Genomic DNA, 70,071 nt, shown 5'->3' with positions numbered 1-70,071 from the left:
GAAAAAGAAAAGAAAAAGAAATAAAAGGGGGAGACGTCTGAGAGAGGTGAAGGAATCCAGAGAGAAAGGGGGAGCTCAAATGAGGATGTGGTGTCTTTGTTGTCACGTAGAAGAAACTCTCCAGGTTCATAGGTATGATTTATTTTCTGTTGATTAGTTTGGGCATCAAAGATTACTGATTTGTTTTGCTAAAGCTGTTAGTGTGTATGTATGCTCTGTTTAATTTTTCTTTGGCTTCCTGGGCTTCCCCTGCGAATATTTGACGTGTGACTTCATTCATGAACTTGATATGGATAAAAGAAATCATGCCCTTGTCTCATGTTTATGATACCTGCCCCTAGCTCTATTGACTACCCATGAAATAGAGCTAGGTTCACTCTATATTTCTATGTTTTTCTTCCTCTTTTTATCACTCTGTTTCTTGCTGATTAGTGGAGCAATGCCTTCACTAACCAACCTGCTGAGGTTCAGTGAGCATGGTCGTTCATCCACCTCTCATCCTCTCAAAAATCTTCATGCACTTTTCACTTGCACTCACCGAACTTCTCGCACCCACCTTCTCTCATTAACTCCTCATACCCATCCCACCACTTCGTGATTCATATCCCCATTATCACCAGCGGTCCATGCTATCAATAATGTCCCCACTCATCTTCATACCCATTCTTTTCACCATCTTGAATTCTCATGCAAGTGGTGCCCCATGCAAGCAAGCCGCCTCATCCTTCATTTTTTTTTTTTTTGCTACATGCACCACGTCAACAAGGCGTTTGCTCCTCACCAGCCACCATCACTCAATCCGGCCATGCGGGCATTTGCACCAGCCACCATGGTTGCAACATCTTCTGGATGCCACGGGACTGCCGCCACTACTCCTCTCTCCATGGTGCTGCTGACGGTAGGAGATTCCTCTGATGATGATATCCAGGCGGAGAGGCAAGCTATGAAGGAGATGAAGTCTTGGGCCTGAGAAGAAGCCCAGCCCAAGCAATGTTGATGGAGAGCCATGTCACCTCAAATAAACAGGCTGTGGTAGGGGCCTTACATGAGTGATTTTACGATTGAGTGATTGATTGATTTGATTATCACACATGATCGATTCATTCTGCTCTTTGACGGGCATGAGATTATTCTTTTAATTGCGTACTAACCCTCTTTCTTGATAGCGCATTGATCGATTGATGCCAAGGTATGCCCCGTTCTCACTTCGATCGTTCTTTATTAAGTGTTTTGATTCTCCCATGTGCATGATCACTCTGAGTATCCGTTGATTTTCCTATTGATTGCCATGACAGCTTCATTTTATTAGTAGAGACCTGACTTTAGGGACTTAAAGGGGCGCTATAGTCTTTACCGTACCTTCCCGATAAGTAACCTGACCCCCGAGCCCGATCCGGTTTTTCGTATATCACCTTTTCCAAAATGAGGAGTCACACTTAGGGTTTTCTTTCTTATTTTGTTTACCCTTTTAAAAAAATAAAACAAAAATATGAAAGAAAACCTTAAGTGTGACTCCTCGTTTTGGAAAAGGTGATCTACGAAAAACCAGATCAAGCTCGAGGGTCAGGTTACTTATCGGAAAAGGTACAGTAAAAATAAGTGGCGACTCCAAGTCACTTTTCCTAATCAATAAAATCATTTTTCAAATAAAAATCGAGCTCACCATTGAGTGGAAAACGCATGAGCCGAAATGCGGGGTCCACGACTTTTCAATACTTGAAATCAAATTTTTTAATGTTATGTTTGGTTATCAGAAAAATTGAGGGAAAGTGTGAAAGAAAGAAAATAGAGAAAAAGAGTAAAAAGAAAAAAAATGAATAAAAATAAAAATAAAAATTAATCCTTGAAAGTACTTTTCAATACTTAAAATCAAATTTTTTTTTTCATGTTATATTTGATTATCGAAAAAATTGAGGGAAAGTGTGAAAGAAAGAAAATAGAGAAAAAAATAAAAAGAAAATAAATGAATAAAAATAAAAAAGATTTTTTTAATACTTGAAAGTACTTTTCAATGCTTAAAATAAATTTTTTTTTCATGTTATGTGTGATTATCGAAAAAATTGAGGGAAAGTGTGAAAGAAAGAAAATAAAGAAAAAAATAACAAATGTATATATAAAAAAAAAAATAGAAGATTGTTTTAATACTTGAAAGTACTTTTCAATACTTAAAATCAATTTTTTTTTTTTTAATGTTATGTTTGGTTACGGAAAAAATTGAGGAAAAGTGTGAAAAAAAAATAGAGAAAAAAATAAAAGAAAAATAAAATAAATAAATTTAAAATTAATAAATTTATATATATATATTTCTTTAAACTCATTTCATTTATTTTTCTTTATTATATAAAAACTAAATTATTTTAAGTTACATAAATTTTTAACTAATTTTAATTATATATATAGTGAAACTAAGAGAAAAATATTTTTTAATACTTTTCGATAACTAAACAATCTTAATTTTTATGAGACTATTCATATGTTGTAGAATATGTTTGGTACCAAAAGTAATGAAAATATCACATGTGATTGAAATCATAATAGGAGTAAACTTTGATTTTCATAATAATTAATTTTTATATTTCGAATAAGTGATTTAAACATAGAAATCAAATAAATTTTATTTTCAAAGCATGGTGGTTGAATTTTAAAAGCATATTGGCCCATAAATTTATTGGTTGTGACCGCATTTCTATTACTAGTCTTTGTTACATGTGATTGAGTAAGATGAAAATTATTAATGATTTTTTTTTTCCAAGGAAAGGTGGAATTCAAGGCACCATGGGCCATGGCATTATAAATGGAGATGTAGGAGTTGCCTAACATTTGCTCATGCATTGTGAGTGGATGAGTCCCTATCCAAACAAGACTTGTTCTGGATTGAAAACCATCTCCTTGAAATGGACATTTATAAGTGTAAAATTCAATATTTTTTAAAAGCGTGTTTGAAAGTGATTCTAAAATATGTTTTTAATTTTTCTGATATTTGAAAAATAAAAAATTTATATACCAACCCTACCAATAAAGCCTTTAACCCATTTCTTACGACTTTAACCCCCTTTTAAACACCATCTACATCTACTAGAATAAGAATTTCATGAAAGGTCAATAGATTCATAACGTTCACTTTCTCTGCATCTTGTTCATTTGAAAAAAATCTCTTGTTCAACAACTCACTTTCAAGAAGAGAAAGTCTCATACACGTAAAGGTGAAGTCTTATTTGTGGATGAAGATGGAATCAAATTCAAGATAAGGAATAAGGACGGTGATGGTGAAAGATAAATTTAAGATTTTGAAGTAGAATAATCACGAATGATAGCCAAATTCATAGATTTAGATGGTTATGGTACTTTCGTATAGAAAAATTAGAAACACTTTCTAAAATCATTATAAAACACACTTTAAATGTTCCATGTTCAACTCAACCTTCTACCAAGTGAATTCAAATCTCGATATTTCAAAAAAAAAAAATCATTTTTTATATTGATATAAAATATAATAGTATTAAAACTATTTTCAAATCTACAACATTTCTTAAGATATCAATTTAAAGTAATTTTTTTGAAAAATAACTTTATATTATAAAATTTGTATTTTTAAAATATAATTTCAAAAAATGGATTTCTCCTCATTCTCATAAATTTAAAATATTTTTTGAATTATCAAATTTTAAAATATATTTCCATTTTTTTTTTCAAAATTCCTTTGATTCCACACCTCAAATTTTATTTAAAATATGAATATTTGACACTTTATATTATTTCCCATTTTTAATTTCTTCATTTTTTTTTCATAATTAAGGCAGGTGACTTCACCCATGCCCTTCACACCCGTGGCCCAAGTAAATTACACCTCTGGTTTTTATTTTTGCATTATAACTTATCTTTGCATGGAAATACTAAGATTATATTTGTCTCAATTAAAGTTTGAAAGAAAATATGAGAAAAATAAAATAAAAAAATAAAATTAAATAGATTTAAAATCCTACATCAAATTTATTTCACTTATTTAACTCTTCTACATAAAAATTAAATAATTTAAAAAATGTAAGTTTCTTATTGATTTAATTATATTTGATTTTCTTTCGTATTTTTCATAATAAAACCAAATATAATAATCATTTCACTTAATATATTTAATCTTTTTTTAGTATTTTATGGGAATCAAACATAGTCTAATTGATTCTTTATAATACAATCAAGTTAAGTGACTTTCTAATGTAAAGTAAAATTTTATTTTTAAGTATATTATATATTCACTAATTCTTTATATAAGAAACCTTCTTATATCTTGATTTTCAAAATTCAAAAATAAAAAATCGTACCAAACATCATCCTTAACTCAAAATGTGGGTGGGATGGAAAGGAAGAAACAAAATAATATAAATTAAAAAATATATATTTTTTAAAATAAATTATACTTGATATTAACTAGAAAAAAAAAATAGATTATTTTTTTTTAGAATCAAACATGACCTAAGAAAATTAAGAAAATATGATTAATTTTGTATTCTTTAGCATCATGTATTGCTCGATAGAAAATTATGATCACATATTCTCAAACCTAAGTATAAATGATGCAATAACATTTAAATAAAGACTATTAGGACATTGAATCTTGTATTTTGTTTGTTGGCAATTTTGTTTCTATTCATCCTAGCTTAGGAAACTTTCTAGATAATGACTTACTCTTCACTGAAGATTTAAGGTTGTTGTTGGCTCAATCAAAAAGTGACAAGTAAGTTTAGAAAGGTTTGTTTTATGGAAAGTTAAGTGGTTGAAAAGTTAGAGTGGATCGGTTACTTTTTTCTTAACTAAAATGCTTGAATTTATGAGTTGGAAAAATAGGGGACGCTTGAGCAGTAAAACTAGTACTCAAGCATTGGAACCATCAAACATTTATCCAACCTTTAAGTGTCTGAGGCGCTCAAGCGATGGTTAAGTAAACTTGAGCAGTCTTCTCAAATGTACTAGAATATGATAGATTTCATTTTTGAAAATTCACGAATATTCTTTTTGGTAAATTATAAATATTTATCCCCTAGGTTTGTGGACCTATATAAACCTTGTCTTAACCCATTTTAAGGTTAGACATATTAAGAGAATCAATCTAACTAGCCCTAATATTCCCAAATTCTCAACAAAAATACATCATTTTAAATAAAAATCTTATTTCTATCGATCCTATAATTCCAGCATGGAACAACCAGGGTCTAGTGCCCATCTAAATAGTTCACCATATTTTGATGGGAATAATCATCCCCACTAAGAGACCTAAATGAAATTTTTTAAGGCTTCTAAGAATGAAGAAAAAGAGGTTGAATGTCCTAAGGGGATAAATAAAGAAAAACTTGCTCATATGGGTAAATATGTCAAACAAGCCTTGAAACTTAATAAAAAAATCCAATAAAAACCAAGACTTTGGAAATGGAAAAAGATTTGATAGGTTCTCTAAAGAAAAAGACAAAGGATTATTTAAAGGCAAAAAGGTTAAGTGTTAATTGTGGAGGTTTGGGACATCTTTCTTCTATCTATCTTAGTCTCAAGGACCTTAAAAAAATCCATGCAAGCTACTTGGAGCAACACTGATTCTGGTGAGAGTGATTCCACAACTTCTAAGGATGCAAGGTATGAACATAATGATTTTTTGGCTTTGATTGCATCCGTTACTTTTGAGCATGAGACTGACAATGAGTTTATGATAGTTTTCTTGAGAATATTGTTGTTGAATATCAAAACATAATTGAAAAATATTTGAAAACTCATTATGTTTTTTACTCACAACAATCTAAGATTGATTTGCTTGGTAAAAAAAAAAAGTTTAATCATCTTGAGAAAATTTGATTTCTTGAGTCTTATTATTAATCTCTCCATAAGAAAAAAAATATATTTTAACTCGAGAAATCGAAAATAAAAAATCTTCATTTTCTTCCAATGAGGTCTTCCATCATGGGACTAAAGTGTTGAATAATATTCTTAAGAAATGCAAGTCCCATGGAGATAAGAGAGGCCTAGGCTATATTAGCAAAACTAAGACTCCCACTAGTGGAGGCATAGTCTTTGCTAAAGGTAAGGGGAGCATATGTATTTTGCCAAGACAACAAGTTTTACACACAGAATCAGGTAGAATTTTATTGAATTTGGAAAGTTTGCAAAGACTCATAACAGTTTGTACAATCTTGAAATATGGATGACCAAGTCTGTCATGCCAAAGACCAACTATAGAGCTACCATTCTGAGATTTGAGATCTAAAACATGTACGAACACTTGACAGTTTGCACTAGGATCAGATTGACGGGAAGTGACACTTTGTGAAAGAGAAACTTGAGATGGAGCAGATTTTTGAAGTTGAATTTGTGATGAATCAAATGCATATAGGCCATCTTTAAGTTTGCCCTCCATAACCACAATTTTGGAAACCTGATCTTTGACAAGACAAAAATTAGGATGGAATTCAAATAATACATTGTTTTCTCTAGCAAATTTAGATACGCTCAACAAATTCTTTATGATTTCAGGAACATAAAGAATATGATTTAAAGACAAAAACTGAGAAGTGAAATGAGAGGAAAATTGTGAAAGACCAATATGTTTAATAAAAAGTCTCATACTATTGCCAACATGAACTTGCTCATTGCCATGATATGGTGTGTGTTCAACCAGATTATTGGCATTTTCAATCACATGGTTCGAGGCACTCGAGTCTGAATACCAATTGGTATCACAAATGTTTTCTGGTGTAGCCATTAGGACTTACATGTTAGGCTTGTTTCCACCCTGAACCTGTGTTTAAGGTGACCTTTAAAAACTAGGAATGAAACCAAGAGTACGAGAACCTTGAAAACTAGGATCATATTTGTAGTAACACCTATCTACAGAATGACCAAACTTCATGCAAACTTGGCATACCAACTTTTCAGTATTAGCAGTAGCATTATTATTCCAAGTATTCCAGGATCTTCGACCACCATTGTTAAAACCACTTCTACCTTGAAAACCACCCCTTCCTCTAGGAGAAAAATTACCTCTGCCAAAATTAGGGCTAAACTGATTGTTACTAGTAAAACCTCTGCCTTGAGAAAAATTCTCTCTACTAAAGTTACCCAGACCTTGTGTAATATTAACAAAAGCAGTTTCAGAGTCTAAACTCTTACTGTGTTTCTCAATCCTAGCCTCTTGTGCTAATAAAAGAGGCTTAATTTCCTCTACTGAATAATCCTCGGTTCAACAATTAATTATGAGAAAGAATGTGTCGTATTCACTAGGCAGTCCATCTATGATAGCATCAATGTGATCATTTACAGAGATTCACACCAACAAGAGCAAGTAAATCAACAAAACCACGAATTTTAAGCCGATATTCATTCATACTCATATTCTTTTTTGGTGATCTGAAGCAAGGTTTTATACCGTGAGATTTTAGCACGTGTTTGAGAAGCAAAATATACTTCCAATGTCTTCCAAATTTGAAAAGCAGATTCACAATTTACACACCTCAAAAGAACTCATTCAGACATTGATGAAAGAAGCCAAGAAACCAAGAGCTGATCGTGTTGTTCCCAATCAAGAAAATCTTGATTCACTATTCCTCGAGATCGATCTTCTGAACTTCGAAATTTTAACGGTGGATCACGAGCTCCAATGACAAAATGTTGAAGATTGTGACCACGAATTGCTAAGAAAATCTATTTTCTCCATATCAGAAAGTTATGATTTTCGAGCTTAACTAAGGTAGAATGATTGAACGAAATAGGGACAAAATGACTAGAGAAAGAAGACTCTAGTGTTTGTTGAGATTTCTCCATTGATGAAGTTGAGCGCTCTGATACCATATTAGAACTGAGAGAATAAAGAGATAAATATGTGAAAAAGAATAAAAGGACCCAAGTGAAATCTGGAAAAAGTTCTTATCAAATCCTTTGTTTCCTTTACAGAACAAACCTCAATACATATACCACAATTGTTTCTACCCACTAACAAACTTGCTTACATGTTTACAACACTAACATGTTATAGCAAACTAACAACATAACAAACTAACAGCTTAACAGCAACAAACTAACAGTTTAACAACTTATTTTATAATCCTAACACCCCTACACCAACTCAATAGGCCTTTGTTCCTTCAGCTATAGCTGCACAGAAGGCTACTCAAGAGGTTGTAGTTGAGAAGAAGGAGATCAAAGTTATGGAGTAAGATCTTCCTATCCTAAAGATTGACTTTCCCGAACCTAATCCTCGTGGGTGCCATACTAGAGGTCGAGGGGGTCCTTCTCACTCCACAGCTTGCCTGGCTCCTCTAGTTGATACCTCGACTCTCCAATAGGTGATAGGTGATAGGTTCCCTTGATCAACTCTACTTGCGTATGGATTCCATGTCCACTCGTATGGATGTGTGGGAGTGGGAGTAAACTCTCAATTTTAAGTACATAAGGGACAATTCACCCACATTATCGCATTGTTCTAGGGTGCTTCAAGCTCTAGTCCTCTACCATCACCATCGAATGATGCAAAGTAGTTTTAGTGTTAGGACATCTTATTGTATTCACTGAAACTAGTTTGGCTCAATTTTTTTTTATATTATTCTTTTTTTTTTTGGATACTTGTTTTATTATCTTTATCTTGTAGTATCTAAAACCTCTTTCTCTAGATCTTGCTTTATTTATACATGGATATTATGTTTCTTTCTTTCTTAGATTATATTGTTCATATCTTTGTCTATTTTGCCACAAAAAAATGTAAGACATGGTTAGTTCGAGGGGTCTTGGGAAATGTTGTTGGCATATTCAAATATACTTAACCAATTAATATGAAACTTAGGAGGCTTTTGAGCATAGTTAGATAATTCTGACATACTAAGCCGACTAATATCAGGCACATTTGCCGATTCATGTCTTAAATCATATTTGATATGTGTTTGCATGCATGAAGCACATCTTAATTTTTCTTCCCTATTAGTGTTTCTTGATTACACAATTATATTTGTCTCTTTCTCCCGCACATTGCTTTACCCTAAGTATTTGTGTTTCAATGTGTGCATATTACAAGTATTAGGACAATGTACCAAATCATGATGCCTTTTTCGCTTCTCAACATGTGTTTGGATGTTTAGGTTTAGATGAGCATGATTGAGTGTTATGTAAACTTTGTTTAAGAGTATTAGGGGGCTTACATGATTTAGGAAACTTTTCAGATAGTAACTTACTTTTCACTGAAAGGAAGTTGTCGTTGGCTCAATCAAAAAGTCATGGGTAAGTCTAAAAAGGTTTGTTTGGTGGCAAGTTAGGTGGTTGAAGAGTTATAGTGAATTGGTTACTCTTTTTTAAACTAAAATGCTTGAATTTATGTCTTGGAAAAATAGGAGACACTCGAGCGATGGAATCAACGCTTAAGCATCGGAACTGCTCAAGTGCTTATCCAACGTTAAAGCGCCAAAGGTGCTCAAGCAGTGGTTAAGTGTGCTTGAACAGTCTTCCCAAATATGACAAAATATGATAGATGAAAATTCACGAGTATTCTTTTTGTTAAACTCTATATACCGATCCCTAAGATTTGTGGACCTATATAAACCCTCTCTTAACCCATTTTAGGATTTGACACATTGAGATAATCAACCCAACTTGCCTTAACATTCCCAAACTCTCAACAAGGATTCATTATTTTGAATTTTTAGTTGTTAGAGAGACCTGCATCCCTTTAGAGTTTGAGAGAAATCCACTGGAGCATTAGAGGTACTACATGATGGACATGGATCAAGGTATAAATACTAGAAAGTAAGTCTTTAGCATTAAGCTTCCAAGTAAATCTATGTACCATGGTTTTTTATCACCATAATTAGAGTGAGGGTTTTTCATGTAAAAAAAATTGTGTCCTTTGTGTGATTATGTTTGCGATTATGTTTGCATTGAATATTCAAATTATCTCATAGGATTAAATTGATTTAAAATAGGTTAAATTCATTTCACATATTTTAATTTAGGTTCAATTTTGTGATCCTTTTATTATAATTTTTTAAATTCACCCATCCATCTCATTCTGGTCATTTTCCCAGTTGAAGATAAGATTTTTCAAGGATTTCACATCATCTTCGAAGTAAATACGAGAGCCAATAATATGTTATTTTTTCATTCTTTGAAATTGTTTGTCTCACATCCATAAATATATCATACACATAAAAAAACCATATTAACATGGTAAATGCCAAGTCTAGATAAAGCCATGGAGCGACATAAAGGAAAGACAAGACTTTAAAATAAAATAATGAATAAAAAAATTTAAATAAAAATATGAACTCAATAGTATTTTAGCAACTATATATATAGATATATTATTAAATAGGACGTTATTATTACATAGGTCATGATCACTCAGTGTATGATCATATCCAAGACTTAGATCGCCACCCAAGGGTAGAAACTTCTTATGGACCCATTAATAATTTTTTATACTTCTACAAAGAAAATTATCATATCTTAACCCATAACATTGACTACAATTAAAGTTGGTTTGTCGTTATTGATAAGAAACCAAAGTGGTTGTTATGACTATTTTTAAAAACCTATAAAAAAAAACAGTTTTTTAGAATAGTTTTTAAAAATTATTCTTTAATATTTTATATAATAAAAATTTATTTAAAAACTTAAAATATTTTTCACATATTTTTAAATGTGTTTTAAAAGTAAAGTTATGTATAGTATTTTATTTTTAATCATTCTAAATATTTATATAATTAATGTTTAAAACAAAAATCAAAAAACAAGCAAAAAAAAACTAAAAAATATTTTTTTAAAACACCTTATTTTCTATTATTAAAATCAAAAAATAGAAAACAGTTTTTAATTATGAGACGAGTTTTTCAAGTTTTATTTTAGAAAACATAAAATTATTTTCACAAACAATAGTCAAAACCAACCCACAATCTCTTTTATAATAAAATTATTTCATGTTTAATAAAAAAATTAAATAAAAAATAAAAAATAATATTTACCACCAATCTAGTTATAATAATTTGGAGAGAGAGAAAATGGAGGCAGTTGGGGAAGATTTAAAAATTCCAAAGGGTATCTTTCCAATAACCCCCTCACCAACCCCCCTCCTTCCATTCTCATTCCCTTGCTTGTTTTCACACGCCATTTTGACCTTTTAGAAGCAAAACTATAATTATCATTTTAGTGTTGAAACTTCACCAAAAGCTGATGTTGATATTTATTACAAATTTATTTTTATTGTTTTTATTCCAATAAAAATAAAAAATATGGGAAGTGGTTTAGACTAGGTAAAAAGCTAATTGAAAACCACCCCAAATATTAAAAGCATTGCATACTTTTATTAATTGAAAGTGGTTGTACACGCGGTGTTAACAAGAGGGAGGAAGAAAAGGTGGCGGTGTGGGTTCAAACTTCAAACTTCGATCCATGAATTATTGAAGTAATTATAAATTAAAAATAAATAAAATAATTTAAATTAAAGTATATATAATTTTTTTAAAAACTAATCATACTAACATGGTGTTTATTTTGTATTGAATAAAAAAAATCAAAATATGTTTTTTTTATTCAGCTAAAAGTGTCTTATTGATATTAACTAATATAATTAAAATGAACTTATTATTAATAAGTTTAGTTTAATTATATTGGTCGATATTAATAAGTTATTTTTAATTGAATTGAAAAAGTCAAATATTTTAACCTTTTTTATTTAGTTAAAAAATAAACACCACCTAAGAGTGTGTTTGATAATAATTATAAGAATTTTTTAAAATTTTTTTAATATTTGAAATTTTTTATCTTTTAAGTATTAAGATGATCGAAAACGTTTTCTACGATTGTTGTCAAATACAGTCTAACAGATCATGGGATAACTTAGTTAAAGAGAATTAGATTAGAATCTACTTATGAATTGAATTTGAATTGTTAATGAAGATTCGAATTCATGCTTGACACTTTATATTCAAATTAAGATTTAATACATTAGCTTTAGATTTTGTTGGGAAGGGCCGGCCTATGTTTGTTGGAAATTAGAAATTAAAAAGAAATTTGGTGGAAACTTTGAATCTACCCAAACCTACGCGCAAGTCGAAGTCAAAAGTTGGAAGTGAAATTGACAGATTAGGATAGCTTTCTTTTACTTTTAATGCCCATGGCCTTCTAATATGCAAATTTTGAATTTGAGCCCATTACTTCATCCTTTTCTTATTTCGATACTTCCATGCTTATAAATATGATATATAATTTTGGCAAGTTTTTAATTTTTCTTTGTCTACGTAAACTCAACTTGTGTAAAAATCATACATATAGTTAAAAAGAAAAAAAAATTAATGATGGTGATTAAGTCAAAATTTAACCTTTATGTGGGTATGATTGCATTAAAGAAGAGAAAGGTGGGGCAAATGTACAAAATGGCTCATGAAAGGACCACACCAATAAAAATTCAAAAGAGAGAGGACCTTATGCATCAAACGTTGAGACACAAAAATATAATTACAAAATATTAAAAAGAAAAGAGAAAGGAAAAAAATAAAGGAGCAGCGAGACGCTCAATCTAGTGGAAACGTGGAAATCCTGGAAATCCATGGAAATCCTGGGCTTGCCAACCTGTTCTCACTTGTCACTCTAGCTTCCATTTAAGTCACTTTCCATGTCTTGGAACCCAGAAAGAGCAAGAGCCAATAGCTCTGGAGACCCAATTGTTTCTGCATCAGAGTCAAAGAAACGAGGTCAGTTATGTGGTTGTAATCTGTCATCTTCTTTTGAGCTCCATCAATACCTTTACACAACCCTTTTGTGTTCTTGATCTGAAAATGGTTTTCTCCACTGTTGAGCCCATCAAACACTTCCACTATAGTTTCTTGCAGTGTTCTTTTCTTACTTTGTAATCACTTCAAGAACATTGGACCTACTTTGAACTTGTTATTGAGGTATCTAGACAATTATGTGCTATTTTTCTTCGGATTTCCCAGTGTGAGTTGTCTTTCCGGGTAGCTGGGTATCCATTTTTCCCCCTTCTCTATCAAAATTCTTGTAGAAATTTGGCCAAATTCAAAGGATTAGTTCAACCAGATTGCAGAAATTTTTAATGGGTAGTTTCTGTCAGCAGAAATCAGTACATGGGGGCAGCTAGGGAAACCATGGGTCGGTTCCCTTTTTTTAGAACCTTTTGTTTGTGCCTTATCCTTGTGTTCAAAATCTGTATGGCCAGCACTCCAAATACTGGCCAGATTTATCCTGGGTTTCAAGGGTCTCAAATGGAGTGGAAGGATAATAAAGGGATGTTTCTGCTTTCCAACAGTTCAACATTTGCTTTGGGCTTCTTGAATACCCTTGAAGGGTTGTTTGTACTTGTTGTCATTCATGTGGCTAGTTCCAAAGGAGTTTGGACTGCTAATAGGAGCTTCTTGATTCAAAATTCCGATAAATTTGTGTTTGAGAAAAATGGGAATGCTTACTTGAAAGGTGGCGATAAAATAATTTGGTCCACAGATACAGCAGGGCAAGGTGTTACAGCCATGGAATTGCAGGATACAGGAAACTTGGTAGTACTTGGTGAGAATGGGAGAATTCTCTGGCAGAGTTTCAGTCATCCCACCGATACGCTTTTATCCGGCCAGGAATTTGTGGAAGGAATGAAACTTAAAGGTTTTCCTAACCGTGATAACTTGTTTAATTATCTTGAAATGAAATCTGGGGATTTGATTTTGTATGCAGGGTTTCAAACTCCACAAACCTATTGGTCCATGTCGAATGAGAGCCGGAAAACCATTTACAAGGGCCATGGCAAGGTCCACTCTGCTTCCATGATGTCCAATTCATGGAATTTTTATGATCAAAGCCAAGCCTTGGTTTGGCAGTTTAACTTCTCAGAGAATTTGGATCCGAATGTCACATGGGCTGGTGTTTTAAACTCTGAAGGGTTGATTTCTTTCTATGATCTCCAAAAGGGAAATTTAGCTCCTGCTGAGTCAACTAAGATTCCTCAAAATTCATGCAGTGTTCCCGAGCCTTGTGAGCCATATTATGTTTGTAGTGTTGACAACAGATGCCAGTGTCCTTCAGCTCTCAACTCTAGCATTAACTGCAAGCCGCAGATCACATCAGTCTGTAATGTCTCAAAAAATTCAGTAGAGCTTTTACATGTAGGTGACAGCCTTAACTATTTTGCGCTTGGGTTTGTGGCACCCTCTTTGAAATCAGATCTAAATGGTTGCAGGGAAGCTTGCTTTGGTAATTGTTCATGTCTTGTGCTCTTCTTTGAGAACAGTTCAGGCAATTGCTTTCTGTTTGACCAGATAGGAAGCTTTCAACGCTCTAATTGGTATTCTTCTGGCTTCATTTCATACGTTAAGGTCTCTAATAATGGAGATCTAGATGGTGGGCTAAATCGTTCAAGAGAGGAAAGAAAAGGTGGGAAGATCATCCTAGTTATCGTGCTCATTGCTGTTGCAACAGTACTGGTTATTTTTGGCGTAGTTTATCTAGGGTTCAGGTACCGCCGCAAAAAGGAGATACAAGAATGTTCCCCTGATAACTTGGAAGAAGATGATTTCTTGGATAGTATTTCTGGGATGCCTATTCGCTTCCGTTATAAGGAACTTCAGAATGCCACCAGCAACTTCTCTGAGAAGCTTGGCCAAGGTGGGTTTGGATCTGTCTACAAAGGGGTGCTCCCAGATGGAACACAATTGGCAGTTAAAAAATTGGAGGGCATCGGGCAAGGGAAGAAGGAATTCAGAGCTGAAGTTTGCACCATAGGGAATATCCACCATGTTCATCTGGTCAAGCTCAAAGGATTCTGCACTGAGGGGGCTCACCGGCTTCTAGTTTATGAGTTCTTGGGAAAAGGCTCTTTAGATAAATTGATCTTCAAGAACAATAGAAAGGATCTCCTGTTAGACTGGGAAACAAGATTTAGTATTGCATTGGGTACGGCAAAGGGATTAGCATATCTCCATGAGGAGTGTGATCCAAAGATCATCCACTGTGATATAAAACCAGAAAATGTTCTTCTTGATGATAATTACCTTGCCAAAGTCTCAGATTTTGGCTTAGCTAAGCTAATGAACCGGGACCAGAGCCATGTGTTCACAACAGTGAGGGGTACTAGAGGGTACCTTGCACCTGAGTGGATCGCAAACCATGCCATATCAGAGAAGAGCGATGTCTTCAGCTTTGGTATGGTCTTGCTTGAGATCATTGGGGGAAGGAAAAATTATGATCCGAAAGAGACTGCACAGAAAGCCCATTTTCCGTCTTACGCCTTTGAGAAGATGAAGGAAGGAAATTTGAGAGAGATCCTCGATCCAGAGCTAAAAATTGATGGAAACTATGAAAAAGTCAGCAATGCAATTAAAGTTGCATTATTGTGTATACAGGAAGAGATGGACAGAAGGCCACCGATGACTAAGGTAGTCCAAATGCTTGAAGGTGTTTGTGATGTACCTCAGCCACCAACCACCTCTCAAAGGATTTTTCATATTTACTCAACTTTGCTCAAATCAAGCAGTGAAGAGGGTACTTCATCAGAACAAAATTTGTTGGAACCAATTGATTGGAACAGTCTAGCACCCTCAAATGTTGATCTATCAGGGCCTAGATGATAGAAGGTATAGTTGATGATGTTTGGAGCTTCCTAAGATGAAAGTCTTCATATTTGACTCCTTGTACATTTTTAAGCCATAAAATCAAGACTTTGGTGATGCCTTTGTGTACTTTCCTAATTATGTTTAAAATCTCAAGTTTTGCACTAGTGGGCCTTAGAAAGTTTTTTAGCTTTTTGTGAACTTTTTTTGGTGAAGTACCAAGTCTATTTGCTTTTGTTTTCAGGTTTGAAAATAGTGTAATGCTGGAAAAGAAAACCTTTAACTTTTGAGTTTTTTTTAGTACTACTGAATACTTTAAGGAGTATTTTACATCATTTGCAACAAAATAGAACTAATTGTTGGCAGATCGGAGGGTTGGCCGCATCCATCAACTCCCCTTGTGTTTGCCGTGAGCGTTTGGGTGAATGCACTATAAGGTTAGGGTATACGTCTTTCCTAACAACAATTGTTTTTAGGAGAGTTGATAGCACCTGAGGTCCTACAAGTGGTATCAGAGCCGAAGTCACGGGTTCGAACCCCAGGGGTATTGCTGAGGGGGAGATTGTTGCTAGATCGGAGGGTTGGCCGCATCCATTAACTCCCCTTGTGTTCGCCGCATACCTTTCCTAACAGCAATTGCTTTTAGGAGAGGTGGTAGCGCCCTATTATATATATTTGAAGTTGGAATAGTTTGACCATTTAAGATTGGATTGTATGCTGTTATTTTTTTTAGAATTTTTGCCTATTTTCCTCCTGCCTAATGGAATGGAAAAAGGGCCCAGGAAACTGGAAAGTAAGAAAGTTCAGCTTGGAAGCTCCTCTATTCTTATTACAGGTGCTTATGTGACCAGTTTGATCTGGTTTCCACAGAGAGATGTTTGATATGTTCTCAGGTTTTGAGCTTGAAAAGTTGTGGACACCATACCAGAAAGCTTGCTAGTTCAGATGATCCAGAACCAACCTATAACTGAACCTGTGGCTAACCCAATTGCCAAGAACAGAGCCATCACAAAGCCAGCAGTTTCTGCTTCCTCATCCGGTACTGATTTAGGAGCAAGGATCATGAGGACGCTAGTCAGATAACCATTTGTCAACCCGAGCATGCCAGTCAAAAGTATCACTGGGAACTCACTTCTCAACCACTTGGGTCCATGGAGGCAAGCTGCAAAGAGTGGATAGAATAAAAGCCTGGCTATGCAGCCCCATGTGACCTTGCCAATACTCCTCAAAACATATATGGCAGCCATAGACTTCCCCAACAAATCTGAAACATTGTAAGTTGTTATCAGCAAGATTGGGTACCAATCTTGAAGAAGCTTTGATTCCACATTTTCAGCTAAGTATCCTGGGAAGATTGACAGAGTTACAGCGTAAATCACAAGAATCCCTAGTGCTGCCCATCGAATTCTAATAAACACATTCCAGAACCTGGGATGTCCATTGGATTCAGTTGCGTCATAGGCCCTGCTCATCGAAATCCTTATACCACCCAAGAAGTTGGAGGCTTGGGTTTTTCTGGCCATGGTTCTCCTTTGCTGGTAATTTTGAATGACTGGCAACTTGTCCAAGATGTTGCAGCAGATAATACATACGAACACAATAAAGGTGCTGATGATAAAATAGAAGTGTGCGCTCGTCTGGAGACCTTTTGGGGTCTGAGGAAGGGACGCCTTTGTTATGATTCTCAAGATGCAAACTAGAACCCCTGCATACAGAGTCCAAACAATACCTCAATCAGTTGGAAAGAAGCATATGAAAAGATGGTGCATGCTGGAGCTTGTGGGCTCATATAATGCGCTGAGCATCTCAGGTCATCATAAAAAATGGCAAGTTTATTTTTTATGATCAAATCAGAGGTAGCCTTTCATAAACTCAAACTCGGCCTGTGAAATGTGACAAATTACATGCTATTATCAATTGATCAGTTTCATCATGTTGTGTGTTTGCCTTTGTTATTTTGATTTCAGAAACGGACTGATGGAGTTATACTATTTGCTTAGTTCAATATTGTGCCTCATAGTTCTGTTTGGTGAATGGCTTTTACTTCTCAATTATGCATTGTGGAAAGATGTAAACTCTTCTCTGTGAACAATAAATGATATAGTACCTGAAGACGCCGTTCCTGCAAAAACAGCCTGCATGTACCGTCCTGGTAGCTCCCCTGCTGCTCCTATCAAGCTTCCTCCTATCAATCCATCTGCCAAACCACAAATTGTCACTGCTAAAATGATAATACCATAAGCTCCATTGAGGTTTGCTCCTGGCTCGTTTTTATGACCAATCCAATCCATAATTGGTGCAGTCATCAATGCAAGTATGAACAAGGAAAATCCCAAGTTCATCCTCGTTCTGAAACGGGGCAGCTTGTTCCAGCTACTGCAACACATCAAAAGAACCAGAACTAGAAGGGATGAACCCATGTACGCCACTGGGAACGCCTTATCAACATGCTTGTTGGGATAAAGGTACCCAAAGTAATCAACAGCAGTGATTAAAGCGTTCCATGGAAGCAAATTCCCAGCCCCGAGCAAGAAATGGATTAGATATGCAGCATTGTAGGTGTCTCTTAGCTCATTTGGACCACCTGAGCCCTTTGAGCCTTCCATCTCAACCTAAGATGGGCTTCCCTGACAGAGCCGCTGTTAACTTATAGGCCAAGTCAGAGTTCCGTCTTGTCAGCAAAAGGTGGGAATTAGCATTGGGAAAATGCTTATTTCCTGAATTGAGTGATGTGAGGGAGTTTGGAATCAATGGGGCTCCTGTAAATGGAGAAATGGTGGCATGTGGGGACACCAGTGGGTGGATGGAGATGGTTTTAGGAGAGTTCCTTTTCCTTCTAGTACTATTACACATGGTAAGCACATTGGCAAACTCAGGATTTCCCAGGAACTTGCTAGGATCTCAACTTTCCCACAGGTAATATGGATCATTAATTTTGGTTGTTGGCTCCACTGAAAGTCATGTAAGACAATATTGGATTGTATCAACTGATTGGTAGTTTAATGGATGGTATTGTTTTCCAAGATTCTTAGTAGTGCACTTGATGTTTTATTGAGATATTACGCTATGCCAAAGCACTTTGGAATCAAATTTGCATTATCAGTGAAGTGATTTTTTGGAATTTTCATTTGTTCCTTCTATTTTTCCCTTTCTAGTAGGCCCTGGAAGATACCTAATGAGAAGATGTCCAACACCCCAGTTGCTGGGCAGGAAGGGGATGCTTCTCCTCCAATGTCTTCACTTGAAACAACATTCAGAAAGAATCATTCTTGCCATAATTGTCACCATATGAAATCAAGACTTTCTATTTAGTGGATGTTCTTCCTTCAATGTTTAATCAATATCTATGTAAGAAATCAACTTGTTTTAGAAGTAGGTAGCTACTGCAAGAAGCTTGATATTGGACCAAGGGACCTGAATCTGGTCTTGCTTTATTGATGAATTTGCTTCTAAAAGACTTGGCCATTAGGAAGTTGGATTGGAAGTAAGAAAAGGGAAGCTTAGAGTCTGTTTGGGAATTTTTTTCTAGACTTGAAAACAGTGTTTTGAGAACTTGTTTAATTGTTTTTTAGCGGTTGTTTTGAAAAATAATTATACAAATACGATGAATGATTGAAAATAAAGTACTACAAATGGAGATCTAAGAAGAACACACGCCACCATAGTCTCAAACTAATTAACAAGACAACCGAAATCAACCGTTACATGGATTGGTTTGATTTAGCTAGATAAGCTAATTTCCTTTAACTAATTTTCTAACAATTGATTTGATTAGAGGTAGAGCTAAAATTAAAACAAGTCCATGGGAGGAGCCCGCCCTCTATTAGCTTCATTAGATGTGTGTCATTTGGGAGTTGATATTGGGCAGTGTTGGCCCATCCCATTAAGCTCTTTAGGAGCATTGCAATTTCAAGCAACGTGGGGGCAGATCCCTGATTGCCAACCGGCATAAAAATACTAGGATGGCCAAAAAAAACCCGTCGGATCGGGTACAGGGAATAACAATGAGGATAAACCCGAATCAGGGATAAAAGTAGGGATAGGGAATATATTCTTCGCTCAATTCAAAACGAGGAAGATGAGATGGGGATGAGGAATAATTTTAAAGGGGAGACGGGATCGGGACGGAGCCTTCCTTGGCCCTCGCCCCACCCCGCCCCGCGCCGGTCCGCCCCATTTACATCTTTAGGACTCCTTCACTCAGTCCTTGGACCTTTGTTTGGACTTTCAACGGGCCATCCCAGACTGAATTTTGGGCCAACGGGCCCAAGAAAAGATTAAATGGGATGGGAAAAGAATAGTTGGATGAATAATTAAGTGTAGATGAAAAGGGCATATCAGGGTACAGTGGGGGGCCATGGGAAGTGTGAAGGAAAACAGCATGGGCGAGCAGCTCCAAACCTAATCATAACAACAGACGAGAAGAGAAAACATTAAAAAAATCTGGAGGATGCTTTCCTTGACACAAAGATGTGATGAGATGACCCATGCCCGAGGGTAGTAGTAGGGTGGGCCGGTGGTCCCAACCAAATGATAGCTGCGCAAAAAGCAAGGCTTCAAGAGCTCAGATTGCAAACCCACTTAGGAAAAAGACAGATCTTATTGGAACCAAATCAGTTCAGTTCAGACTTGAAAGGTTGGTGGCCCCTCTCCCCATCGACCTTTTATAAAATATCTTCAGGGTTAAGTGGTTGCCTAATTGATTTTTTAAGCTACCATCACATAGCTGGCTGCCATTTCCCATCTCCTTCTCTCTAAAACTCGTTGAAAACTGATTTTCTTTTCAATTTTTGCTTTCTCTTCACAACTCCTAGCCAAATCAACCTATGCTTAGCCTTTTATTGCTCTAACAAGTCCGGTCAAATTTTGCTAGCCTTAGAATATGTTTGAAGGATCGAAGGAAGACTACTCAACGAATTTTTGACAAGAGTACGTTAGTTTAAAAAGATAATTTCAATTCTAAAAATCATATAATTATTTAATAAATTAATAATAAATTTGTTTTTTTGATAAACTCATTTTTCACATAAAATTTATAACAATTTTTTTAATTCTAAAATGAAAGAAACAAAAAGTAATAGATAAATATTATTTATCTTATAAATAAAAAAACAATATCAAATTAAATTAATTTTATTAATTATAATTAATTGAATTAATTTAAAGAAAAAATTGAAGGTTAAGAAAAAAGTATTTTTTAATTCAATATCTAATTTAATATAAAAATTTTAAATATGGAATATTAAACATAATTTATATTTTATAAATATTGTTGTTGATAAATATCTTAATAATTCTAATTATTTTTATATATTAAATTTAGTAAATAAAATTAATTAATTTTATATAATATATATATTTATAATTATTATATTATTATATAAGTATTGTTGTAAAATTATAAAGTGAAAGGAAAAGAAAACAAGGAAGAGAAATTAAAATATAGGAAGATAATAGAATGCATGAGAAAACTCTCTTGAATTTTATTAGGGGTCTCTCCCTTTTATAAGGAGTTACACAAGATATTTATGGATGATCATCCACAAGTTACCATAGTAGTACAAAATCTCATATTTTATAACACTCCCCCTTGGATGATCATAAGAATATGTCTCATTAAAACTTTACTAGTAAAAACCATATGGGAAAAAGCCTAGTGAAAGAAAAAAGAGTACAATATTCTTTTGGATTACTATAACTGTCTCGTTAAAAACCTTGCCAATAAAACCCAGTGGGACAAAATTTGGATGAAGGAAAAAAAAAAGTGCAGTATATCCATATTATCATTTTCCCCCTCATGTAAACATGATTATGATTTCTTCAACATTTCAAATGGTAGATCTCTCAATCTTCGTATTCCAAAGTCATACCTTAACTTTTTCAATGTGGTCGAAGGTAATGCCTTTGTGAATAGATCTACTAGATTATTGCATGACCGAATCTATTGAACATCGATCTCACCTTTCTTTTGGAGCTCATGAGTATAAAAGAATTTAGGGAGATATGCTTAGTTCTATCACCTTTTATGAATCCTTCTTTAATTTGTGCAATACAAGCAGCATTATCTTCATGTAACACGGTTGCATTGCCTCTGATGGAAAGTAGTCCACATGTTTCTTGTATATGTTGGATCATTAATCTTAGTCATACACATTCACGACTTGCTTCATGAATTGCTAGTATTTCTTAATGATTTGATAATGTGGTCATCATTGTTTGTTTGACAAATCTTCATGAAATAGCAGTACCATTGCAATTAAACACATACCTTGTTTGTGACCTACCTTTATGTGGTTCTAAAATATATATTGCATCTGCATATCCAAGCAATTGTTGTTTTGATTCCCTTGAGTAAAATAGACTCATACTAGTAATTCCGCAAAGATAACGCAATATATGTTTGATATCATTCCAATGTCTTTCGAGTTGGAGCGGAACTATATCTTGTTAATAAATTGACAGAAAAAACAATGTTTGGACGTATACAATTGGCAAGATACATAAGTGCACCAATAACACTAAGATATGGTACTTCAGGACCAAGTAATTCTTCATCATTTTTCACAAGGACGAAATGGGTCCTTTTTCACATCAAATGATCGGACAACCATTGGAGAACTTAAAGGATGCACTTTATCCATATAAAAACACTTCAAAACTTTCTTAATGTGTGTTGATTAATGTACTAAAACTCCATTTGGAAAATGCTCGATCAAAAATCTTTGATCTCAAATTTTCTTTTTCAAGTACTTTGTTGTTCTTGTAAGCTCTTCAAGAGTTCCAACAAAATTTAAGTCATCAACATACACTACAATAATTACAACTTCGATTTCTGATTTCTTAATGAAGATGCATGGGCATATAGAGTTATTCATATACCCTTCTTTTAGCTAGTATTCACTAAGGCGATTGTACCACATACGTCCAGATTACTTTAATCCATACAAGGATCGTTGTAACTTGATTGAGTACATGTTACGAGGCTTTGTACAATTTGCTTCAGGCAATTTAAATCCTTCAAGGATTTTCATGTATATATCATTATCCATGGATCCGTATAAATATGTTGTAATAACATTCATGAGACGCATATCTAGTCCTTCTGGGACTGCCAAACTAATTAAGAAATGATATGTGATTGCGTCCATGACGGGAGGGAATGTTTCCTCATAGTCAATACCAGGTTTCTACGAGAAACCTTGTGCTACTAATCTCACTTTATATCTTATGATCTCATTATTCTCATTGTGTTTTCCTACAAATACCCATTTATACCCAACAGGCTTTACATCTTCAGGTATTTGGACTACAAGTCCAAAAACTTCTCATTTTGTTAATGAGTTTAACTTTGTTTGTATAACTTCTTTCCATTTTGGCCAATCATTTCTATGTCGGTGTTTTTCCACATTTTGTGGTTCAGGATCTTCATCATTTCTTATGATGTTGGAGGCCACTTGGAAAGTGAAAATATTGTTAATAATAATATTATTTCGATCCCATTTTTCTCCCGTGTGTACATAACTTACTGAGATCTCACATTTTTCAAGTACATGTGCCTCTTCAAGGGCTTCTCATTCAATATGTGCCTCTTCAAGAGCTTCTTGTTCAATATATGTGTCTCTTCAGGGGCTTCTTGTATTATTTGTGTCTCTTCTAAGGCTATAGATTTATCAATTTTAAACTAATCAGTTATTTTTTATGGCCTCTTTTAAAGTGCCAAGTTTTTCTTAGGTTCTCTTCTTCCGAGGAGTTACATCCTTTAAGCCGACGGGTCTACCACGCTTCAAACCTATCTTAGATTAATTTGTTAATTGTTCTGCAGGGACATCAATCTATCCTAGAGTATTTGCAGCCAGGATATATGACTTTATCACTTTCTTTATATCAATGAATGCATCTTGTAATTGATTTGCAAGATTTTGCAAATGAATGATCATTTGAACTTCTAGTTCACATTGATTTGTATGAGGGTCAAGATGAGTCAAAGTCAATGCATTCCAAATAATTTCACGCTGTTCTTCTGGAGCTAGCTCTTCTCCCCCTAACGACGAGAAAATTGTCTCATTAAAAATGATAATTTGCACAACATGTCACTCTACCTTTTAAGTGTATAAGTAGATTAGTCACTAATTAAAATCTTCTAGTTTTGTAATGTACATCCATATGACCTTTTACCCCGAAAAACCAAGTTGGTCTTCATAGATTCTTCTAGATCTATCATCATATAAGGTGTCATTCACATGGAATCAAATACTACTAGTGACATAGTTTAAGCTCTTTTGGAGCCTTTAATTAGGTTTCTATCACCTAATATAGTATTAACATTGTTTGTCATCAATGTTGTGCAATTAATGAGACAAAAGTTTCATCAAAGTAACAAATCATAAAACATTGTCATAAAAACTTCGTCTTTATAAAGTTGAAGAAATATTTTCATAGAGAAAGAGTTAAAATCAATGAAAAAATATTAGTCATTGATGATGACTTAATAAGTTGTATAAAAGCAATGAGAGCATATATAACGCAAGAAAACAAATATGAAAATATAATATAAAGTTATATATTTCTTAAATATCTCACACATTTGATTTTTGTAAGTGTAGAGCAATTTATACATGAAATAACGAGGAAGTATTTCAATAATCAAACTAATTGTAGTGGTGGATCAAGGTATGAGAGAGATCCATGTATCTTAAAGTATAAAAAAAAAAAAAGAATTTAAATGATAAATAATAAAATGTGAAATAAACTACAAAAGATGAACAATAAACAATGTGTTCAAAGATGATAACAAAATAAACCTATTTGCAAATAACAAAATAAAAACATAACGTTTAATCATAACAAACATTTCCATCACCAATTAGATTGTCAATTTTCCCATTAGGATTCTCAAAGAAATCTGAAACATCTAAATGGATTAAATCCACTTGGCCATCACTATCAATGAAGTTCATTTCAACTTCCTTTCCTTTTATTGATATTTGGTAAAGGTCGACCAAATGTTTGGGCGTACGACAGGTATACAACCAATGCCCCTTCATACCATATTTATAACAATTATTCTCATGGTTCTTATGAGGTTTATATTGTAAACACTTCTCATTTTCTTGCTTTATCTCAGTATTATTTCACTTCTGGTGGTGCAATGAGGTTTTCTTTTTTTGAGAATTTGGTGAATTATTACTATAAGAACCATGGTATTGGGGATTTCTTCCACGACCACGACCATATCCTCGTCATTGTCCACGAGTTTGGGACAATATTGCATTCACTTCAAGGAATGATTTAGATCTAGTTGGATGAGACTGGTGATTTCTCATCAAAAGCTCATTTTTGTTAAACCTTCATGGAGATGATAACGAAGGAAAATCAGTATTTTTGTGCAATCCTGCAGGGATGTTTGATTCCCTTCTTTGATTATAGCTCCAAAATTCTTTACATCTAGATGAATTTCAGCATCTAGAACCCAAGATAAGTAGTTTTTGCCCAAAATATCGATGGCAACAAATTCAAGCTTTGTAAGGTTTGACATTATCTGAAAACTATATATAATATTAATTAGAGAAATATTTCAATTATAATAAACTATTAATAAAATGCTTTAACAATATTTCAAGTAAATAATATTTAAAAATGTAATGACCTAAAATTTATCAATTATAAATATGGTAAAAATGTAGAAATATGAAATAAGAATTAAATTTTAATATATATATTATAGCTTCAGGCTATGAACATTTGTTTATTTTATAGCTTCTGGCTATATAATATTGTTTAGTATAACATCCAGTTATACCGTATAATTAAAAATAAATAATTAGGGATCATATACATAACTTTTGGTCATGTATCTGTAATTCTGTAATTTTTTTTCCCATAACTTCTGGTTATAGGAATTGCACATATTTTTCATAACTTCTAGTTATGAGTTTACCCCGTAATTTATAATTTATCCCATAACTTCTGATTATAGGGGTTGTACATATTTTTCATAACTTCTGGTTATGAATTTACCCTATAATTTATAATTTACTCCATAACTTCTGGTTATAGGGATTATACATATTTATGTATTCAAATAAAATAAATAAAAATAGAGATCAAAGGGTAATAAAATAGAAAATCATAATATAAGTTTATCACATATCTTTTGTGAGAAAGAAGAGAGAAGAGTCTTTTTATATCTCTTGTAGAGACTATTCGTGTTGATAACGTGTTGTAAAATTATAAAGTGAAAGGAGAAGAAAACAAGGAAGAGAAATTAGAATGTAGGAAGAGAATAGAATGCATGAGAAAACTCTCTTGAATTTCATTAGGGATCTCTCCCTTTTATAGGGAGTTACACAAGATATTTATAGATGATCATCCATAAGTTACCATAGTAGTACTGAATCTCATATTTTATAATAAGTATATTATTTTTAGGAAATGAAAAAATGGATTTTAATGTTTTTTTTATGAAACTTGTTTTTATCTTTTTTTATTAAATCGTCTTTTCAAAAGACTATTTCTCACCTTTTTAAAAGACGATTTTTTTAATATAATAAAAAAAATGTTTTTCTCTCTCTTACCTAGTCGGATAAATTTGAAATTATTTTTCCTATTAAAGTAGTTTATGAATCATTATTTAAAATTGTCTTACTCTTATCAAAAATTCACTACTCAACTGCAATGATGAAGAAACCAACCATTGTCACTTACTTTACAATCAAATGGTTAAAACCTTATCTTCTTCTTTATGTCCTCTTGACAAATAGTTTATAGAGGTGGCAGCCGTAGTCAAAATTGGACTAATTTCAACTATAATTTGGCAAGTTCTAGACCCATTTTGAAAAAGATTTGAGTTGATTTTGGCATGCCTATGACAATAATTTGACATGATTTATAGCTCATTTAGGACATAATCTCCAAAAAATGACCAATATTTTCTTACCATATTATATAATAAAAGAATCAGACCCATCAAATCCTCTTACTTTGTCTAAATTTTAATTCTCCCCCAGTCTTTTTTTAATCTAATAAATCGATAACTTCAATGAAGGCTTCTTTCCTCTTGCCGGCCGGCTTGTATCATGTTCCATTCGCTGGGAGACCAAAGCGCGTGAGAAAATGAAGAAGAGATTAAAGAAAGGGGCAGTTCAATTTTCCTTCATTCCAAACACAGCAAGCTCAATTTTCCTTCACTCCAAACACAGCAAGACTATATACTCAGTCTATTTACATTCTCCATCACTTCCCGAACACAAATTCATAGAAAGTCCTCTCCTTTATTTTCGGGCTTTTTTTTTTTTTTTCCCCGTTATTTCGTACTGGGTAGAGTTAATTAAACAAGTTAGGAAAACCCCCCGGGTTATTACTCGAGGAATCTCAGCCTACACAGAGAACCTAGGAAGCTGCAGCCAAAGGGGAGTGGAAAGGACCTCCTGGGAAGAAACTGGGAGAGAATCCATGGGCGTTTGCAGTTGCAGTTTCGTAACGGCTATCTTCCTCGTCTTCCTCCTCAGTCTCCCAAAGAAAGTGAGCATATGAAGCTAGAACATAACTGCACCACACCCCAAATTCATACGTTAGTTGCAGGAAGACACCATAATTATAAGATGAAAACAGGTAGAAAGCTTGATCAAATTGAATCAAACCCACATAGGAGAATCAAACAGGGACCCAATTTTGTATTGGAAAGAACCCCACTTCAAAACACCAAAAACCTGGGAACTGTGGAGAACCCAGTTCGAAAAAAATGAAGAGAAAAAGTATGATTGAAATAGAGTTGTTTTATCATTATTCATACCAATCATCAGGAGCAACTCTAACAGCTTGATTGAAGTAAGTCTCAGCACGTTGAGCATCCTTCTGATTGTTCCATATCAGATCAGCATAGAATGAAAGCACGTTTCCATCACTTGGGTTTACCAAAATTGCTCTCCCACAGTACTCTTCTGCTTTAACCAAATCTCCGCGAACCTATCAAATCATTAAAATTGCAATTCAATTTTTTATGGTAAAGAAAGAAGAAACCACAAAAGTTTGATTCTTTTCCTCTCCTCCTCTCTTCTTCCTAACTATTCTTTAACCAAAAGAGGAACAAGGAATCCCCAGAAAGTTCAAAGATTTTCCCCTTCTGGCTCTGGGCATTACTACTCTTCTAAGCCTCAGCTTGGTTGTCAAGAAAAGAAGAGGAGAATTCGAAAAACAAAAGCACCTAGCAAGCTAAAATAAAAATAAGAGACACCCAATGGACCGAACTAGTTTTTTTTTTTTAAGTTTCCCACCACTTCTGGGGAACCAAACAGAAAAGTAGGGGCTAGTCGATGGTTTTAACATTTACCTCTTTGAGAAACTTGGCATAATTCCCAAGAAAGAGAGCATTTTCTGGGTTTGCTTCAATCATTTTCTGGTAATAAACGTCAGTACTCTCATGCCCATAATTCGACTCATACGCGCCACCACCATGTCCATCTCCGTCCCCCCCGCTCGATCCTTTCCCATAGCCGCCGCCACCGAAGATCCCACCTCCATTGCCCCTGATCCCACCACCCATCTCAAGTGTCGCCGGAACACCATCTTCAACGCCATACCGCTCCGACTCGCCCAACCCAGAGCTCGACAACAGGCTCCGTATCGAGTCTTGCTCTTCGCCCTCATCAACGGTGGGCGGTGAGAACCACTTTTCGTGAGTGTTCCTCTTGGGAGGATCCCGGAGATCGGTCTCCGACAAGGCTCTGGCCATCTTCTGCAGTGAGCCAGCAGAGGTGGTAATGGAGGGGGCGGTGTGGGGTGGGGACTGAAACGACGCCGACAAGGAGAGGGACTTGGTTTTTGGGATCTGGTGTACCAGATCGGTCTCCGGTGAGGCATCTTTGCCATAGGGTTGTATCCATGAATTCAGGATTGGGGTAGATGAGCTTCGGAGAAGCATTTTTTTCCAGAGAAAGAGAGAGCGCCGCGTGGGAAATAGTAAAGAGACGAAGTGCAGCGGGCTTTTAATAAATTCAATGGAAGATGGGGAGAGAGAATCTGAGACGTTGGATGAGAATGCGAACGAGCGGACTGATCAAAACGTGCGTTTTGACATCAGATCATGTGATGTGGGTTCCAGAAAAGGAAGGTCACGTGACTTGTGGAGAGCCAATGGCAGGTTGCGAATTTGCTAATGGTTTTCGATGTGGGATGGAGGCGCCTGCTGTTTCCACAGAAAACGCCATCGCTTTGGTAAAGTTTGGAGTAGGGACTGGGTGCGGTGCAGACCGCAGAGTTAGTCACAGCCGGGTGTCCTAAAGGTGCTGATGAATCCAACTGAAAATAATTAGGCTCAATCTTGGAAAGAGACGAATACCTATCTAATTTATTCTAATTTATATCAACTTGTTCATTAAATAAACCATTTTTTACGTGCCGATTCCATATTTTAATTAACAGTACATGAAATCAATTTCAATTTGGAGGGCAAGTAGACAGAAAATGTAACTTTTCAAGCTTCAACTCGATGCCATGTGTGAAAACATTGCAATGATAGTATGATATTTTTTAGTGGAGTAAAATTCTTGTTTCTTCTTTTTCGTGTCGATATGAGGCACTTAAAGGAATTTCAGTCCTAGTTACCCAAGTCTTTTGCCCATTGATAAGGACATCAAGGGCATACACTACTTGTATAGTTGTATGCAATACCAATGAACAGTCTCATTTTTTAGGCGAGAGAGAGCTTCCAAGAGATGGGATGAATGAATTTCATTTGATACATCAATTATAAGGCATATGAATCTCACACCTTCTAAGGAAAGGACTAAACGTGGAGCTATATTTCAAGCTTTAAGGAACAGTCGTCAAAGTCGTCTCCACGTACCACTTGATTTTTTTCTAGCCTTTCCCAATGAGGCTGATTGAAACAGACTCTCCCCTAGGCTGTGCTGTTTGAGCCACATAAGAAAAATCAGAGAATCTAAAAGTTATTCTAGAAAATTAAACAGAGCCAAGCATTTTCCCATATTATCTATTTTCAGTCACAATTCCAATATCACCACCAACAAGCCAAGGCCACATTCACAAGAAGACAAGACTGTTTGAATTTTTTTATTGGCTCTGGGGAGACCCATGAAGAAGATGTTGGAAAAGTAAGCGAATATCGGGATTTTACAGTATGTTTAAACTGCTTCACTTTAATAATATCTCCAGAAATGTTGACTATTGCTGTGTCACAACATATTTTATTTCTGCTATAACAAAAATGTTACACAGAATGTTTTCCAACAAAATGAATCAAGTCTGTTGTTTATGAGCTACAAGAACAATTGTAATATTATCTTCATGTGTATATGATAATACCACTCCTCCATCTGAATATATACTACTATATATACAAAGCAAATGCTCACTGCTCACTGCTCATCTTCTAAGTCGAGACCCCTTGTTTGGTCTACCACCGTTCCTCCCATCCCATGCCGAAGCCCAGAAGAACAGAGACAGCCAAAAAAGAACAGCAAAGAAGATCTGGATGCTGTCTTGGAATCTAGAGAAAGTTGCCACGAGACCTATTTCAGGAACAGAATGAAGGCAGTCAGGTTAAAACTCAAAGCCCTTGACTAGTGAAGCATGGTAAAAGAATGGTCAAGAAAAATGAAATGGAGGAGTCATGAGCTGTGTGACTTGATTGATTAATGAAGCTGTCTTGACACCTGTCTAGATTCATATGTACAGATCCAGACAAAAGTATATAAACAAATAAAAAATGAAGGTATTTGTTAAGTTCACCAGTTTTTCAAGCTTCATCACTCAGTTTAAAGTTAGGAGGCGAGAGTGAATGTGATGTGATGTGAAGGAAAAAACACAGCCAAATTCATCCCATGTCACCAAGGCCAATGGGCTCTTCAGTAACCTCTTTCTAAAATATACTAATCATGAAGTTATCAATATAATATATATTCTGCAAATAAACCCCACAACTCCACAAGTATTTAAATAAGTCTGGTTTCTCCTTTTTTTTTTTTTTTTTATGGGAATCTTTTTAAGAAAGTCTTAAAGTAAATCATTCATCATGATGAATTTTGGGACTAGACATATAGTGCATGTAATCCTCCATGACTATACTCGCCATGAGTTAATTAAGGTGCTTGTGAACTATCACAGGTTTGTCACCTCATGGATAATGTTCTGACTAAGAAACTGGATCAACGTAAATTTCTTCCATCCATGAATCATAATGTATGAAACAGTTGTAGCATGGAAAAATCAACATCTACAAAGATAATAAATAATACAATCACAATAATCAAATGATCCATCTGACAAAGGGGTCATTTGAGAATTTCATTATTTTTAACCACATTAAGTCACTCATGGAGAGAATGTTCTAAGAAACTGGATCAACATAATTCTCTTCCATCTATGAATCATACTGAAACAGTTGTAGAATGGAATAATCAATATCCACAAAGATAATAACTAATAAAATTACAATAATCAAATGATCTATATGACGAAGGCGCCATTTTGAGTATTTCATTATTTTAACCACATCGAACTCCATTGCTATCCAAATTCATGCCACCTAGAGAGTTTTCTGAAGTAGATGTAGTATCACACATGGCACAGCCAGTCTTTTTTAACACTCCTCTTATTTAGCTTTTAACCAAAAGAAACTTGCCGCATGTCTAACTACTTGTTAGAAACCAATCCTAAACTTAATAATTGGCATTGCAGGTAATCCTTTATCCAGGAAAGAATCAGTTCTGTTGAATGTGTCCGATCATGTGTAGCTCATTTTTAGGATCTCATAATACATGACGGTGTTTTCAATTTCTCGTCATCATATGTATAAAAGATGTTTTTTTCATTCTTCTTTTATGTTTGCTCTTTGAAATAAAGACTGCTTTCTGTAGTAAGCTTTTACAAGTTTAAATGCTATACAAGCCACAGCATAAGATTTCCACAGGACTTCCAAATGTGCCTGGAATCAATTAGCAATCAAGCAAAACTCCCTTAGTTCAATATTTGGTATCAACAATACCTAATCTGCCATTTTTAGCCTGCCAAAATCCATATTCCCTTAAAGAATGAGGTTTTACAAGGTCTCCAAAACTTCTATATAACTACTCATCGAAAGGTGTGTCCTCTTCTATTGCTTTCAACTTGTACAAATTAATTTTGAAGACAATGAACCAGAACGTAAGCAATGTCTCCAACGGTGAAGCATAAAGGAAATAGCAACCCATTTAATGAATATTAATCTATTTCTCTGTTAAGTGTGGAAGCAAGATGACAAAGAAGAAAAATAGAACCCTACACACTAACTTGGGAATTCAGTTTCTTTTATGACAGAAGATCTTCATGGATCTAAACTCATTGGAGTTTCGAAGAACAGCTGATCCAGAAGGCTTCTCTACATTTCAACAGAACAACAGGTATGGGAGAAGGTTTGATGATATAAAATAATGCCATTGACCACTTTACCATCAAATACAATGCTTTGCATATTAAAAAGGACAATGAAGGAATGCAAGAAAGAACTTCTTTACAAAAGCCCAACATGACATTTAACATTGCAACTATGTATAACTTTCATCCACTTCAGAAATATTATGGTCAAACTTCTTGGCATTGTATAGATATTATGTTTTACATTTGTATATAAATTGACACATTGAATCTGAGATCAAAGCTGCATCATAAAGTAAATTATAAAAATGTTCCACACCAAAATTTTATATCAATTTCTACTCCTTCAACCCTTGCTGCAAACAATCAAATTGAAGGAGATCCACCTTTTGTTGTTACTTTCTATGATAAAAGCTATAGCTCTATTCTAGTGCCTATAGTCACTATTTTCCGAAACATAAAATGCACAGAACTCATCCTGCCTCACCCTGAAGATTACCAAGTCCTCAAGCACAAGGGAGTTAGATGCCTAGAATTGCTTTCTAACTTATAGGAACTCCCATCTCTTTTAATTCATGTTCTGGCATAACACAACCCCCCAATCATGTGTCTCCAAGAATCTATACGAGGAATTCATTCATGCATTTAGAGTCACTCAGCCTCTCAACCAGAGTCCTTTCACATTTGAAAAGCTCTTCAAGTTATACTAGAGAACCATATCTCATTGTCACTCAACAATTTTTATAGACATTTATTTCCATTGCTCGAAATGAAACATGACAAGAAATTCACACTCATCTTGGCCTACACATTTGGTTTTCTTTTTTTTTTTTTGGGTTAAAATTCAAAGTGACCCCCAATGTTTTTATTCTATGTAGAGTAGGGAACCCAGAGAAAGATTAGCTTCATCAGGCTATTTTAGACATTCCATATGGTTTCTCATGAAGTTTCTGTCAAGCAAGCAAAAGAATGAAGAAGCAACAAACTCGGAGTCCAACAAATATAAATATTTCAGAAGTAATTATTCATATATTAGCTTTACTTCAATCCTACTTAACACTTGGGCATGTTTGCCATCACATGCAATTCAAATAAGCTAAATTGTATTGGATTTTGAGTCATACGTACAAACTGAAATGGGGACAGGACAGTATAAGAGAACAGCATCCATCAACACAATTAACAGCAAAATACAAGATGGCAGCATTTCATCTAATCCCATAGTATCAAACGTGGTGACAACCCCAAATTTCTCAAATGATGCCTTCTAATGCTATGTAAAATATAAGGGAGTGGTTCAATTTGTGTGCGATAGCTAACCATGGCCATAACCATTGTGAAAAATGAAAAACAATATATAATAATCCAGCACTCCTAAAAAGAAGTGCATTTTCACAAAGCATGTCTGGTTTGCCGATAAAATGGAGGGAAGAACAAAGGAGAAACTGTAGATTTTCCCTACAACCAAATAGAGCTTGAAACTTTAAACATTTTCACCTAAGTAAGATAACAACTCATATTTGAATCGAATTCAACGTTAAAGGTGAATGAATAAATAGAAAACCCTAAGTCCGTACAATTCATCGAACCAATGGAGAGAATTCAGCCAACAAAAAACCAACAACAACAACTAGGCTAATTCTAGGCACATGTAGAAGCAATAGGACACGGTACCTGTCAGCGGCACGGGGTCGTTTTGGGGAGGAGGGTCGGATTCCGGCGGAGGGGGTGGGGAGGGGGTGGAGGCGCGTGGGCGGAGAGAGGCGGTGCGCGGAGGTAAAGATGGAGAGTGGAGACGGATTGGAGAAGTTGAGGAGCGATGGCATGAGATTGGAAAGGAGAGGACGAAGGGTTGAAGGTTTGAATTAGGGCATGAGTGGGTGTGTGGAAAACCTCTGGTGTGGTGTGTGCTCGTGGCAGTGGGAGAGACAGAAGTCGCCATTTTCTGTGATACTCTTCTTGCCTCCTTCAAAGCTTGGCTTTTGATGGGGCTAAAATTGGGTCAAAACCAAGTGGGCTGGGCCGTGGGTTATATCCTAGTTACAGGCCCAACCTTATAAAAATAACTATTTTATTTTATTTTATTTTATTTTACAATAAACAAAAGTTGGTCTCCACCATTTTTCTCTCTATCTTCTTTCTCTCAAAAGAAAAATTAATATTAATAAAAATTAACTTTTTATGTTTGTTTTACTATAGAAAATATAAGAAAAATTAAATATAAATAAAAATAATTAGAAACTTATATATTTTTAAATTATTTAATCTTTATGTAAAATAATTTTAAAAAAAGTGTTAAATGAGTTAAAATATGATATAAAAATAACTTATTAATTTTTTTTTCTTTTTCTTTTTTAACTTTTCTTCTCTATTTTCTTTCATTCACATTTTCTCTCAATTTTTTTATGAGAAATAGACGTAACCTAAAGAGTTGAATCTTAGAGTTTGTTTGGCCGTGTGATTTAAAAAAAAAAAAAAAAAACCATTTTTAAAATTTTCTAATGTCATTTAATCGTTGTTCTTTGAGAATAATTTTTAAAAATAAAATGACATGGAAAATAATTTTTAAAGAATAAATAGAAATTGTTTTCACCAATTTTTAAAAATAAAAGGAAAATATGAACCCATTTTTACAAACAAGTTTCAAAAAATATGGCAAACAAGCCTTCACATTACCAGACTCTAGGATCACTCCTCATTTCAAGTATAAGTTTGACAAAATTTTGAACTAAACTTGAAATATATATATATATATATATATATATATATATATATATGTGATTAATTTTATTAGGGTTTTTTTATTTATAAAGAGCTCTATTAAATTTTAATGATTTGAAAACCTACTTGTCAAGCCAAAAAAATGGTACTTGAAAAATATTTTTGAACGCAAAAATAATGAGTTGATATTTTCTATTTAACGAAGAATTTTTGTTTCGTTTGATCATATTTCCTAAAACTTGTTTTTAAAAAATATTTTTTATTTTTTAACTTAAAAACAACTTATAAAAACAAGTTTATGAAAATATGGTCAAATGGATCTATGTTTTCCTTTTGTTTTTAAAAACTTGTGAAAACAATTCTTGCTTATTTTATAAAAATTATTCTCTATTTCACTTTGTTTTTAAAAATTATTTTCAAATAACAACAATAATATTAGAAATTTTTAAAAATAGTTTTTTATTTTAAAAAAATTATTTTTAAATCATACGATCAAACGTACTCTTAATTTTTTATTCTTCTTTTTTTTTTCTTTCTATTTTCTTTTCTTTGCCTTTTCCTTTAATTCTACCAAAACAAGCATATCCTTAATATAATTTATAAATTCACCAACATCAATTGCAATATCCCTGCTCCAATATTTAGCTTATTATGCACTTAATTTAAGTCCCTAGTAGACAAGTGTGACACATTATTCCAAAATTTACTCCCAAAAGTACAGCAACACCCACTTATAATTTTCTATAAAATCAAAACCCATGACACTGAACTGAAAACCACAATGCAATTGTACAAATAAGAACTGTTCCTCATCCTAAGTATGGAAATACCCCATGTATAAACTACTAGGGTTGATGATCAGAAAGAACTATAATATATAGGTGACTTTTGAAGAAACCCATGATGTACTAAAGGACAAAGAAAACGGTACTCAAGGGAAAAACCCACCTGCCTTTGAATGGTGTTTGTCCTGTTTACACCCATTAAATCAAAGAATGACTGATCAGGTTGTGTTAACTTTCTGAATCACCATAATTTAAGTTATGGAGACAAGAACCATGACACGCCCCATGTTTGCTTGTACGTATTTATAAAAAGTAAAAACACACAGAGAGTATACAGGGAGAGAGAGAGAGAGATCATGCAGCAATTTTCATGAAATAGTAGTAAAATATCAGAACAAAAAAGGGTTATCATCAGAGTTGAGGGAGGGAAGAGTGGACTAATTTCTCTGGGGTTATCATCAGAATGATGATCAAGGTTGAAAGAGTTTGTCCCCACATCTGCATTTCCATGAAAGGAGATAGTAGTTATCGTCTTCTCCATGAGAGGAGGCTCCCACAACCTTCTTTTGACGGGGAGGAATCACCAGAGTGGCCATGCAAGGCCTGCAATTCAAGCACTTGTTCACACACCGAGGAGGCTTTGACCCCAACACCATTTTCTTTCGCTGCTGCAGGCTCTCGCTGTAACTTGAGACTTCTGACCCAGCTGCCCCACATGCAGAAACAAAAGCAAAGGTCCAGAACTAGAACTAGAACTAGTAACTACTTCAGAAAAGAAAATTGAAAACACCCAAAAGCTGCATATTCTCAGTGATGAAGTAGAGGTAAGAAGAGATTGGTTGTTTTACCTGATTTGAAAGGCAGCAGAGAGGTAAGAAAAGAGATGAGAATCACAGCGATGACTGCAGCTTTCAGGCCATGTGGGTGCGTTGTTGAAGAAGCCATCAGCATGGGGTGGACCTTTTCACAGTGATGGATCTTATATATATGTATGTTAATAATTTCAGAAGAGAGAAGATCAGAAGGGAACTGTTCTCTGGAGTTTGAAGGAATGGGGGTTAGGGTTGAGTGTTTCTTTGAGAATGGAGGAGTGAGGAGTGAGGAGTGAGGAGTGAGGAGAGAGTGATTGGTAATGGGGTATTATATTGAAAAGGATTGGGACAAGATTGTGGGTGTTTCCTGAAGAAGGGACATGTCTCTGAAGCAGACACCCACAGTAGAAAAATTAATGAACATTTGGGAAGTCTTTTTGGGAACTGGTGCACCTGACTTTAGGTATTTAGTGGGTGGGGGGGAGGAGAGGTGACCATTTGATGAACTTTTGCTATGCATGACTTGACCATCCTTCAGAGGGTCTTTGAATCATCCCATTACCCTCCTGCCCAACCCCATCACCCCTTCTCCTTCCCTCCTCTCCACTTCTCTTCCTTTCATTTTTTTTTTCTATTTTTAAAAATAAAAGTAATAATAACTTACATATAAAATATCAACTTGATTCATATTTTTTAAAATTATTTTCAAAATTTGAAATGGTAAAATTAATTTTGGGGAATTATTTAAGTATTAGACTTTTTAAGTGGAAAATAATTTTATTATTTTTATAAGTATCCATATTTTTTTAATCATTTTTATCTTTTACAATTGTTAAATTCAAAAATATTTTTCATTGCAAGTTAGTAACATATGATTAATTTTGTATAAAAACAATTTTAGGGTATGTTTGGTAATTTTTTTCAAAAAAATTTATATTTTCTAAAATAAGAAAATAAGTTTGACAACTAAAAATTATCTTTTGTTTTATATTTTAAATAACAAAAAATAAAATATTTACATATAACATCTTTTAATTGTTTATTTAGAATTGTGTTTATAAAATAATTATATAAACATATAAAATGATTAAAAATAAAACATTTTATTTTAAAAATATATTTAAAAATATTAAAAATATCAAATCATTCGCAAGTGAAATCAATATAAAGGGTAGGTAGAAGAAACATGAGGTTTATTTAAGAACTGTTTTTTATAATAATTTTTTGTTCTCTAATAAAAATATAAAAAATATGTTTAATAATCAGAAAATAGAATATGTTTAATAATCAAAAATTACTTTTTGGGGTATTTTCAGATAATATCTTTTAGTAGTTTTCTATTTTTTTTTAAGATTATTTTAAGAAATAATTATACAAACACATATGATTAAAAATAAAATATTATGTATAAAAATTATTTGAAAAATATTGAAAATATGTTAAAAAAAATTTAGGTTTTCAAATTAAAAATAATAATAAATAAATAAATAAAAGCAGTTTTTGAACATGCAACTTGTCCTCTTATTCTTTTGGTTCTGAACTAAATTACTTTTTCAACTTGCCACCTGTCCTTTTATTTTTTACCTCGTATCCACTGTGTTTTTACCCCTCATTTTCACTCCCTTTATTCAAACTTTAGTCGACACTTCTGCAGAGAAATTATACGACCAAAAAGGAGAAATAAAAAGAAGGAAAATCATAATTCTTTGAAATGCCTTTTTAGTTTGAAAGGGACATAACTTCTATTTTTTTTAATAAAAATTTAAAAATATTATATACATTTGTCGTTTTACCAAATGCATATCAATTTCCAAGAAGTCTTCAGATATGTAATGGAATTTAATTTTTTTCAAAATACCAAAAAATTAAATAAATAAATATATACAATAAAATTTAAATTATTAATCAAGAATATATGAGGGTATATAAATAATGAAACTTAAAAATATATACCAAAAATACCCTTGTGCAGGTCCAATTGAAGGAGGCATGTTGAAGTGCTTCAAGCTTACTTATAAGATGAAATTATTGGAGAGAGGGGATGGGGGAGGAGTGTAGGTCAAAGTTGCGGGTTCTGCAGGGATTTTTTGGGACGAAGGAGTTGAAAATGGGGGGGGGCTGTATTACCTTTTTCAGTGTTTCTTTTGGACTTTCAAAGCCTCCAACCAAGCACTAATTTCTCAAAAGCAGCACGATCTTACTATTTCCTTTGGAAACTGCACCAATTTTTCCTCTTCAGCCAACTTCATTTTCATATTTTACTACTATTAATAGAAGGATTAGGTTCCTCGATAAGTGTTTTCAAAAACCTAATATTTTAAAAATAGCTTTTGAGAATTTATTATCTAATATTTTGTTAAAAAAATCTATTTAAAAACTTAAAATATTTTTAACATATTTTTTTATATTTTTAAAAATAATTTGTATGGCTAGTGTTTTATTTTTAATTATTTTATATGTTTGTATAATTATTTTTTTAAAGTAATTCTTAGAAAATAAGTAAAAAAATATATAAATTAATTAAAAAATAATTTCTAAAAACATCTTATGTTTGTTTGGTAATTATTTTTTAAAACTCTTATTCAAAATTGTTTTTAAGAAAATTATTAAAAACAATTTTGAATAATAGTTTTTAAAAATTATTTTTTGATGTTTTGTGAAATAAAAATTTGCTTGAAAACCTAAAATGTTTTTAATATTTTAAAAATAATTTTTTATATTTACTATCTTATTTTTAATTATTTTACATGTTTGTATAATTATCTTTTAAATATATCCTAAAAAAAATAAAAAAAAATTTAAAAATATTCTTTCAAAACATTATATTTTATGTTTTTAAGAACAAAAAACATAAAACAATTTTTTATTATCAAAAGTCTTTTCCTATTTTTTTTTATTCTAGAGAACATAAAATTGTTCTCCAAAACAATTTCCAAGTGGACTATTTGTTTTCTATTCTTAAAAATAAAAAATAAGAAATAATTTTTTATTATTAAATGTGTTTTCCTAAATTTTTCTAAATAATAAAAAACTATTTTTAAAAATAATTATCAAATAAACCTTTAAATTTTATCCTACACTTTAAAGGGTTTAAGTTTAAATTCCAATGAGCATCAATTTTGTATATTAAAATTTTCCTAATTCTATATTATTAAACATTTGGAGGAATAATAATTGACATTATAAACGGTTAGGCCATGCCCATTACAAAATGTGATGATTGACACTTCAAATTTCACTACTCTTCCACCCACCGATATTGTATGGTTTTAAGTCATAAACCCTAACTTAAAAGAGAAAAATATAAAAATAAGATACAAGCACCATAAAATTTATCCCCTTCTAAATTCAATTCGTAATGCTAATTTTCTTTATTTGTAAACAAAATGAGTGATTTGGAGAGTCAATGGATAGATTTATTTGAAATTTTAATATTCTTTGAATTTAATAAAAAAATTGAAATATTTATATTTACTATAATTAAATTGAAATTAACAATTCCATTTTTATATGTATATAATATCAAAATATATAAGATATTTATCATAATTTGCAGTATTCTTTCTACACATGATAACATGTTGATTTTAATATATTCGTATTCGTGCCTTTTATGGGATGTATTTGAAATTAAAATAAAATCAAAATATATAAAATATTTATCATAATTTACAATCTCCTTTTCGCATATGATAACAACATGAAAATCAACATTTTTACCCGTTTTGTCTTTTATATGATGTATTTGAAATTAAAATAAATGAGTTACGAATAAATTTAAGATTTTTCTTTTTTAATTTGAGGTGCTAATTGAGCTTAGAATTGCAACCGAGGTTATATTCTTTTTTAATTTGAGATGCTAATTGAGCTTAGAATTGCATCCAAGGTTATACATACATATATATAATTAAATTTAAAAATATTTTAATACAATCTTTTTTTGTTTTCCTGCTTTTAACACACAAAATAATTTATAAATAATTTTAAATTAAAATTTTATCATTTTTATTTATTTATAAAATATATTTATTTTCAATACAACTAATTTTTTAAAATTTGAAAAAAATATATATATCTCCCTATTTTTTTTTTTTTTTAAATTAGGGTGAGACCAATATATCTCGAGCCGGCTCATTCCAGTCCTATTACACAAAGGGTCAGGTACCACTATTCATGTCATATATATATATATAGATTTTTAAATCTTATCGTTAATACCTCGGACTAATTCGTTTGTTGCAGTAATTCAACGGCTGAGATCTCATGTTAGGTACTCAAATCGGTAATTTAGCATTTTGTCTGGGTTTTTCTCAATAGTACGGTAATTTAAAAAAATTATGCTTAAATTATTGTAGTAGAAGAAGTTATTACAAATATATGGTAGTTTTTGCCACCTAGGAGAGAGGAGAGAGGAGATAGGAGAGAGGAGAGAGGGTAAGAGAGAGGAGATAGGAAAGAGGAGAGAGGGTGAACGGATAATTTTTTTTTTAAACTAAAATCATCTTTTCAAATTTTAAAAGGCGAAATCGTCTTTTCAAAAGACGATTTTAAAAAGATTTCAAACTCGTCTCTTGATATATTTTTTCATAAAAAAATTCCCAAATTAAAAAAACAAAAAAAATAACAATTCCTCAAGGGAACTCATCTCTTCAAGAGACGAGTTCCCATGGAAAAAATATATATATTTTTTAAAAATTCCCAAATTAAAGAAAAAAAAAATTTCTCAAGGGAACTCGTCTCTTCAAGAGACAAGTTCCCATGGAAAAAAAAACAATTCCTCATCTCTTTTTTAAATCTTTTTGTTTAAATTTTTTTTTTTCCATGGGAACTTGAGGAATTTTTTATTTTTATTTTTATTTAAATTTGGGATTTTTTTTTTTAAAAAAAAAATTATTCAAGAGACGAGTTCCCTTGAGGATTTGCTTTATATATATATATATAATTTGGGAATTTAAAAAAAAAAAAAAATTCCATGGGAGGGAACTCGTCTCTTCACTTAGGATTTGCTTTTTTTTTTTTTTTAATTTGGGAATTAAAAAAAAATTAAAATTTTTTTTCCATGGGAACCCCTTGATGATTTTTTTTTTTTGGGAATTTTTAAAATATATATATATATATATATATATATATATATATATATATATTTCCATGGTGAAGAGATGAGTTCCCTTAAGGAATTGCTTTTTGCTTTTTTCTTTTTTTTTTAATTTGGGAATTTAAAAAAAAAAAATTTCCATGGGAACTCGTCTCTCTGAGGAAATATACCATGGGAACTCGTCTCTTGAAGAGACGAGTTCCCTTGAGGAGTTGTTTTTTTTATTTTTTATTATTAATAATTTGGGAATTTAAAAAAAATATTTTATTTTCATGGGAACTCAAGAGACGAGTTCCATTGAGAAATTGTTTTTTTTTTTTTTTTAATTTGGGAATTTTAAAAAAAAAGAGATGAATTCCCTTAAGGAATTGTTTTTTTCATGGAAAAGAGATGAGTTCCCTTGAGAATTTTTTTTTTTTTTTAATTTGGGAATTTATATATATATATTTTCATGGAACTCGTCTCTCGTCTCTTCAAGAGACGAGTTCTTAAGGAATTGTTTTTTTTTTTTTTTTTAATTTGGGAATTTTTTTTATAAAAAATATATATATATTTTTTTCATGGAACTCGTCTCTTGAAGAAACGAGTTCCCTTTTGAAAAGTTTGAAAAAATGATTTTGGTTTAAAAAAAATTTATCCGTTCACCCTCTCTCCTCTCTCCTATCTCCTATCTCCTATCTCCTCTCTCCTAGGTGACAAAAACTATCATATATTTGTAATAACTTCTTCTACTACAATAATTTAAGAATAATTTTTTTAAATTACCGTACTATTGAAAAAAATCATTTTATTTGAAACAAAAGAGTTGGTCAACGCAGTGGATGGTCCCCATGGGTGGGATCCAACAACTAACCCACTGAGTCACTGAAGAGAAAATGTACCAGCATGTGCAAAAAATCAGACACGGATATCTCATCACACCAGTAACAGTGCCGTGTAAGCACTTGATGAAAAATCCTGAGAATCCGACGGCAATGCGATTAAAGGAGTGTAGAATCCCTGTCCACACCACCGAATCTTATGGCCATCTGATGGTTCATTTTTCCTGATAAGGACGTGAGAACGGTTCGGATTTCATGTCATTGTCCGTACATGCCCATGTTGGTCATCTAATCAAACGTCATTCAAAGCCCCGTAAATTTATCTGAAAATGACATTACTTCCCTTTTACTGTTTTTTTTTTTTTACCGCGAGTGTGAAGTTTACGTTACTGTTAAAATCATAATTCTGAAACAGGCATGTGTCAGTTCGCCCGACGTCTTTTCAATGTCAGAAACTGCTTGCCCCCACCTTAGTACTCCTCTGGACCCTTCTTCATCTCATTTTTCATTACGCTTGCTCATTATATTAATTATTTTTATTTTTTAAAAACTAATTTAAGCAATTAATGTAACGGTTTCGTTTGCTACATTTTAAAAAAAAAATTTCAAAAAATTATTTAATTGAGAAATTGTTACAAATGGCATCCAACTCTATCAACAAAATCACTTCTATAATTGTTAAAAACTTTTAAGTATTAAAAATATTAGAAACACTTTTTAGAATTATAATAAAATAAACACTAAAAATAATAATTTGAATAAATTAAGAGAAACACTTGATTTGTTAAACAAAATAAGGATTTTCTCTCAGTAATGTCATTCTTTATATATACATATGCTTGTAAATAATAAATTGTTAAGAGTTGGGTGAGTGACCGATCAAATCTGATCCAACATAATAAGAAATGAAGGGGAGTAGATTTTTAAAGTTGAAAACGGTTAAAAACTGTGCAAAAACCATCATAATAAATAAATAAATAAAATATATCTCTCACCTTTTTAACTTTCTTTTTGGAAAAAGAATGATCAAGATAACTCGGAAAAAAAAGGTTATTTGAAGAAATTAAAAGACTTTTATGCTATAAAACAAAGTAGTCCTTGTTTTAATGTGGTTCAATTCATGATTTGAGACTAGGAATTGAACGATAAAATAACAATTTTTTTTTTTATATTGGGCTTTTCAAAAAGACAATTCAAAATTTTCCAACATAAATACTTCAGCTATGTTTGGTTCCCGAAAAATTTGAGGGAAAATGCGAGGGAAAGAAAATATAAAGGAAAAGTAGAACGAAAGAAAAAGTGAAGAAAAATAAAAAAATAGATTAAAAGTTGATAAATTATTTTTTTTGTTACTTCAAACTCATTTTATTTATTTTAACTCATCAATATAAAGATTAAATAATTTAAAAATACATAAGTTTTTAATTAGTTTTAATTATATTTGATTTTCTTTGATATTTTCATAGGACAACCAAACATGAGAAAATCATTTTCCTTAGCATTTTTTTTCTTTCCTTTGTACTTTCCGGAACCAAACATAACCTTCACGATTTTGTAAACATTATTTTGTTTGAAAGGTAGTTTACCCGACTTAATGAAAATTTTATGATTCATGTATTTTATAATTGTTAACAACTAGAATCCTCATGATGGCCATTTTGGTGCATATATGGGTGCAAGGCTACGGTTTGTATAACAAAAAGGTCGCAAGATGGGCCTCCAAAGCTGTCCAGGCCGCAGCAAGTGGGCTCCCAAAAACTGACCATAAAAAACCCACAATTGGGCTTAAAAAGCTAATAGACCCAGCCCTTCTAGAATGGGCTCCAAGAGCTTTTCACAAAACAAACTTCCCCAACTCTCATGGGCTGGACCATTGGGGCTCATTTTTTGAGCAATTTATTTATTTATTTATTAATTTTAATTATCATATAGCAATGCTACCTCTTACCCACCACACACTACATGTTTTTCCTTCAGAAAATACAAAGCTTGAGACATTGCATTCAGAAAATTAACATATGACGAGCTGTACAGTGAAAAGTCCAAACCCAACAAGCTTTATTTTAATTTCAAACACCCCAAAGTTGCTTAGTCTCTCACTCTCTTACATTATAAACACCCCATTTCAAAAAGTCACATTCACCCACTCAGAATCAGTGGATTACTGGATCTGAACCTCCTTCACATCTTTCCCCTTCTTTTCATTCCTGGGTATAATGATGGTGAGGACACCATCCTTCAGCTCAGCTTTGATTTCTTCAATTTTGGCATCATTAGGCAACAAGAGGCTTGTGTCATAGTACCCATAGCTTGTAGCTGACCAATGCTCATCATCTGAGCCTTCCTCCTCCTCCTCCTTGTGCTCTCCTCTTATGGATAAGATCCCATCTTCAACTGAGATCTTCACATCCTCTTTGGTCAATCCGGGCATTTCGTAGCGGAGTTTGTAGCAGTGGTCCTGCTCTTTTAATCTGCCTATCAGACGTGAAGGTGCCAAATTCTCGAGTAGCCTGTTCATGTGTTGGGTTGCTTGCATCAGGGCATTTCCTATGCTTGGAGGGAACAACTCTAAAGGCAAAAAAGAGAAGGAGAATTAAGTTATTCCAAGCTAGAAAATTTTCAATGGAGTGGTTGATTTAGTGATAAGAGAAAGAATAAGTACCATTCAGGGAAGGGACAAAATCATTTCTATTGTTCCTCCAAAGGCTCCTCTTCCTCTGCTTCCTGGGGAAGAGCTTGGACTTTCTGTCACCTTCAGAAACAGCAACCTCTGTTTTCTCACCGGATGGCTTGTCAGAGGCAGCATCAGGCGTTGCTGAGAACCTCTTCACAATCTCCGGCCCCCACCTCTGTCCATTCAGAGCTCTCTCACTGAGACTAGGGCTCAGCAAAGAAGAAGAAGAAGAAGAGGGAACCCTCTGTTGCAGACTCCTCAAAGCCAAACGAGCCAAGGCCATATTGATGGGTTTTGAATTTGAGGTTGATTAATTTCTTTGTGATGCTTCCTGGGCTGATAGCGATGATGTTGGGAGAATTTAAGGAGGGTGGAGAAGTCTCCAAAGGGTTCTAGGAAAAAGTCTAGGGAGGGGCATAAATGGATAGTTCTGGGTGTTTCTGAGACATTTGCATGACCAGAGTGTTCCAGATGTAAGGCATCCGATGCCACGTCTGTTTTCTCTTTCATGACCTTTTCATCCTTTATCCCTTACTTGCCAAAAAGGAAATTAAACAACACTATTTATATATCATGTGTTTATTCATAGAATTAAGTCGATAAATTTGATGATGATGTATGTTATGTCGCATAAGTTGATAAATATGTGTTTAGTCAAAAAGGTAAAAAGGAAGAAAATATTTCTTAAGACATGGTGTTGTGCCAGCTGAAGGTTTAATGGAAATAAGGTTAATTAAAGAACATAAAAATAAAACGATCATATACAAACGATATACGAGGTTTTAACGTGATTCAATTAACTATGTCTATATCTACAAATGAGAGAAAATCTTTGCGCTATACAAGAGAAAACATTATAAAGAAGATAATCAATCATCCCTACATCTACGATTGAGAGAAAATATTTTCATTATATAATAAAGAATATGAGTATAAAATCATATATAACTATTGGGTTCTCAAAACGTCTCATATTTCTCCTCCTTTTATCTATACCCTATCATGAGCCTTTTCGTTCCTCCATGTATTTGTCGTTCTTCCTCCTCATGCTTCATCATATATCTGTTGTTCTTCCTCATATCTCTCTATTTACTTCATATGGTCTTTACAAGTTAATTTTCATCTCATAACTTTTCTCTTTCATAACATATAATATTTATAGAAATATTTACAACAACTTTCTTTATTTTATAAGGAAGTTTGATATTATAATAATATATCAATTTAAAAAATATTTCATACAATATTTTTTACAAAAAAAAAAAAAAAAATCTTTCCTAATTATGAATTTGAGACACTCCCCGATCCATGATGTCATTCCATAGATCATTTATTTCTTATTTCTAGTAGTTCATTATTTGAATTTTCATTAAACATTTTCTAATTTATTTCTATTTATTTTTCAATTTTTTTTTGACAAATTCCCTTTAATATTTTTTTTTATAACATATAATAACTCTTATATAAAAAGCATTAATTCATCTTGTATGCTTAAAAAATTACTTTTAAAATTTTAAAATTTGAGACATTAAAAAATTGTTTTTATATCTTAATTTTTTTAAAATAATTTTCAAAAGTATCAATAAAAACAAGATGTGTAACAATACATAAGGCTTCATTTGGATACTTTTTTTAGTGTTTCTATTTTTAAAAATAATAATTTATATATAAAAAATAAAAAAAATTATAAAAAAGAAATGGACTAATCTTTTATTTTAAAAAATCTTGTGATTTGAAAAAGTAAAATGTTTTAACATCTCAATTTTTTTTTGAAAAAAGTATGTCTCCATATATTTATATGAAACCACAAAATATGAACCATAAGTTTATAAGATACAAATTTCAAATAGTCATTTAAAAATAATTAACATTATATATATATTTATCAAATATACTATATTTAGCCTTTTAGGTTGTAGGTACTATTTTTGATTATATAAAACTTGAATTATTTTTTTAAAATTGGTATTTTATAATTATTTTCATACGAGTATATGAAAACAAACTTTTTTTTTTAATCAAAATTTAAAATTTATTACAATTTTAGTATAATTTTTTTTAAAATTAGTTATTATTATTCTAAAGATAAAAAACACAAAATGTATTCAAATAAATATTAAATCATAGGGAATTTATTACTAATTAAATTTACTTCTCTTTTTGCCGTACTTTCTTTCATAGCCACGAGGCCCACGACTTTGTGACTCTCAATGACACGTGTGTAACCTCGATTTATCCACGTATGCAATCGAAAACATAAAATTTTCCCTCTCGATGTTCCCTCTGAATCAAAACCCTAAAATCATCGTTGTACCAGCAAAATTTTCTCAGTCTGAATCTTTTGAGCCAGTGCTTTCAGATCTAACACCATGAATTGGATGGAACCCTAGACCCAAGCCCTCTCCTCGCCCATCCCTGATATCACCCCATCAACGCCTTCAACCACGTATTGGGTTATAGGTACTATTCTAAGATTTTCATTTTACACATTTTTCTCGGCAACCAAACACAACTTAGAGCAATGTAGTTACTGTGTTCTTATTGACATTGGCATGCGATTATTGTTCCAAATAACTCAAAATGCCTATTCTTGAGTTTTGGTTCAGGGGACTGTGAGTGAGAAGCTAGTGTTAGTTTTTTGTGAGAATGAGAGTTCCATATGCTTTGAGTTAACTCTCTTTGTGATGGAAAGAGCTTTTGGCCATTTGAATCTTTGAAACAATGTACTGTTTATACTTGTCAAAACATAAGCTTAATGCATTTTATGGTCAAAAAAGGAATTTTTTTAGACCTTATTGTCTCACTCAGATATAGATTTTTGCGTAATCAATGAATAATCCATATGAAGCCTGGTTTTGATTAAGGCTGTGGGTGTAAGAAATGGGTGAGTACTAAAATTTATCTTATCTATAATTTCCAAGGAGTTTAATCTCTAATATAAAGTTGGCATATATGCAAATGTGGGATTTCAGTGATTATCTTGTTCAAGTTGTTCTTTTTTTCCTTTTCTGAAAAAGAATTTATAGTTTTATCTGCTAAGTTTTATTTGAAGAAATGGTGTGCAGTAAGATCATTAGTTGGAAGTAGGGGTGCCTAATTGAAATAGCTTGACTAAGTAGGATTACAGCTTCTTCCATGAAAACAGATGCACTCTTGCCCATTAGACATGGCTTCCTTGCTGCATTGTACAAGAAATTTGATTTATGTGATTGAACTACAGCAGGAATGCAGCTGGTTTTTATCTTGTGCAACCATATTTGAATGTATTTGTTTCCCTGGACATGTGTAAGACATAACCGTCAAATGAGTCATGTTGTTTTGAATTAGGTAAATGGAAAGCAGCAGATCAATATATTGTTACCTTTACTTTGGAGGGGAGATTGAAAATGGCTTTAATGGTTCCATTGATTACAAGGGTGGATGTACTAGTGGCATAATTGTCAATCAAGGAACATCACATGCTGAATTTGTCTTGAAGGCATGTACAAAACTTCAAATTGAACCATCCGGTTTATCATTTAAGTATACCCTAAAATTTGACCCATCTGTACTCCTACCGTTGGATGATGATGATGCTGTAAATAGCATGGTCCGCTTTAGTGATGGTTTCTCGCGTGTCTATATAGTTCGAGCTTGTACAGAAGTAGAGCAAGGAGTTGCAGATGGACAAGGCACTCCGTAAGTCACACATTCACACTGTCCCTCATTATTTATATTTAGCTTTATCTATTCCTTTTTTTTTCTTCCATCTTTAACAATGGAAAACATGAGTTTATTATATGCAGTGCAAATGTGGAAAGTCATCCTGTCCTTAGAGCTTGTAGAGAGGAAACAGAGCTAGGAGTTGTGGATGGACAAAGCACTCCGTGAGTCACATGTGCACATTGTCTCCCATTATTGTCATTATTTATTTTTAAGCTTTATCTATTTTTTATGATGACGTACAATAATTTGTCAATTATGCAGTGTAAATGTGGACAATCTTTTTGTATTTAGAGCTTGTAAAGAAGAAGCAGCACAAGGAGTTGTAGCTAGAAAAAGCACTCCATAAGTCACACATGCACACTATCTTCCACTATTGACTTTATTTACATATAAGTTTTATGTATTAATTTTTATGATGACAGACATGAAGTTGTTAACTATGCAGTGTTAATGTGGAAAATCATTCTGCATCAACACCATCATCATCTCAAGGCATGAATGATGATTATACAATTCAGAAACATGGGTTGGCGTCAAGATGTACAAAGTTTGAAGCAGATCCACTAGCTTCAAGTACCTCTGGGAATGCCATATTGGGTAGTGGGCAGAGCTTTGCAAATGCTGATGAATTCCGGAATGCATTATATCTTATGTCCTTAGCTGGACGATTCAGGTACAAATTTAAAAGGAACTGTCCCCGTTATGTCAGTGTGTGTTGTGCAGTTGATGGATGCACTTGGAAAATAGCTGCTTGTGGTGTCAAGGGTACCAAAATGATGAGAGTGTACACATTTCAAAATAATCATAACCACTCTATACACGAGGACTCTTCACCACTTCCTACAGTACGATTATGCAAGCTGGCGGTTCTAACTAATGACGTGATAAAGGCTACTCCTGATTGTATGCCCCGTCAAATCTGTAAGGACTTTGAAAGACAACATGGAATAAGAATGACCTATGGTCAAGCTTGGCAGTATAGAGAGAAGGTGAAAGAGAGAATCTTTGGTCTTTCAGACAACTCATATAAGCTGTTGCCATGGTTGTGCTTGCAGTTAACAAAATCTAATCCTGGGACAATTGCAGAATGGACTTCTTCGGATGAGGGCAATTTTATGCAATTGTTCGTTGCATATGGAGCTTGCGTACATGGGTTTTTGACAGGGTGTCGACCAATTATATCTATTGATTCATCAGAATTGGGTGGCCTACACAAGGGAACTTTGCTTTCAGCCTCAGCATATGATGGTGATGACAATATGTTTCTAATTGCATATGCCATTGTAAGCTCAAAAGCTTATGATGACTGGTTATGGTTCTTTCAAAAGTTAAAGCAATTAGTTGGTAAAATGGAGGTGGTCATTATTTCTGATATGCACCTTGACATTGTTAGTAGTGTTGCAGAGGTGTTTGGAGTTGAAAATCATATATATTGCTATCAGCATCTAAAGGAGAGCTTCAGCTGCCAGTTAACAAAGAAGAACACTAAAGGAAGGAAAGGCAAAGAAGATGCACTGATGTTCCTTGATGCCATTGCCTATACAAGGTTACAAATTGATTACATTCGTGCCATGGAGAACTTGAGGAGATATAGTGCTAACTTGGCCAAGTGGATTGAAGATAGCGGTCCTGAACATTGGGCATTGTCTAAATTCTCCAAAAAGCGTTGGGATAAAATGAATACTAATCTTGCCGGATTGTTTGATGACTTGATCAATGAGGATCAGCATCACAGCATATTTAACTTTGTTGTCAAACACATGGAGAAGCTAGCCTCTTTGCTAATTGAATGTAAAGCAGCAACACAGAGTTGGAAGAGATTCATTAGCCCAAAAATTGAGGATAAAGTCTTGCTAAACATTGCCAAAGCTGAAGCATTTACAGTTATTCCATACACAGATACATTTAAGGTCAAAACTAGAGATAGAAGTCATTGTGTTGACTTGAAGCAACATACCTGTACTTGCTCAGCTTGGCAGATGTTAGGAATCCCATGCGAACATGCATGTGCAGTCATACAGATGATGAACCAAGATGTTTATGGATTTGTTGAAGAGTGGTTCCACTTGCCAAAGCAAGAAATGATTTACTCTGGCATATTGCATCCACTTGATTTTGACAACATGCCAACAGTTGATTCTGATGGAAATGTGCAAGACCAAAATGGTGTCACATATGCTTCTCTTGGTCCTCCTACCATGAAACGCCGTATTGGGAGACCCCCACACCAGCGAAACAAATTCCAGTTCAGGGAAAAAGGAACTGTATTTTGTTCTCACTGCAACAGGGCTGGACACAATTGTACTACCTGCAAGAATCCAACTACTTGATTGGATTATTTGTAGGATTTGAATTCCAGCTGTTGAGGACACCTGGGTTGATTACCTTTTCCAAACTTCCATTCCAGTCATTGGTAACTCGTTTTGGTATGGTCCTTTTGTTTGTTAAGTTGCTTACAACTTTGTGTACTCAAAAGTGATATAGAAATGTACAAAATTAATCTGTTTTGGTTAGGTACAATTTGAAGTTGGTGTAGCTGATACTGGTGTTTGACTAACAACTGTAAGATTGATCAAATGAATTATTTCAGGTGCATTACAGTGGTTTGATTCTTAATGATAATAACTCAAAATTCTTCACTGCCAGGTATGTATTCAGAAATCGAAATGCTGTGTGTGTTTTTTTTTCCTTGGGTAGATTGAATGTGTGTATGTATACCTCTGACTCCACCATTTTACTTTACGGAAAACTCAAATCCAGTATATCAAATGATCTCACATAGGGTATGGATAAATCTATAGTGGGCTGCTTAGAGGGTTGGGAAATAGGATCTGGTATGGAGAAAGAAGCGCCACTGTTATCATTATGAATCACTGATTTATAGGAATGGAAGTTTGAGGCAGATCGAAGAGATGCTGACATTGTTGATTTGGGAGAGGGGGAGAGAGGTAGAAGCTGAGGCTCTAACTCAATCAATGGATGTGTTTGTGCACTTCTAATACTTGCAAATTGTTAATGTGGCATTACCACAGAATTTAAGAAGTGCATAATTGAAAGTTTCAACAAAAATACATCATAAAACATTTTTTTTTTCAATACCTTATTTTGAAATATATTTAGAGAGTGATTTTAAGAAGCGCTTTTAACCTTTCTAGTACTTGAAAGCGTTTTTTTGGTAAAAAAAATAGACATTTAGTAAGATTTTAAAAATTACTTTTGAAAATCTAAAAAATTACTTGGAAGTGATTTTTGGAGTAGCATGTGAGAAATGAATTTTCAAAAATTTGAAATTACCCAAAATAATCGTAAAGTGACTTCCGAGACCCCTTTCCTTTTCACAATCCTCTCCTCCTCCACTCTTCACAGTATGAGCTAGACTCCCCTACTTCACCCTTATTTGGTTCCAACAGTTCTCTCTTCTCCTCAGCACTGAACTCTATAGATCCATAACTTGAGGTAAACTCTCCTTTTCTGTTTGGTTGCCTGGAAAATAGTGGCAAAAATTTTCATATATCATTATTTTATCCTTTGTTTTCCTTCCATAACGGAGTGAGATGAGTTTTTTTCTTCTTCCTTTAAATTTTAAATTTGTTATTATTTCATTTTCTGTTGTCTCCTTATTTTCATTTATATATTTTCTAAAGAAAATGTCTTAATTTTCTCGGCATTTCTTTGTAAGTTTGGTTTATATTTGGTTAACATCTATGGTTGTTTTGTATTTTTAGCTGGAAACAACATAATCCTAATATTTGGAATTGTTATACCAAAAATGGGTACATTATCTGTTTCAGAAATGGTTGTAACCAGATGCAACTGCTCTGTTTGGGTGAGGAACATTTGGCTGACGAAAAACCATTCACTCCCTCCTATTTGAACATGATGCAATATGTGAGGTAAATTCGCATATAAAAAAGATACGAAAAAAAGGAGCAACAGAGCATGCTGTATTCACTGGATGTAAATCCAAGAAGTGCTGGCAGTGGTTCTTAATAGTCAAAATCAGTACGTATTATTTGGTGTTGATGAGTTCTCATTCTATAAATGTCCTTAGATATTTTATTTCATTATAATTTAACCTTGAATTTGTAGGACCTTCAACACTGAATCTGACCCGTAGACATAATGAAGAAACTGCTTTACATCTACAGATTTAGTTTGATAATTTATAGGTGTTGAATGTGGTTTTTGTTTTGCTGATGAAGCTTATGGTAATGTCTGAGATGGGTGTATAGAAAGAAAAATTTAGGCATTACCTGTACAATAAGATACATATTTGAACAGTTGTTTTGCTTGGTGGGTTAATATTATTTTCTGTAACCCACATTCCTATCATGCATTCTCTTCTGGGAATTGGACTGGCTGTTCTTTAGGGTTCATTCATTAAATGAATTGCCAACATCAACCATCCCCTTTTGATTAATTTGTGGACCCAATTTGTCTTTTTTCATTATTATAACTCTCATTGTAGATGAAAGGGATGGAACCATGATCTTTGAATGATATATGCCTTTCATTTCAAATTGTATATCCCCATCTACGTCCCTAACTGGACATATCCAATCTTCTGGATGTGGTTGCCAATAATTGCTTCTTGTTGGACTTCAATTATTATGAAGAGACCGACAATCAAATCGATATGCTGGTTATGATTTATGAGTATCAATTTTGTTTTTTTTACACCTACTCATAGACAAGCATCTTTTGTTTTTTCCTGGTTCATTGTAATTATAGTACAATATCGGTATTATGATAAATTGAATTCAAATAAAGGAGAAATCACTGATTATCAAGCAAATTGAGCTTATTATCCTGTTGGTTAGTGATGTTTATTTGGTTTCCCCATGTGGATGGTTTGTACAGAGCCATTGATACTCATGGAGCAGATTTGATTCTTTCTTGTATTTAGTGGCTTCATGGAGCCATTGATAAGCATATTCATGTGGCTTCATGGTTATGCAAAGTATTAGAAGCATAATTGCAGTGTAAGAAAGGCCTCCATTCCCCTCTCACCCAACCTCTCCACCTTTTGTACCTCATATGCATTTGTTCCCTGCAACATAATTAATATGATTTTTTTAGGTAAGTATTATTTAGTCAAATTAGTTGTCTTCAAATGAAAAAAGATTTGTGACTTGTGTGTCTCTATCAGTGAATTGGTTCTCATAATGTATGAGTTACTCTTTTCATATGAAATTTCGGTGCAGTTTGAGACAATTCTGAGCCAATGCTGCTGTATTTATAACATTGAAAACAATACAAGACATGTCTGGGAGGCCTATGAACTGAAAACCATAGGGCAGGCACTAGAAAAATGATGTTACAGTTGACATACAAACTCCTCCTTTCCTTATTGCCTTCTTTCTGTAGAAGCAGTTTCCCGTGTTACAATAGTTGATGCAGCTTGCCTTCAAATTCTCAATCATACAGCCCCTCCTGATCCCAAACGTCCACCAGAAAATCTACCATTTCCTGTCAGATTTGAGACCAGGTTCCTGTTAGGCAAAATGTTTCATTCAAACCACCTTATTGTCAGTGGGGATACTTACAGAGAGAGGAACTGGCTGGCGAAATGGCTTGTTGCTTCCAAGTAAACTGTCATAGGTTGCATTCCAACTGCAAAGCCAGAAATGTTTAACCATGGAGAGACAATAAGTTCTGACAAGATACAAGAAACAAATTCATGAATAAACAATGCTTAATTCTGTGGTGAAGAGGCATGTGTTTTGGAGATGATTTCCCTAGATTCTACACAAAAATGCTTCCAGGAAACCTAATCACAAAGGTACTAAGCCATGCCCAAATTAAGGTTCATTCCAAGAATTTAGACATCAAAGGCAAAAGTCCTCATTACATGGCAATCACATGCCAAACTAACACAATAAATATGGATTGACAGAGGACTGACTATACACGGTTTCAGGATAATGGAGAAAGTGGATTGTCATCAGAAAGGAATAGCCTTTGCAATGGTAATGTAAGTTCAAAATGTTGTTATTTCTTGGAATCCAGAGAATGGTTCCATACACATGACAAATTGGACTCATTTCAAGCACTAGAAAAAGCATTCCAAATATTACAATGAAGCCTTTCATTTCATTGTCCATAACATTCTGGATTTGTTGCCCAATGTGGAAGAAGAAAGAATTCATCACAGAGAGGGTGGGAGGAGAGAAGTAAAAGCAAAAGGAAAACCAGAAAAGAAGAACACAAGAGACCTCACTTTGGTTGTATAATCAAGTTCAGAAGAAAGTAAAAAAAAAATGTTTTAGCTTGCAAATCATGGAATCACAGTATAGCCCAGCTCTCAAAAATAGTAGAAACTGTCTTGGTCTAATCTTTCCCATTCCAATGGCTAAGGGAAATATAACATTACTCCCTGATGTATTGCTATACAAATCATGCAATTGTCTCTCTCCAAGGTGGTTGGAATGTCTTGGTCTTATCATTCACAGTTCAACATGACATGAACGCATGCTTCTAGTACACTTCTTTTCCTTTGTAAAACTTTCCCTTTTTTCATGTCTCTTGGTTACTAAACAATAAACATTCAAAGAACTAGTTGTGTTGCTTATTAAACCAAGCCATGTGCCCAATTGATAGAGTGAATTTGAAGGAAGCCAGCACAAGCCGGCTGTGCCTAAAATGACACCTAGATTAAAACCTGATAGGTTAACTTGCGTGCATTGTAAGTAGGTCTAAGGGTTATATGCCCATGTCCAACTCACAGGCCCTCTTTAGTTTGACTAATTCAGAAAACTCACTTTATTTTGGGTTCTTGAATCTGTTGTGCCTGGTTGTCAGACCTTTTATTCCTTATCCAATTCTGTCTAGTTTGATTCCAGAGAAGAAGACCTGCAACCATGAAAACCAAGATATTCATATCCCTAATTAACGCAACTTTAGGTTTAGAGTATTCAATGTCAAAGAAAACATGAGATAATACAATAAGAAACCAGTGACCACCCCTCAGATGTTAAAGCTTTGTCAGATATAAGCACATTGCTATATCAGATATGACTAGCCAAAATCCAAGTAGGTCGAGAGCTTGCCATGGTTTACAAATTCAGAAGGAACATTTGCACCAGCAGCACCATGAGGAACTAGAATCTGATTTGACGTGCTAATCGATGAAATGCTTCCCTGTGACTGCATAGCACTGTTGTCCATGTCACAAGCACTTGTGGTCCAGAAGTCTTCTGATATATTCGGTTTAGTTGATGTCCGACCTCGAATCCTCAATTCTTTTGAAGGTTCATTCAGTGACTTAATCAACTTGGGCTCACGATAGCATGCAAGAAAACCACTGCTCTGTTACAATTCACATATCCTTCTGTTACAAATATCATTTAACTGTAAAGTGAGAGCTTAAAAAATCCTACTCCTCGAACCGAAACTGCAAGCACCAGTTTTGCATTCCATACTAATAAAATCCTTTACAAAAACATTAAAAAGGAAAAATGATCCTTCACATAAGTGGTAATCGAAACCGACTTCAATCTCTACTTATTTGATGAGATACCATAAACTCAAAGCATGACCAATGTGATACAACCGAATACCATAAACAAAGGAAAGGAGAGGAGAGAGCTGGGAACAAGCAGGTCCTGCCACTCCATCAACTTTGCTACAAGATGGAAAGGAAAGGGATATGCAAATTGGCAACAAGAAATGCATTTGAAAAACCAACATGAAAGAAGAGGAAATTGAAAATACTTTCCAAGAACAAAAACAAGTATCAGCCTGCCCTTCCTTTTTTCGGGTTGATGGTGGAGAATGGAGGGGATGAAGTGAACATGGTCATATTTACATAATCAGAGAATCAAGAGCCTTGATAAAATGGAAAATTCAAGAAATATAAATTCAAGCATTTCACTAGAAATTCAAAGAACACAAATTTATGCATCTTAGTCAAGATTTTGAGCTCCTTATGGCCAAAGTACAAACAGTTGCCAGAAAGATGGGTTAGTACTACTTTTGTTTTCATTATCAAGGCCGAATTCCAAATTACTGGCCGTTTTCTCAGGTCCCAAATAGTAGAAAAACTAAAATTCAAACTCCTTTTTTTTTTCTTTTATCTCTCCCATATTTTCTCAGCAACCAAACAGAGCAATAAACCGTCCCAGCTCAATTACAAGTCGAGCCATATAGCTTAAATTCAAATACAACCAAATTTAGAGGGAAAATAACGCAATAAACTAATATTAACAAACAGATCCACCCACGAAACCTTTTCGAAATTCCTAAACTTTAACCCTCCGTTTGGTCGCTAAGAAAAAAGAGCCAAACAAAAGACAAGAAATTAAAAAAAAAAAAAAAAAATCCATTGAAACAAAGCAACTACATTACATTTAATTGACCAGAAAGAAAAGCCCAAATTTCCAAAACATTAACTTCTTTATTTTTCCTTCCATTTTCTGTGGGGACCAAACGGAAAAATCTACCGGGAGCCGGAGTACTTACCCCATCCAATAATGTACGGATCTCCTCGGCTAATGATTTCCCGGGAAAATAAAAATCCAACGGAAAACTGATTCCAGAAAGGAAATGTCAAAAACCCCTGAAAATGGAAAGTCGTAACGAGAAAACTTAGAAAATTGAAGGAAAATCAGGGGGAGATTGGCATTTTGTGACAAGGGCACCAAAATTACTGACCTGTGAAGCTCTTCCAAGGGCTTTCCCCTTTCCTTCCTGAAATCAATAGCCCTCCCTATCTCGAACTTTTCTTTATGCCCTTTTTTGGGTTGTCCTTTCCTTCTTCTCTGGGAATTACTGGAAAATGGAAAATGGATTGTAAAATGATTGGGAATGGAAATCATACGGGGCAATGGGTCGGATCCAATTCCTGTGGGTTAGTGGATAGGGTTTGACTTGTTCAAAGCAAACCCGGTTCTCAACAAAATTGACTTAAGTTGGAGCTTGATTTAAGCAACTTTAAAAGTTCAATTCAAAAATTGAGTCTAAACTTTAAGTCCAATTTAAGTAACTTTACTACGATTATTGAGGAGTCAAAAACATTTTAACCACGAGGAAACACATACATTATATTAAAATTAGGATTTCGACTCTATCTAATTTAATTATATCTAACCTTGATTTTTTATCGGGTATGTGACTTAGAACCTATTTGATAGTGATTTTAGGAAACGTTTTTAATATTTTTAACACTTAAATTTTTTTATTATTCAAGTATTAGAAATACTAGAAACACTTTTTAGAATTACTCGTAAACTCACCCTTAATCTATAATTTGGATTAGGTTTGACCAAACAAGGACAACTTAAACTTAGTTCAAATGTAATTATTAAGTTTTGACTTAATTTGTAATTTGGATTAAGTTTAACCAAACAATGATAACTTGAACTTAGTTCAAATATGATTATTAAGTTCAAAACATTTTATCTAAGACAAACATCAGTTCAACCTAACCTAACTTGAACCCAACCTAATTTTTTTATTGCTAAAATAACTTAATATGTGATTTGGATTAGCTTGACGAAACAATGACAACCCGCAATTAATTCAAATATGATGTAATATAAATGATATAACATAGATAGTTGATGCATTAACCAAGATTTTAATTATTTTGATTTTATGGACAATTAATTTATACTTTAATATGTACTTTTACTATTATGTAAAAGATTTGTCATGAAGTTTAAGTTACTTTGAGAAACATCTTAGACGTGTTAATTTTATTTGATTGTTCACTTAGAAAAATAAGCTTGAGTTGGGCCTAATTGGGTTCAACCTCATGCTATGTTGGGTTTGGAAAAATAAGGTTTTTGTATGGGTTGAGCTTGGGTTAACGGTTAACTCGGCCCAACTAGTCCGGAATTTATTTATAATATGTAATATATTTGTTCATTTCAAGACTAGACCATGTAATAAAACTTTGAGAGTTTTATAACTTAGGTGTACGATACAACCTTGATAGTTTAGCTCGATCTAAATAGAATTTTGAACGGTCTTAAACAATCATTTTTAGTAATTAAATTTAACTTGGACTAGTTTTTGAATTTAAACTTTAACTTGAATTGAACTTGGTTCAAGATTTGGACAACATGAACTTAACTTGAACCGAAAGTTAATATTTTTATAATTCATATTATTGTAATAATAATATTCATTTTATTTATTATACTTTCAAGGAAAAGTACAAAATTATAACTATATTATAAACCTTTTCATTTTCCTAGAAAAATATATAAATTTATTTTTAATTATTTATTATCTTAAAACTTAGGTGCACCATATCTTGATCGTCTCCAATCATTCAAGTATATCAACTATAGACCAAATAGTCCATCTACCTTTTCCAAATTGGAAAAGCCAATAATTTATGAGAAACCCTTAAATTAAGATGAATAATTTTTTATTGATTTACCTATAAATTATTAATAATCCAGTGGGACTTAAGAAAGATAGGTTGGAAGTTTGGTGCCCATAGTTTTGGTGTGAGCACATGTTTCATTCTCCCCCCACTCCTCACTGCAACCCCATGGAAAGAACACACTCTACCTTTTAAAATTAGAAAAGGTCAAGTTTCTTGAACTGACTTCTTTCAATTACTTCTTATGCAAGAGTACTTAGTATTTGTATACTAATGTAGTGAGAGAGAGAGAGAGAGAGAGAGGGAGGGAGAGAGAGAGAGAGAGATGAGAGAGAGAGAGAGGGAGGGGGTTAAAAGGAATGAAATTGGAAGGAAACATGTGAAACACTAGAGCCGGACCCTCTCTACCTTTTAAAATTAGAAAAAGGTAAGTTTCTTGAACTAACTTCTTTCAATTACTTCTATGCAAGGGTACTTAGTATTTGTATACTAATGTGGAGAGAGAGAGAGAGAGAGAGAGAGAGAGAGAGAGAGAGAGGGAGAGAGAGGGAGAGAGAGAGAGGGGGTTAAAAGGAATGAAATTAGAAGGAACATGTGAAACACTAGAGCCAGGGCCCAAGGTTAAAGTTGGAGGCTTGGGGGGCAGAGAGGCCTATTTGGATGATCATCAGTAGCCCATGTGTTGAAGCAAGTTGTCGGCAGCCAAAAGGTCCCACCATAGACTCAAAGTCAACAAAGTGGATAGGCTATCAATTTCCATTTTTACTACTGGAACCTTCCCAACCCTCATAGGAAGTAGAATGAATTTCATTGGGTTGTGTATCATCCTCCCTTTCCATGTAAAGGGAGACAATCTTGAGAATATTTATCATCTTTGGTTATGCGGATATAATTGTTTGATGTAACATGGGTTGGATAAGACATGAAATAGTGTATAATGGAATAAGAATAAATAAATATTTTTTTCTATTTTAATATTATTTATTTGATAAAATAAAAGTTTTGATTAAAAAATTGAATTTGTAATTTAAATTTTTTTAAAAAGCAGTAGCACTTATCTACAACTACTTTTGATTTTCGATCAGTCCTCTTTACGACCACTTCTAATCTTCTATTAGCCTGATTTACGACCACCCTTCAAATCAATTAAATCAAATGACTTTACGGTTTTGTTGGTGTTCAGTGTACCGCACCGAAACTTGTGTAGCCTATGCGAAGCAAACCTACATAGGGTACAAGATCGAAAAGAATGCATTGGATTCCAAGTGAGATACCCAAGATAAAAGGAACGAGGTTGATCGTATCATATATTGAATAATATGATATGAAAAATAATTTTGTAAACTTAAATATTTTAATTATGAATATTATTAATAAATAAAAAATTATTTATTAAATTTTAAATTATTAAACAATTTTTGAATAATGCTAAATATAAGTAAGACTGATAATGGGATGAGGCTTTTCAAGTTGTCATCCTATCCTGATAGGATGAGTTTGAGAAAATAATAAATAAGTTAGAGATACATGTAATTAATAAAAAATATTTTAATTTGTTTTTTAAAAATTATTACATTAAAATAAATTGTAAAAAATTATAATATTTATTTTTAATGTAATTAACATTTTAAAAAATTGAAAACAATTTTTTTTTTAAAAAAAAAAAAATTAAATGGGTAGGATGGAAATATGTTGAAATGTCCCATTACTACCTCTAAACATGAGATAAATTTCATTTTTTTTTGTAAAAATATTATAATATAATATAATTTTTATTTTAAATAAATATAAAATATAAAAATATAATAGGTTTTCATTTTATTTCTTTTTTTTTTTAAAAAAAAAAAAGTCAAATACAAACCTAACATAACATATCTCGTGAATAACATATTCTATTGAAAATGATATCTTACAAATGAGCCAGAATTTGAGAGTCAAGCCGAAGCTTCATTTTTGAATTTGAATGGTAGATTTTCAATTTAAGCAATAGAATGAGTATTCTAAGACTTGTAGATAAAGACAGTGCTTTAAGCATAAAGACTCTGAAATAACCCATAAAAGAAAAAGAGTTGGGCAATGGTACATTTATTGGACCAAAGTCTATTACAACAATGACATTTGCCTAGGCGAAATCAACAAATATCATCTCTCGATTGCCTTCCAATGGTTTCAACGAGCTTATCATAATTTCATATTTTTCATCTGTCTCATTGGCTCAATGCATCCAAAAAGTCATGATTGAGTGTTTGTTGTGTGTTCTGCCTATCATAATTTCATATTTTTTATCAGACTTGTCGAATCAATCCACCCAAAAAGTCATGACTAAGGTTATGTGACTCGATGTAATATTTTCTATGAATCACTCAAATGATGAGTTTAAATTACTACTACGACGGATGGTGTGTGATATTGAATATTATAACAAATTTGACTTATTGTTAATATATATAATTTAATTTTCAAATAAGACGATCAAAATTTGATTCAATAATTGATATTGGAGTTACATATCATAAGTTCGAGTTTAAAACGTATTTTTTTTTATAAAAATATGCATTTGTCAAATCATTTTTTACTTTTAGTGGAAGAAAATTCATTCAACTCATATATCTTGTCAACGATTGGAAAGAAAGAAAGGCTTTTACCATTTTTCTCTCAAAACCCGTCTGATAGTGATTCTACTTGAAGTATTTTTAGTGGTGGTGTTTTTTTATAAAAGTGCTTTTAAAAAAATCATTTATCAACACTATAAATAATTTTTTTAATTTTTAAAAGTGTTTCATAAATTTTGTTAAAGACTTGATTTTTTTTAAAAAAATACCCTTACTTAAAAACGATTCCCAAAATCACTTTACAACTATTAGTACTCTCTAGATTTCTTTTTACATCACCAAAGGAAGAGTAAAAATAAAAAAATTGATAGACAGCATGCTTCCCACTTACTTTTCCAAAAAAGTAAAATAAAATAGTAAAAAAAAAATGAAAAAAAAAAAATTGATAGTAGAAAAAAAAGTCATGATTGAGTGTTTGTTATGTGCTCTGCCTATCATAATTTATTTATTTTTTTGTTAGACTTGTCGAATCAGTGCACCCAAAAAGTCATGACTAAGGGTTATATGACTCGATGTAATATTTTCTATGGATCACTCAAATGATGAGTTTAAAATATGACCACGACCGATGGTGTGTGATATTGAATATCATAAAAATTTTGACCTATATATATAATTTAATTTTCAAATAAGATGATCAAAATTTGATTCGGTGATTGATATTGGAGTTACATATCATAAGTTCGACTTTAAAACATATTTTTTATCTTTTTATAAATATTCATTTATCGGATCATTTTTACTTTTGACGAAAGAAAATCTATTCAACTCATATATCTTCTCTAGTGTTGGAGAGGGAGGCTCTTACCATCTTTCTCTTAAAACCCGTTTGATAGTAATTCTACTTGAAATATTTTTAATGGCAGTGTTTTCTTCGAAAGTGCTTTTAAAAAAATTATTTATTAAATATTTATACAAAAATAATTTTTTTAATACTATACATAATTTTTCAGATTTTTAAAAGTATTTTATAAATTTTGTTAAACACTTAATTTTTTTTTCAAAAACACTTTTGACCTTAAAACGCTTCTTAAAATCACTCTAACTCTTAATCACATTTTTTTATTATAATTTATCAAAATTCAAATTAACTCCATATAATTAATTTGAAATTGTGTTGAACTTGGCCACTAGATTTCTTTTTACGTCACCAAACAAGAAAGAGTAAAAATAAAAAATTGAGAGACAGCACGCTTCCCACTTATTTTTTCAAAAAAGTAAAAATAAAATAATAAAAATTCAAAATGAAAAAAATTAATATTAAAAAAAAAGTGCACAAAAATAGAAAAATGCATACGTAATGGGCGCCGGCATAAAATATAAAATACACCCAATATCGGGGAAAAAAAATATTTTTCTTAAAAGAAAATTTATTAAATAGAAAAATATCTATATTGCTCATGCGTCAACTTCCTTTCCAAGTCTTGTTTGGTTGGGTGCTTGTGCAACCATTGAGGGGATTAAGTATATAATTATAATTTTTTTTAAAAAAAAAAAAGAAAATTAGTGTATGCCCACCATTTTTTTATAATTATATAAATAGCCAATAAGTTGACTTGAGCTCACTCATCCTCTTCCTCTTCATAGAAGCATCTACTTGGAACATTTCACTCACCCATACTACTTCTTTGCTTCTATGCCTTTTGACCATTGTTTGCCACGTGTCCTCCATTTTAAATCTCTATGAGTGATTAAAATTATTGAATGGACCATGTATGATGTACGAATTTCTTCATGATGCTACACATACATCACATGTACATGTGATGTGGTCCATTCATTTTCATGGCTCAAATAATTCGAAATTTGATGCATGGAGTGAGTTGTCATGTGGGTGTGTCTAGAAGCTCATCATCTAACATCATAGCATGCATCATCCACATGTATCGTGCTCAATTCGTATAGAGATTTGTCACACTCGTATTTTGACCAATTTTTTTAAAAATAATTAAAGGCAAATAATTTACGAACATTATTAATCATTGATTCTCGGAAAACAATAAAGAAAGAAAGACAATATTTAGAAAGAAACAAAAATAAAATATGATTAAAATTAGATATAAATTTATAAATTTTAAAATTATTTAATATTTTATAAAGAGAAAAAATAAGATAAATAAATTTAAAATAGCATATAAAATAATTTATAGATTAGAAATCTATTTTTTATTTCCTCATACTTTTTTTCAATACTTCTTTTCTCTCGTATTTTTCGGAACCAAACATAGCCTAAATTTCTAGATTTTTTCTTTTCCCTAATTCTAGAACCATTCAGAAGAACAAATCAGGGAAAATGTAAAATATTATCCAAATTAAATAATGTCTAAGAAAAAAAAATTGGCAAGAAATTCATCCAGTTTTGGAATCCAAATTAGCCTGGACACAAATTTGGGTCAAAAAAAAATTTGCCCCAAATTTTCATTAATTAACAGCCACAGATTTATACAGATACGAAATATTTACAATCCACCAACATTTCTCACATTTTCTTTCATTTGAGCCCCTCCCCGCCACCGCCCGCGGCGAAAACTGCAGCGATCAGTAGGAGCAGGCCATCCGGTGAACGCGATCCCGGAGAATTCCATTGTACAAGGCGGCCTGATTTTCCGGCACTTTTTGAATTTGGGGAATTTCATTTCTGCATGGTCTTTGAACTCTGGAAAACTTTTTCCTCTGCTCTTGCCTGAATTCCTTGCCATTCCCACTTGGCTCCTTCACATTCTCTGCAAATTGAACTCTCTTTTTCTTTCTCTCCCTTTTCTTTTCATCTACACACCCCGACAAGAACATATCAGAATTCACAATTCCCAGGAAAAGGAAAAGGAAAAGAAAAAAAAACAGAGGCCGGAGAAAGTATGTACCGTTGGATAGGCATGAGCGTAGAATTTGCTTGGGGGCCTGTGAATTCGGATTCCCGGAAAATTCTGGAGACGGTAAACTCTTTTGCCTGGAAAAAGCGAGAAAGAGTATGCCAGAAACTGCCATGGCCGTTGCTAAGACCACCCCCTGTGAGCAGAGAATAGAAGACATTTTTCTGTGTAGGCAAGTCGAGGAAGAAAAGAAAACAGAGGAGAAGGTGTTTGGCGAGGGAGAAAAAGAGGGAGGTGCATGACGATAAATATATTGACTATTGAGAGATTAATTATGCCGTAATTAATATTAATACTAATATAAATTGTAATTAATGAGCATAGTATGAATTGGACATGTGTCTACGAGGCAGAAATTTCATTTTAGTAGAATCATAAATGGGTATTTGAGTACATGTAGGAAAAAAATCAAGACATTTATTATTATAATTTAATAGTTTAATAATAATAATAATAATAATAATAATAATAATGAAGGAGGTAAGGATGACGATATGGGTGAAAACTTTTTGGAAAGAGGGTGAGTTGAGTTTGGGAATTGGGCCCTCATGGAAGAACTAAGAAGGGAGGAGATGCTTTTGGGGTGGTGACGTCAGCAATGAGGTTAATTTATTTCTTTATTTGTTTTCATTATTACTAATTTTCTCATTTTAAATCAATAAAAATTCTTATCTTATATTTCGACAACTATCTTCAAGAAAAGTGGTTTTCTCTCAAAAGAAAAAAAAGACCCGTTTGGCAAAAACCATTTTCTATTTTTTTGCTTTCAAAATCAGAATTTAAAAAACTTTTTTTAATTATATTTATTTATTTATTAAGTGCTATTTTAAAAAATAATTATAATACATAATAACTTAAACATAAAAATTATCTTTAAATATATTTAAAAATATTTTACATTCTTGAGGAGAGAATAGTTTTCAAAAATTATTTTTTATAACGATTTTTCAGAATAATTACCTAACACAACCCTAAATTTTAGGTTTTTTTAAATCAAGTTTTTTAATTTGGTAATGGGTAAAAAAGAGAAAAGAAAAAAAAAAGTGGAATCTTATGGTATTTCATAGGTCAAACCTAAAGTCAAGTAACGTGTATATTATCAATTCAAAAAAATAAAGAGAATCAAGGAAGGAGAAGACCAAGTCTTCTAAACAAAGACAATGTCCACTTGAACACGTATTTAAAAATTATTATTTAGTATTAAATTAATTACAATTAATTATTTCATATATATTTTTTCTTAAACATGGTTTTTTAGAAGATACCTTTTGTTATGATATTTATAACTTAATTTTAGAAATATAATTTAGTTATATTAATAATAAAATTAATTTATATTAAAGTAAAACATAATTTATATTTTTTGGATAATTTATATTTATTGGATAATTTATATTTATTTTAATATAATTCAGTTATAGCTTATATTGGAATTTGGAGGTGGAAGTTAGAGCTTTGAAGACGTGGACGTGGAAAATAACAGGCGGACTGCTGACATCCACGTGTTCTATCAGGCATCCGAAAACTCAGGGAACATGAATATATCCTTATCCGACCTCGCACGTTACCATGAATTCACACTTGGATTTCCGCCACCTGTTCTTCTGGCTGTGAATGTTGTGATTCTCGTTCAGCTCTTGGTCCCGGCCCCGGTAGCGTAACTCGCCTGTGACTTAATGAAAATGAAAAGTGAAGTCATGGACAGACAGCTGGCAGGGGGAAAGAGACACGCGTTGTGCACGCGGAAGATGGGTGCCGCTGTTCGAATCAGAATCAGAGAATGAGGGCCGTCGGATCAACTATTTTGGGGTTGTGTGCATGTGAAATCCACGGGTGTCTCTACCGAGTGGTCATGTGTTCAATAAATCTCCTGTCACTGTCCCTTTAATTGAAATATAAATCACCTATCCACGAGGAGATGGGACGATATACTCCAGGACAATGTCGCTATCCGGGTTAGTTTTGCGGGTCAACAATGCTCTCATTTATGTGATTCCCTCCACCAAAGAAAACCAGCAACTCCAGCGCTTGCACCATGGATGGTTCAGAGATCGCTGTTTTGGGCTTAGTTGTTAGGAGCTGTTTGATTGGAGCCCCATTCCGCCTAACAGACCTGCAATTTCCAAATTCCAATCATAATTCACCGACATGTTGAAGGTTCAGATCATACTATGCACTATTTTTCACAAATGCGGGTGGACCAAGGCCTAACCACCTGAAAGCAACAGCCGAAGTACCGAAATTTTTGAAAGAAAGCCTTTTAATTCAACAACAGAAGAAATTGACATTAACACCATACAAAACAATATAATTCTTACATAAACCAGATAAGTGGTAGCGAGCATCAAAATCAAACATCACAGCACCACCAGATATCTCTAGAACCACCTGATATAAACATTCCTTGCAGAAGAAATATAATATCTCTGCCAGATACTGACACAAAACATGGTTTATTACTCTACTACCATCAAAACTAGTAGTATAAACCCCAGAGAACTAGTTATAAGCTGTTATTACTGTCCAAGTAGAACCAGGTAGACGATTCCACTAAGTTGTGAGGATTGGAGGCATATATTCGGACTTGGTGCCAAGAACGCGGGCCTTGGTGTCGGGGAAAAACTCAGCTCCTGGAAGCTCTGTTATGTCTCCCCCACAGGAGACCGCTATAGGGTAGCGGAGGAGATGACCAGGGAGGTCATGCTCAAGTGTCTCGCTTGCGTACAGATCCCAATATTTTTCAGCGATCTGGTTCACCTTTTGGATGCACTCCTTGCTTTCTGGCTGGAGGAAGGACTCATCGAGCATGCCAAGGTGCTCGTACCACAATGACATTCGGAAACCATGGATCTGACCTCGTGCTGGCTGCCTGCTTGCCAAGTGATATGGTTGGTATCCTCCCATGGCTATCTCGGAGTCTCTGGCACCATCCATGGATCTCTGGTTGATGTTGGCGGATCCGATTATGATGTATTCGTCATCAACTGCAAAAATATTTGAACCCATCATTAAAGTATCATTCAAGCAAACTTTGACCCAGTTTTAAATAGCTAAAAACCATTTTTAGACAACCCACCATAAAAATATCATCAAAATTTTGTCAAATAGGAAAGAGACTAAAGCTGAAACCAAAATGCAAATTAGAAAATTGGACTTGATCCAAATGTAGAATAATTGAAGTTCATGTGTCCAGTAGAGAGGTTTATATTGTGCCACCACTTACCAATCATCATCTTGGCATGAACATAAATCATGAATCGTCGGGCCTCCTGGGCTCTACTGTAGTCTGTATCAGGCTCAGGATGCTCTGAAGGTTCATATTCTCCACTCTTCTTGACCTCCCGATTTCCAAGGCAGAAAAATGTTAAATAATTTCTAGGGTCATCCTCAATACCCTTATCAGCAAGAGCCTTAATGATATCTTTATACATCATCTCCATTGTCCTCCTCTGCCAATCTAATATTGCCTGGACTGATCCACTCTCTGGCATACCCTCTGGCCACATTGGAACTACAATATAAACAGTGAACTTCTCCCCTGCCTCAATCTTACTTGCAATCTTCAGTGAGAGTTCCTTTGGAATCAGATGCAAAGCACCAACATCGTCAATCTTAATGCCCTCGTCAGGAGCCCAGCCAAAAGAGCTTCCCAGAAAATACTGATTTTCAATATAAATGAAATCCTTTGCCCGTCGAATAGCATTAATATAAGCATCCTGAATGCTCCGGTCAATGATATTGTCCTTCCCACTGACAAGCCCAGCTCTTGCTGCCTCTTCAGGTGTCTCAGGGAAGCCAAAGGCAGCCCCACCATCAATAGATCTGAATAACTGGACGTTCCATACCTCCTGGTCATCAGGGAACATAACAGGAGATGGGGGAATAATAACATCATCAAGATCTCTCAATTGAAGAAGTATATCCTTCCCACCTTGCTTTCTCCATCTCTGCTCAAAATTAAAGAGGACATCCCAGGCAATAGGTCCTTCAAGTCTGGAATGGATATCATGCCAAGGCTCCCTTGGTCCACCTTTTTGGATTGAAGCACCTTCAAAGTTTGGCTGATGGAAATCGTCATGGTGTGCTGTGTCTAGTGTCCTGAAAAGTGAATGGAATTGGGTATCATATCTACCATCACAGAGATCGATACCCCCAACAAAACTTACAATCCTCCTCTTTTCTGATCCTCCACTGGGCATCTCGCTGTCCACCACAACAATCTTCTGGTGATGAGTGAACATGGTAGAAATTTGTAAATCCTGAACTATACTTCCACCATCATCAGGATTACGGGGACACAATACACAGTGTACATCAGTGTCATGAAAGTAATGTTCAGTTTCTTCGTCATGGGTACCCATCAAGCCATCCTTTTTCAGTAAAGGAACAGAGGTTCGATCATCCCAAACAAGCATTAGAACCCTAACACCTTCACTTGCCTTCTTCTTAAGCAACTCACCAATGGTCAAGTCTCCTCCTGGTTTTGGTCTCCTTGAGTCCCGCACCAAGGTGATTTCTGTGTATACAGACCAGCCAGTAATGTAGATCAAGTGTTTTGCGTTATTGATTGCATCAAAGACATCTTCCCAACATCTGTGGGGCTCATAGTACTTGCCATCAGCGAGGGGTATTTTTGGGACAAATTTATCAGGAACATGAGCATCTTGGTACAAAGAGACGTGACATCCTTTTCTCTGTGAAAAGAATGTGAATGGAACCCCAGGAAATTTAGGACTTCTAATCCCCCGACCCCAACTACGATCTGCAGTGACTTCAAAATATTGTAGTTTCACATGGATCTTAGAACCTCCATGTATAGGCTTCAGCTCTTCATTAACAATTTCTACCCATTTATCTACTTCCTCTCCACCTAAGATCTCCTGAACAGGTACAGATGCTCTTCCAATCAAAGTCGCCCCAATGGGATTGTCATCTTTTACAGTGAATATAATATGCCCGGCCGTATGGGCACAGTAAATGTGAAATGATTCATACCACCTGGGATTGGAGGGTTCATTTTCTATCATCCGAGTCCTCCCAACTCTAGCTCTTCCTATATCAATAGTTGCATAGAGTTTAGAGGTTCCTTTGCCAAAACCGACAGTCTCCTCGATGTTCTCCACAAGCTGCAAGAACGAAAAGTGATAAAAAAAAAAATGTTTTGATAGTTTGAAGAATGAAACTTCAACAAAGCAAACTCTATTCAGTCACAAAGCATGAGCAGCAGGTTCAAATACCAAGTGTCAAAGCATGGGTCAAAAAAATAAATGACAGATATTAATAATTCTAAGAAATCCCATAGGCTACATTTGGTTCTTATAAAATTTGAGAGAAAATGTGAGGAAAAGAAAATAGAGAGAAAAAGTAAAAGGAAAAAGAAAAAAAGTGGAAGTCAATAAAAAATAGATTTGAAGTCAACAAATTATTTTTATGTATTACTTCAAACTCATTTCACGTATTTTTCCTCTTCTATGTAAAGATTAAATAATTTTAAAATGTATAAATTTTTAACTAATTTTAATTATTTATGATTTTCTTTAGTAAAACCAAACATGAGAAAATCATTTTCCTTAAAAAAAAGTTTTATTTCCTTTGTACTTTCCAAGACCAAACATAGCCATAAATTCTGCAATGCATGAAGTGAGCCTGGGAAGAATCATACACACAACTCTATTACTGGACAAGCATGGAGCACAGAAAGAT

At 33.4% G+C, this 70,071-nt stretch overlaps 10 protein-coding genes across 17 annotated transcripts in view; 2 read left to right on the top strand and 8 right to left on the bottom strand.

Annotated features, from left to right (window-relative positions):
- The first annotated feature begins 12,513 nt into the window (after positions 1-12,513).
- LOC117922284 (G-type lectin S-receptor-like serine/threonine-protein kinase SD2-5) lies at positions 12,514-18,592 on the top strand. The gene is made up of 2 exons (XM_034840362.1): positions 12,514-17,425; positions 17,537-18,592. The coding sequence occupies exon 1, from the start codon at positions 13,101-13,103 to the stop codon at positions 15,585-15,587; it is 2,487 nt and encodes an 828-aa protein (XP_034696253.1). The 5' UTR covers positions 12,514-13,100; the 3' UTR covers positions 15,588-17,425; positions 17,537-18,592.
- Positions 16,357-18,191, bottom strand: LOC117922285 (equilibrative nucleotide transporter 8-like). Its single transcript, XM_034840363.1, has 2 exons — positions 17,677-18,191; positions 16,357-17,274 (listed from the first exon to the last, which is right to left on the bottom strand). Exons 1-2 carry the CDS (start codon positions 18,173-18,175, stop codon positions 16,511-16,513), a joined length of 1,263 nt encoding a protein of 420 aa, XP_034696254.1. The 5' UTR covers positions 18,176-18,191; the 3' UTR covers positions 16,357-16,510.
- Positions 18,593-26,693: 8,101 nt separating the features above from the next.
- On the bottom strand, positions 26,694-28,532 carry LOC117922693 (serine/arginine-rich splicing factor 1-like). The gene is made up of 3 exons (XM_034840875.1): positions 27,898-28,532; positions 27,361-27,533; positions 26,694-27,114 (listed from the first exon to the last, which is right to left on the bottom strand). The coding sequence occupies exons 1-3, from the start codon at positions 28,486-28,488 to the stop codon at positions 26,958-26,960; spliced, it is 921 nt and encodes a 306-aa protein (XP_034696766.1). The 5' UTR covers positions 28,489-28,532; the 3' UTR covers positions 26,694-26,957.
- Positions 28,533-29,707: 1,175 nt separating this feature from the next.
- LOC117921617 (proline-rich receptor-like protein kinase PERK13) lies at positions 29,708-33,885 on the bottom strand. Its single transcript, XM_034839564.1, has 2 exons — positions 33,615-33,885; positions 29,708-30,097 (listed from the first exon to the last, which is right to left on the bottom strand). Exons 1-2 carry the CDS (start codon positions 33,880-33,882, stop codon positions 29,952-29,954), a joined length of 414 nt encoding a protein of 137 aa, XP_034695455.1. The 5' UTR covers positions 33,883-33,885; the 3' UTR covers positions 29,708-29,951.
- Positions 33,886-35,696: 1,811 nt separating this feature from the next.
- On the bottom strand, positions 35,697-36,639 carry LOC117922665 (EPIDERMAL PATTERNING FACTOR-like protein 8). The gene is made up of 2 exons (XM_034840839.1): positions 36,295-36,639; positions 35,697-36,152 (listed from the first exon to the last, which is right to left on the bottom strand). The coding sequence occupies exons 1-2, from the start codon at positions 36,395-36,397 to the stop codon at positions 35,917-35,919; spliced, it is 339 nt and encodes a 112-aa protein (XP_034696730.1). The 5' UTR covers positions 36,398-36,639; the 3' UTR covers positions 35,697-35,916.
- Positions 36,640-44,150: 7,511 nt separating this feature from the next.
- On the bottom strand, positions 44,151-45,257 carry LOC117921609 (26.5 kDa heat shock protein, mitochondrial). Its single transcript, XM_034839550.1, has 2 exons — positions 44,837-45,257; positions 44,151-44,742 (listed from the first exon to the last, which is right to left on the bottom strand). Exons 1-2 carry the CDS (start codon positions 45,129-45,131, stop codon positions 44,336-44,338), a joined length of 702 nt encoding a protein of 233 aa, XP_034695441.1. The 5' UTR covers positions 45,132-45,257; the 3' UTR covers positions 44,151-44,335.
- A 1,889-nt stretch (positions 45,258-47,146) lies between these two features.
- Positions 47,147-52,973, top strand: LOC117922771. 7 transcript variants are annotated; one of them, XR_004652548.1, is made up of 7 exons: positions 47,147-47,308; positions 48,176-48,526; positions 48,634-48,714; positions 48,999-50,979; positions 51,144-51,199; positions 52,345-52,555; positions 52,643-52,973. XR_004652548.1 is itself a non-coding variant. In XM_034840987.1 (4 exons), the coding sequence occupies exons 2-4, from the start codon at positions 48,180-48,182 to the stop codon at positions 50,881-50,883; spliced, it is 2,313 nt and encodes a 770-aa protein (XP_034696878.1). In that variant the 5' UTR covers positions 47,147-47,308; positions 48,176-48,179; the 3' UTR covers positions 50,884-52,955. The 7 variants fall into 7 exon arrangements, 1 of the variants encoding a protein (XP_034696878.1); XR_004652547.1 differs by having other exon boundaries at positions 51,144-52,555; XR_004652546.1 differs by having other exon boundaries at positions 51,068-52,555; positions 52,643-52,955.
- Positions 52,974-53,706: 733 nt separating this feature from the next.
- LOC117922725 lies at positions 53,707-57,326 on the bottom strand. Of its 2 annotated transcripts, none has more exons than XM_034840927.1 (6): positions 57,206-57,326; positions 57,014-57,110; positions 55,603-55,856; positions 55,315-55,405; positions 54,100-54,208; positions 53,707-54,022 (listed from the first exon to the last, which is right to left on the bottom strand). In XM_034840927.1, exons 2-6 carry the CDS (start codon positions 57,016-57,018, stop codon positions 53,969-53,971), a joined length of 513 nt encoding a protein of 170 aa, XP_034696818.1. In that variant the 5' UTR covers positions 57,019-57,110; positions 57,206-57,326; the 3' UTR covers positions 53,707-53,968. The 2 variants fall into 2 exon arrangements, with proteins under 2 accessions (XP_034696818.1, XP_034696819.1); XM_034840928.1 differs by having other exon boundaries at positions 53,758-54,022; positions 54,100-54,166; positions 57,206-57,323.
- Positions 57,327-63,869: 6,543 nt separating this feature from the next.
- On the bottom strand, positions 63,870-64,621 carry LOC117922334. Its single transcript, XM_034840445.1, has 2 exons — positions 64,360-64,621; positions 63,870-64,266 (listed from the first exon to the last, which is right to left on the bottom strand). The coding sequence occupies exons 1-2, from the start codon at positions 64,526-64,528 to the stop codon at positions 64,037-64,039; spliced, it is 399 nt and encodes a 132-aa protein (XP_034696336.1). The 5' UTR covers positions 64,529-64,621; the 3' UTR covers positions 63,870-64,036.
- Positions 64,622-66,610: 1,989 nt separating this feature from the next.
- Positions 66,611-70,071, bottom strand: part of LOC117921430 (phospholipase D alpha 1) — a 6,506-nt gene continuing 3,045 nt past the window's right edge. Inside the window, exons 3-4 of the mRNA XM_034839278.1 lie at positions 67,592-69,494; positions 66,611-67,352 (exon numbers count right to left, since the gene is read on the bottom strand). Of these exons, the coding sequence (XP_034695169.1) occupies positions 66,919-67,352; positions 67,592-69,494 (2,337 nt within the window). The 3' untranslated portion in view covers positions 66,611-66,918. The remainder of the gene's footprint in view (positions 67,353-67,591; positions 69,495-70,071) is intronic.

Source organism: Vitis riparia, chromosome 9 (assembly GCF_004353265.1).
Source record: "Vitis riparia cultivar Riparia Gloire de Montpellier isolate 1030 chromosome 9, EGFV_Vit.rip_1.0, whole genome shotgun sequence".
NCBI lineage: Eukaryota > Viridiplantae > Streptophyta > Magnoliopsida > Vitales > Vitaceae > Vitis > Vitis riparia.
This window is presented reverse-complemented; position numbering and strand designations above follow the sequence as displayed.

Bases quoted from the DNA above. Each gene is read 5' to 3' on its own strand.
- LOC117922771 (XM_034840987.1), top strand. From the start codon at position 48,180: ATGGAAAGCAGCAGATCAATATATTGTTACCTTTACTTTGGAGGGGAG. The intron at 48,527-48,633 runs GTAAGTCACACA...TATTATATGCAG, and splicing joins GCAGATGGACAAGGCACTCC to TGCAAATGTGGAAAGTCATC. The intron at 48,715-48,998 runs GTGAGTCACATG...TTAACTATGCAG, and splicing joins GTGGATGGACAAAGCACTCC to TGTTAATGTGGAAAATCATT.
- LOC117922665 (XM_034840839.1), bottom strand. From the start codon at position 36,397: ATGCTGATGGCTTCTTCAACAACGCACCCACATGGCCTGAAAGCTGCA. The intron at 36,153-36,294 runs GTAAAACAACCA...CATGTGGGGCAG, and splicing joins TCTGCTGCCTTTCAAATCAG to CTGGGTCAGAAGTCTCAAGT.
- LOC117922334 (XM_034840445.1), bottom strand. From the start codon at position 64,528: ATGTCTTCTATTCTCTGCTCACAGGGGGTGGTCTTAGCAACGGCCATG. The intron at 64,267-64,359 runs GTACATACTTTC...CGGGGTGTGTAG, and splicing joins ACGCTCATGCCTATCCAACG to ATGAAAAGAAAAGGGAGAGA.
- LOC117922693 (XM_034840875.1), bottom strand. From the start codon at position 28,488: ATGCTTCTCCGAAGCTCATCTACCCCAATCCTGAATTCATGGATACAA. The intron at 27,534-27,897 runs GTAAATGTTAAA...ATGATTTGATAG, and splicing joins ATGCCAAGTTTCTCAAAGAG to GTTCGCGGAGATTTGGTTAA. The intron at 27,115-27,360 runs GTATGAATAATG...GGTGTGGTGCAG, and splicing joins AGAGTTGCTCCTGATGATTG to TTATGTTCTAGCTTCATATG.
- LOC117921617 (XM_034839564.1), bottom strand. From the start codon at position 33,882: ATGGCGACTTCTGTCTCTCCCACTGCCACGAGCACACACCACACCAGA. The intron at 30,098-33,614 runs GTACCGTGTCCT...TTCCTGAAATAG, and splicing joins CGACCCCGTGCCGCTGACAG to GTCTCGTGGCAACTTTCTCT.
- LOC117921609 (XM_034839550.1), bottom strand. From the start codon at position 45,131: ATGGCCTTGGCTCGTTTGGCTTTGAGGAGTCTGCAACAGAGGGTTCCC. The intron at 44,743-44,836 runs GTACTTATTCTT...TTTTGCCTTTAG, and splicing joins TTTTGTCCCTTCCCTGAATG to AGTTGTTCCCTCCAAGCATA.
- LOC117922284 (XM_034840362.1), top strand. From the start codon at position 13,101: ATGGGGGCAGCTAGGGAAACCATGGGTCGGTTCCCTTTTTTTAGAACC.
- LOC117922285 (XM_034840363.1), bottom strand. From the start codon at position 18,175: ATGGAAGGCTCAAAGGGCTCAGGTGGTCCAAATGAGCTAAGAGACACC. The intron at 17,275-17,676 runs GTACTATATCAT...CTCTGTATGCAG, and splicing joins TGCAGGAACGGCGTCTTCAG to GGGTTCTAGTTTGCATCTTG.
- LOC117922725 (XM_034840927.1), bottom strand. The intron at 54,209-55,314 runs GTGAGTTTTCTG...GTATCTTGTCAG, and splicing joins ATTCAAGAACCCAAAATAAA to AACTTATTGTCTCTCCATGG. The intron at 54,023-54,099 runs GTAAGTATCCCC...CAAATCTGACAG, and splicing joins GCCAGCCAGTTCCTCTCTCT to GAAATGGTAGATTTTCTGGT.